This window comes from Ascaphus truei, chromosome 1 (assembly GCF_040206685.1).
Source record: "Ascaphus truei isolate aAscTru1 chromosome 1, aAscTru1.hap1, whole genome shotgun sequence".
In the NCBI taxonomy this organism is placed as follows: Eukaryota; Metazoa; Chordata; class Amphibia; order Anura; family Ascaphidae; genus Ascaphus; species Ascaphus truei.
Window position 1 is genome coordinate 315,443,654 of NC_134483.1, and position 72,089 is coordinate 315,515,742.

The following is a 72,089-nucleotide window of genomic DNA, read 5'->3' on the forward strand; positions in this document are numbered from 1 at the left end:
CATTTTAACATGGACCCTTATAAGCTTATGTCTGTCGTATTACACATGGAAATGTACCCACAAGTGGTATTCTTATTTTCTTTACACTGTACATTGGAGAGTTTTTATCACTTTTTTTACCCACCATAACTTTTTTAATGTCTGGTTATACCCACTTACCAACCGCACGCTGCGCAACCAGCAACCAACAGTTTTCCCCCTCCGAAGAGCTGCATTTGAGTGATGGAGGGAGGCGGTGACATCAGGCCTGGGCATGACCAATCGTGAGCCAGACCTGGTGCCCTCCTTCTGGCAGTACTTAAATGCAGGACCGCCCTAAATTTGGTTGTGTCCTTCCCCACTGAGGAAGGCAGGTCACATAACTGGGAGTCTGAAATTGGGGCCTTCCCTTGTGCTCTTCCCTCCGGGGGAGGGTGAGATTGGACCATACTTCTGCCTCTGCTAGGGAGGTGGGGAAGAGCTAGGATAGCTGCGGGTGCCCTTGGCCTATAGTGACGGTCCAGGGACCAGCCTTCAGTGAGAACTGAGAGTACTGCATTGAGCAGAAGCCTGCGGGCAACTGTGCTGTACAGAAGACAATAAACCGATCCTGTTGTTATATACTTCCCGCCTGGTGCGTGACCTTACTGGGGGAAGAGGTAATAAGTTCTACCATGGGAGATCACCTTCAGTTCCTGGAGCCTGTGGCAGATGGAGGCGCTGCACTGCTAAAGAGATATGCAGGGTATGAACCCCAGAAGCCTGGTCCTGTGCCCCCACAACCATGGGCGGATGACTCAGCCATCCTGTTGCCAGCAGGTATATGCACCATACACTGTAGTAATGGACAAATCTCCCACCAGGTGAGGGAAACACCATTACATTTACAAAGAAGTGGTACTCTATAAGTACTCCATACTCTGGATTTCAGGCTAATACTACACTCGTTCTGGTTCTAAGTACCCGCAATTGGAGGAACAAGAAGATACTTTCATCAGACGCCTGGATCGTTTTAAAATGAAGTGGATCCGCTTAGCCGGTAATATGAGATTTTAAATAATTTTTATTGTAAGGGCAATTTTGTGTTCTGGTTTTTGTACTTATTAGTAAAAATGTAATGCACTATTGTGTGTCTTTTGCACTTTTTCCATATCTTTCACATTCTATGCAGACCTAGAGATATCAAGATCAAGCAGCAGGACACAGTGCAGACTATTTAACTACCTTGTGCAGGATTGGACTGGAACATTTTACGTTAACCCTCCTGCACCACCACCTCTACACCATGTACAGCTTAACCCCGTTATAGCGCGGTCCTCGGGGTGGTGGTACTGTGTCCGCCAGAGGGGGAAAGCTGAGAACTCCCTCAGCATTCCCAGACCCGGTGGGGCAGCGGCAACAGCACACAGCACATACCCAGCATCTGGCAGCTCTTCTCCCTGTCTTTGCTTCCTGCTTCTACTTCCGTCTTGCGAGAGCAAGCTCCCTTAAAGAGACAGTGTGTGTGTGTGTGTGTGTGTGTGTGTGTGTGTGTGTGTGTGTGTGTGTGTGTGTGTGTGTGTGTGTGTGTGTGTGTGTGTGTGTGTATTTGACTGTGTGAGACTGTGTGTGTGTGCAGTGTGCTGTGAGTGTGTGCAATGTGCTGTGAATGTATGCAGTGTGCTGTGAGTGTGTGCAGTGTGCTGTGAGTGTATGCAGTGTGCTGTGAATGTATGCAGTGTACAGTGAGTGTGTGCAGTGTGTGTGAAAAAAAAATGTAATTTTTTTTTTTTTTTTAAATTCGGGGTTCACGCTCAAACCGCGGATCCGTGTTATAAGCAGATACACATTATAGCGGATCGCGCTATAATGGGGTTGAGCTGTATTAAGTAATATTATGCTTTTAGCAAAATATTTGTTTTTGGTGACCATTTGATTCACTTTTGGTCTGCATTTAGTCTTAATCACTGTATTTTTCACTTTATTGTTTTTTTTTATAACACGTTTATATTCACTTATTCATATCAGTTGTAGTCATACTTAATTTAGATCACTTAGATCACGTATAAGTATTTCATAACTAAAGTACTGACTGTCAACTGACTAGTAAATATGGGCCCACTTTTAGTATGATCGAAGGTCACCTGTTATTTTATTTTTATTATATAGGATTGAAGCAGGGGGTCTTCGGAGTTGATATTAATGTGGGTCAGCTCGAGAGACCCCCGGCTTCAATCCTATGTACTGTAGTAAAAATAAAATATACTCCGTCAGATGCAAATCGCGAATCTGATCTCGACACGCTTTAGGTGGCAGGGAAAAGAAGTGAGTATTTAACCCGCAATTTGAATCTATGAGCTTTGTGAATAGCAGTTACGGGCAAAAAATGTGAGTTTCTGCATTTTTTGACCTACAGTACCGCACAGCTTGTTAGAGCAAGAGTAATAAAATGTGTAAAAAAAGCCATTTACAGGTGATTTTGCCATTATCACAGTTGTGTGAATAGCTACACGTGCAATATTGTTTTGTACAGTGCACATTACAAGCGTTAAGTCCCTTATCGAAGTTTAGTGAATAGGCCCCTTATTCTCTGTATTTTTCACTTTATTGTGTTTTTTGTAACACGTTAAGTTTATTTTCACTTATTCATATCACTTATATTCTCACTTAATTTTGCGCACTTAAATCATGTACAAGTACAGTACTTCATAAGACACCTTCTAGTCAACTGACTATAATAGCACTTCAAAGTAAATAGGGGCCTTAGTCTCTTTCATCCAACTTTTAGTGTCATTAATAATACATATTTTCTTTTAAGAAAGATTATACTGAAGCACATATCGAAATGTATTCAAATCAGTTTTTGGTATATTTTTTTGGGTGGGGGAGAGGGGGTTCGGCTGAGCATAGCATGTCAATCTGGAGCCTAAAATATCTCTGCATGCAAAAAAATAGGGACTATTTTTATGTTTTTGTTGCAAAGTGATAATTCTACCACGTATACCAACCAGATCTTCTTAACACCACTTATTTATTTACCGAGTACTGACAGGCTAATTGTGTTCCTTGTCATTAGGCACACTGTAATTGGTGTTGATGATTTGGATGATAGTGAAGCGTTCTGTTATTGCCTCTGATTGCAGCAGATGTATAAGTAAATGTACATCTCCATTGTCCTTTATAGTGATATGTAGCCATTGCAGAAATACTGTAGGTTGTTACATCAAGTTACATTTTGATGTTAAAATTCCAACGACAGACATTTGCAACACGTGTCTGTTAGTGTCAATGGGGAGTTAAATATTAAACTGTAAAAGTGCCCCGATCGGGATTATCACAGTTTAATAAATGTCTCATGCTACATTATTTACCTGCTTGAATTATTGAGCCATTTAGGGAATTGTTATATGGAATAGTGAGAGAAAGTGGGAAGAAGTGAAAAGACGACGAGACTATAAAATCTATGAAATTCTGTACTCAATGTATTTCTCTTGCTGCTCCTGCATGAATAAAACATCATAGTCAGATTTAGCAGAAATATCTCACTGGCTATGAGATCTGCATCAAAGATGATTGATTAGTCCAGGCCTGCACAACTCCAGTCCTTGAGGGCCGCAAACAGGCCAGGTTTTCAGGATACCCCTACTTCAGCACAGCTGGCTCAATTAGTGGCTCAGTATGACTGATATCCTGAAAACCTGACCTATTTGTGGCCCTTGAGGACTGGAGTTGTGCAGGCCTGGATTAGTCTCTTCTGTTAGAGGAAGTCACAAGTAACAAAAATGTTATATACACGTTTGCGGACTTAATATATAGGACCCAGGTTCTTCAGTGAAATAGAGTATATATAATCATTGACAATTTACCTCTTATCATACAAAAATCCTACAGCAATTGTGTCTGGAAAAGAAATTGTGTTTTTTTTGTTTAAATCCTAATTTTACACTTGATTTACATCTGTTGGTTTAGCTGGGTATCTAATCTATTATGAGCATGGCCACATATGTCTATATTTGTACAATGATGAGCTTGTACTGGAGGTAATTAAGCCATGGTCCATTAACCTGATAAGATATCCAACAGCAGGATAATGTCTAATCATTATTTGCAGAAATGGTGTTATAGAAATAGGGATGAGTGGGTAATTCTAGGCAATTTAGACAATTCAGATAATCCACAATTGCTCAATGTTATGGCAATAATGGAGAGCAGCAAGTAATCTGAAATATTCTTGGATAGTAACGTGTAACAAATGGAAATGATCTTACTAAACAATGCAACAATCCCTAAAAATGCTAGCACTGTTAGATGACTCCAGCCATCAGTTTAACATTCCAAGAACATCGTCTTTCCAATTTATTTATTTATTTATAAAATATTTTACCAGGAAGTAATACATTGAGAGTTACCTCTCCCAATGACATCAAGATTCATTATTGTCTACGTTGCAAGGAAATTATCCCTGGAACTGCTCGATTTTCTAAAGTAATGACCAGTTGTATCATCAGAAACTCCCTCCAAGTTAATATATATTAATTATTATTATTATTATTTATAAAGTAGAGCTGTGCAAATGTTTCTAAGTTTGGTTCATTCATTTTTATTTTTCCAATTACACAAAAATTCTCCCTTATTTAAATGTCACTAGCTGAGAGACCCGGCGTTGCCCGGGATGTAAATGCGTAATAGGTAGTATTATTTATAAATCGTGGAACAATAGGTGACTGTTTGTTGTAAAGGTTGGATAATAATATTGAAAAGAAAGATGGAAGAAAATGTAATACGATGTTGTATAAAAATGGTTTATTGTAACCACACCACAGTACAATGTATATTTTGGTGCCATAAGTGATGTAAAAATGTGAGGCGTGTGTCCTGCTAGGGTGTGAGGCGGCGGGTGGCGCGTGGGTTGTGAGTGCTGTCTGCGAGTAGGGGTCCTGCTAGGGTGTGAGGCGGCGGGTGGTGCGTGGGTTGTGAGTGCTGGTGGGAAGGGGGGGAGGCGGTGGGAGGGGGGGGGAGGTGGTGGGAAGGGGGGGGAGGCGGTGGGAAGGGGGGAAGGCGGTGTGAAGGGGGGGAGGCGGTGTGAAGGGGGGGGAGGCGGTGTGAAGGGGGGGGAGGCGGTGTGAAGGGGGGGGAGTCGGTTGGAAGGGGGGGAGGCGGTGGGAAGGGGGGGAGGCGGTGGGAAGGGGGGGAAGGCGGTGGGAAGGGGGTGGGAAGGGGGGGAAGGGGGGGGAGGCGGTGGGAAGGGGGTGGGAAGGGGGGGGGAGGTGGTGGGAAGGGGGGCAGGTGGTGGAAAGGGGGGGGAGGCGGTGGGAAGGGGGGGAGGCGGTGGGAAGGGGGGAGGGGAGGCAGTGGGAAGGGGGGAGTGGAGGGGAGGCGGTGGGAAGGGGGGGAGGTGGTGGGAAGGGGGCAGGCGGTGGGAAGCGGGGAGGGGAGGCGGTGGGAAGGGGAGAGGAGGTGGTAGGAAGGGGGGGGGAGGTGGTGGGAAGGGGGGGGAGGCGGTGGGAAGGGGGGGGGAGGCGGTGGGAAGGGGGGGAAGGCGGTGGGAAGGGGGAGGGGAGGCGGTGGGAAGGGGGGAGTGGAGGGGAGGCGGTGGGAAGGGGGGGAGGTGGTGGGAAGGGGGCAGGCGGTGGGAAGCGGGGAGGGGAGGCGGTGGGAAGGGGAGAGGAGGTGGTAGGAAGGGGGGGGGGAGGTGGTGGGAAGGGGGGGGGAAGCGGTGGGAAGGGGGGGGGAGGCGGTGGGAAGGGGGGGGAGGCGGTGGGAAGGGGGGGGAAGGCGGTGGGAAGGGGGGGGAGGTGGTGGGAAGGGGGGGGGAGGTGGTGGAAAAGGGGGGGGAGGCGAAGGGGGGGTGGAGGGGAGTTGAAAGGGGGGGAGGTGAAGGGGGGGTGGAGGGGAGGCGGTGGGAAGGGGGGGAAGGCGGTGGGAAGGGGGGGGAGGTGGTGGGAAGGGGGGGGGAGGTGGTGGAAAAGGGGGGGGGAGGCGAAGGGGGGGTGGAGGGGAGTTGAAAGGGGGGGAGGTGAAGGGGGGGTGGAGGGGAAGTGAAGGGGGGGTGGAAGGGAGGTGAAGGGGGGGGTGGAAGGGAGGTGAAGAGGGGGGGGGTGGAGGGGAGGTGAATAGGGGGGGGTGAAGAGGGGGGTGGAGGGAAGGTGAAGGGGGGTGGAAGGGAGGAGAAGTTGAGTGAGGGGAGGTGAAAGGGGGTGAGGGGATGTGAACAGGGGTGAGGTGTGGGTGAGGGGAGGTGAAGGCCGCTCACTCACCCGTCCGGCAGGTCCCACGTGCATGTGAGGCGGGAGGCAGTGTGTTGTAGCCGCTCCCCCGCTGTGTCCCGGGCGCTCGCTCGCTCCCCCGCTGACTGTAGCGGCGCCGGGGGGGGAGTATCGGGGAGACACTGACACTGGAGGGGAGGGGGGGTGGAGGGGAGGTGAAGGGGGTATGGAGGGGAGGTGAAGGGGAGGTGAAGGGGGGGTGGAGGGGAGGTGAAGGGGGGTATGGGGGGGAGGTGAAGGGGGGGTGGAGGGGGGTGAAGGCCGCTCACTCACCCATCCGGCAGGTCCCACGTGGATCTTAGGCGAGAGGCAGCGTGTTGTGGCCGCTCCCCCGCTGTGTCCCGGGCGCCGCCATCTTGGGTACTCGGCGCCGCGAGGCAGGCTGCCTGGCCACTGGCTGTTCCCCCGCCGGGGAAGGGGTGAGTTGTAGCGCCGGGGAGGGGGGGGCATGTATATGTGTGGGGGGGAGAGGTGGGAGATATAGAGGGGGGGTCTCGCACGGCCGCTGACACTGGGTGGGGGGGGGCGCTGAAGGGGTAATAATAGTGTGTGTCCCGCTGACTGTAGCGGCGCCGGGGGGGGAGGGGGGGGCGGGGTGAAAGCGCGGGAGACACGGGGAGAGGAGGAGGTGCACGCGGGTGCTGCTAACACTGTGAGCCCCGCTAATGTAGGTAACACCCCCCCTACTCTCGTGTGTGTGTGTGTGTGTGTGTGTGTGTGTGTGTGTGTGTGTGTGTGTGTGTGTGTGTGTGTGTGTGTGTGTGTGTGTGTGTGTGTGTGTGTGTGTGTGTGTGTGTGTGTGTGTGTGGACCTTTGGCCCGTCACTCCGCCTCAGGCCAATGAGAGGTATGCGGGGGCGGGCGGGCCAAGGGACCAATGAGATTGCCGCTAGGGACGCAGACATACAGTGCTTTCAGAAATATATAGTAGATGTAACCCAGTGTTATTCTCTACAGCAGCGGTGCGCAAACTGGGGGGCGCGATGCCCAGGGGGAGCGCGAGACTAAGTGTGGTGGTGGCACGAGACTAAGTGCGGGGGGCGCTGGGTTTACAGAGGCCCCGCGCGCTTCCCGAAGGCACTTAAATTAAGTGCCGGGGGAGGTACAGGGCCTCTGTAAACCTTTTACCTTGGCTCCGGCACCTTCTCAAACGCGCCGCCATGGCAACGCAGCGTCAAATGGAGGAAAAAAAGTTTGCGTCCCCCTGCTCTACAGTAAGGGGAATGCCAGCGATTTTTCTGGTGAATTTCTATTGCATAATAAATTGTTGCAGCCTGGGTGAATATTTTCTAATGTTTCTTACTTCGTCATTGTTTTGCAAACTTGTGCAAAAGTTTTGCACATTTCTATAATATACAAAAACATGTTCGTTTGCAGGTTTAAATTCTGCTAGAGAAATATTTCTAATAGCTATCAAAAGCCTTCTAGATAGCTTCAGTGGTTAATGCAAAGTATTTATGAGTGAACAAGATTTTTTTTTATTTGTGCTATATGAAATCCCCCAGATCTCAAGTGAAGAAAACCTCTCTGCTCAACACTATGTGGCAGTAATAAGAAGATCAGCAATAAAGTGCCAAAAATTGAGCAATTGCTCCAAAACACACTTTTCTTCACATTGATATATCAATAGAGGTTGGGATTGTACAAAAATGATTTTTTTTAAAATATCTGTGTAGCCCCGGTCCCCTCTGGCTACCAGAGACCCCCTCCTTTGCCTCAGGACCCGCCGGCTGTTTCCAAAGGTGGAGGCCAGAGCAGGGAGCGTTTTGAGTCTCGGGAGGCTCGGCGGCGCACCCGGCTAGCGGGGGCCGCCATGATGGTTTGCACGCGTGGACACAGTAATCGTGCATGAGAAGTGAAGTGCGGGAGTTGCGGCGGCCATTCCAAAGTTGCGCATGCGCAGTGCAATTGCGCACGCGGCCCCAATGTTACAGCAGCATCCACGGGACTACAACTCCCATGAGGCCTAGGGAGGAAAGCCCCAGGTGATCCAGAACAGCCAATAGGGCTCAAGGATTCTCGGCAGTTGCTTTTAGATACAGTTGGCAGTGGGCAGTTAGCGGTTGGAGCAGGGAGCTAGTGAGTGAGTGTGCAGGGGAGCAGTAGCCCCTTGCACTAGGCCAGATAACCCCCAAATGCCCCAGATAACGATTACCCTTGCCCCAGTTTGTTGGTTGCTTCAGGGACAGGCCTTAGAGAAGGAGATCTGCCCCTTTAGCTATTTGGTTAAGTAAAGATACACACTGTGGCGCGCAGCCTGATTTCTGGGTCTGGGCTCAGACCTTCTATATATACAGACTATCTTACCAGAGACTAATATATATATAGACTATCTTCACGGAGGCCACGCTAAGCAGTGACTGCGGCCTGCCGGCTGCAGACGAATCCCCTTCAAGGTACAGATGTTGCTGAGCCGCGGTGATATTATCCACGCCGGAATTCACCCCACGCGTAGGAGGACATCACGTCGAATCCGGCGGATCCAAACCCAGTTGAATAGCGGCACCCGTGGCCTGGAGCCCCGGGCAGGTACCTTTAGTAGTACTAAAACTTAAAGGGATAGCGCTATCTCCAACACATTGAGTGGGTGTGGACATAAAGGGACATCAGGGGATTGGTGCCCAGCACCCAAGGTACTTTGGAGGAGGGAATATTTATGGTGATGTGTGCACCCAGTGCACTTCTATGTGTATGACTATATGCATTATTCTGTGAGGTACAGGTACCGAAGTTATTAGTATTAAAATTAGTAAACAGTTATTAGCATACACTGTGTGCGTGTTTTATTATTGTGGTTCCTGTAAGAGGACCATCCCACTCAGGTGGAAACCCTTACAGGTGGAGGCGCTGTGTTCAACGAATGATCATGTAACCCCAGGCTCCCAGTGGCGGAGGTTCAGGCCTTCTGTGAGCCTATCAGATAACGCACCACGCCCGGTAACACAAGTGTATTTCCCCACATGGTCCCCATCTGCGATAGGGGGGGGCAAAAGGTGTTACATCTGTTTAAATGTAACAAATGTTGTTCATTTATTTTACATTCTTAACAATATTTGTTAATATTTAATCAGCAATGCTTATTCCCAGATATTTTAAACATTTAAAAATAGACAAAATATTATATAGGTTTATACCTGACTGACAATTCTGTCACTTTTGTAAAAGAATTACTCAATTTCATATTAAAAAAATGTAGATTATTATCTATTTAAAAACTCACTGGATCACCTAATAATTACATCTTCTCTGGGATCCATGACACTTTTTTTAATATGCAACCACTCATTCTATATCAAATGATCTCATTTGGTAAAATAAATTATTCTATATTTAATTTCTCTTTTGTTTACATACCAAAAATGTAAACTATTAAATTCTGGTAGAAATGGGATGGGAGCACTCTCAAAATAATAGTAGAGATACCATGCGTGCTAACTGGGGCATAGATCATAAAAGCCCATGCTGCACATGTGAGAATAGACAAGAAAGGCCTCTCGTTTTGAGGAAGGACCAGGGTTTAGGGCTGAAACGTCAATCAGTGTTCATTAAATTACTGCTTTTTGCACGAGTCCATGAGAGTGCTTTCTTTTCTATTCTCACAACTATTACATTCTACCTGTTACATTAAATCTATATTTGTTTAGGATCTCAGATAGTTCTGTTTCATAGTAGCAGTGTAAATGTCATATTGATCAATACTGTAAAAAGGTTTTATCTTCTTTTTATCGTCATTTTAAAACTCAATATTTGCATTTAACACCTCTAGGATTAGTGTGGCTAACTTGTTCATGCTTTTGCAACCAAACACACAGAGAACCACACTGTGTGAACTGTGTGTTCTGTGTGTAAACTAACTTTCTCAATGTTTACCAATCGTAATGATTGCTTAGTTTACTAGTTCTAGATAAGACATTACATACACAGAAGGTGCTTTATTAGAAATGCAGACTACTGAAATCCAGCCTTTCTTTTGTTTCTTCCTAATTACAGATCCTGCCCACTGAGCAATCAGGGAACAGATTCTGAACAAAGAGTAATCTTTCCGTTGAAAAATGACCTGTCTGCCAAGGACGAGTGAAAGAGGCAAAGGTGCAGTGAGTGTAAAATGATGGACTGGGAAGGAGAACACAGAGTCTTTAAATAGTTGATTCAATCTGCCAGTGGCTGTGTTGGCTGATGCAGCTGTGCAGATATTCCCATGTAATCATATCGTTTTAATTTCCCAACCCCTTCTCATGTTTTTAGTTCTGCGTAATCAATGTATTTGTACCTACAGTATATTGGCACCTTCCTTATAATTTGGGAACACTTAAATTAAATAGTGAATGATTATGGCAGGACTGCATGGAGGACACGTAACCAAAATGGTAAACAGACACTAAGGGGCCATTTTTTGCAGTGTGGAAAAAATGTGTAAAACTCACAAATGTTGGCAATACACTGTTATTTTATTTTACCTTGCCATGACAAGGCTAGAAGATTGTGTGCTGTTTATTCTGCACCATTCTGTCACTATACCTGTCATGTCCCAACTGCTACTACACAAAAGATATCGCTTGATTCCCCAGGATTAGTATCATTTGGCCACACGGGTTTTCCGGGGTTTATCGCTTACTGTCCAGCTCAGTTACTTCCTGGTTTCAGTCCTATTTAATACAGAAAGTGCTTTACTTCCTTGCTGCTTCTGCTGCAGCAGATTACTTTCTCTGTGGACTCTGCTTGTAGCCTGGCCCCTTTTTCCTTCTGGTAGACCTTACTCCTTTGTTTTTCATCCCTTCACGCTTGCTGAATTCCTTGTTGCTGACTCATGCCCTCCTTACTACTATTTTTCCTGCCACCTGCCTAGAACTCTGCCTCCCTGATTATTCTCCTCAACACTTGGACCATACAGGTACATCAGGGGATCCAAGATTTGCTCACTTATGTGACTCAATTAAATCACAATACGACAGAGGTAAATTAGTCAGAAGAATCTCTGGGGGCTGTTTTCAAACATGGTTTAAGTGAGGAACATAAAGATGCGCTTTCCCAGGTGTTGCCCACTAGAATGGTGTACAAACCACTAGAATTACAAGTAATAAATCCTTTGACAACCATGTGGAAGCCCCATCACCAGAATCCCTGCAAATCGGGGTGAGTAAGGGCCCTCTATCCTCAGACAAAAAAAGCTGAAGTCAAAAGGGACATTACTTAAGAGAATGCCCACGATTAAAGATGGGAAATTAGTTCACTAAAAGGTAGGTACGAGTGTACCTCTCAGCGTTGGTCCCATAGAAATCATCACTCTTAATTTGGAACATGGTGGATTCATGAACACTCCTTTTGTTACTTGTATTTGTGGGATCACATCATCAGTTAGTTTTGGAAGTACTGGTCGATTCAGAAGCATCAGGAAACTGTATAGATCTACAGTACACCAGGGTCCACTTCTTACCCGTGTTTTTAATAGAACCCGGAACCCGTCAGATGATTCTACACCAGCAACCTGCCATGTCTGGGCTTCACCCCACGGGAACACGACCCTTCATGTTCCGACTTTTACTATGCAAAAGACCTCATCTGATTCCCTAGGATTAGTGTCTTTTGGCCAATACGGTTTTTGGGGTTTAGCACTGACTGGACTGGCCTGCCCTATTTAAACCAGAAAGAGTTTTACATCCTTGCTGCTACTACAAGTTACTTTGTCCTTGGAATCTGCTTGTTGCCTGGACCCTTTTCTTTCTGCTATACTTTCCCCCTTTGTTTTTCCTCCCTTCTCGCTTGCTCCTTGTTGCTGACCCGTGCCCTTCCCACTACTATTTTGCCTGCCACCTGCCTAGAACTCTGCCTCCCTGATTTATTCTCCTCAACACTTGGACCCAGGCCCCTCCCTAGGCATACCCCAGGTAAGGCTCCACCTAAGGGCAACATGGCTCATGGGGCGGCAAGAGGGAAAGTGTAGCAGTATTCATGCTAAAAAAAATGTAGGATTGAAGCAGGGGATTTCTGTGGCTAAACCTCATTCATTTCGGCTCCAGGACCCCTTGCTTCCTGAGATATTTACTTTCTTATGGGTGCCGGAATCTCCTGCTCAGGTTTAAAGTCCTCAGTCACATGGGCCATTTGGAAGCCACCTCTGACGTCACGGATTCCTATTGGCCCATGTGATGAGACATCTAAACTTGTGCAGGACATAACTGCATCCCATATGGTGGTAAGTATCTCAGGAAGCAAGGGGTTCCCTGGAGCCAAAATTAATGCTTCCTACCTAGTGAGGAGGGAGGAAAAATGGAAAACATTTTTTGGGGAAAAAATTTTTTTGGGGGGAGCATTTTTTTTCAGGGGGATGGGTTATAAATAGTGCTTGCCTAAGGGCAGCACATAACCTAAGGATGGGCCTGCTTGGACCCCTCCTCACATCTGAATCCTTCCAGGCATTTGGACCCCTCCTCACGTCTGGATCCCTTCTCCTACCTGGTAACGTCTCCCTATTTTTGTTTCGATCATGCCACCTGGGTGTAACCTATACCCCCCCTTGTATTTCATTGGAGGGGGTTGTGGTTGCTCCAGGTTAGCTGTGGTGGAATTCCATCGTCTCCCATGTGTCTCGTCGTCTCAGTTTTCACAATACCTGTGAAGTGCTTCTCCCCTCCTCCCATCCTGTCTTTCTGCCGATCAGACACAACTGTGTATGAAACCATCACCTTTTGCATTATCCATCGGTGAAGTTGCTTCTGGAGACCAAACAGAACCAGTGACTGACATCAGAAATCAGTTTTAACAATATTATAACTGAGTATAATGGATAACATAAAAATTACCACCTAAAAGATTTCTGTCGCTATGTCACCTCTCATTTTGCATTTACCTTTGTGTCAACTGTGAAAAATATCTACTGTACTTTCTATTCAAATGCAACCCAGAAAAAAAGCTAGACTAGCTATGCAAGTTTCTAATGTAGAGTTTCTAAATGTGTATCCTTTTCGTGTGTGTACGATTGCCTTAAATTCCTGTTTGGTATTTAAAGGTGCAATCCTACACACACACAAAAAATAAACTTTGGAAAATAATTTAACAATCTAATTGACTTCCTTAAATTAATTTAACGATGCTAATGTAAGCATTTATTGCCATTATAACTCTGTGCCCAGGACATACTCGAAAACGAAAGATAACTCTCAATGTATTACTTACTAGAAAAACATTTTATACGTCAAAATAAATGCTAAGAGGCGCATGCGCGAGGGCTAAGGGAATGGCTGCTTAAAGTAAGAGCTCCTTCCCCGTCGGCGATATTAAGCTAACTATATAACGATTAAACCGAAAAATCACACAAAACAAATATATCATCAGAGAGCGAAATAGGTCATTTTGCATTTACCTTTGTGTCAACTGTGAAAAATATCTACTGTACTTTCTATTCAAATGCAACCCAGAAAAAAAGCTAGACTAGCTATGCAAGTTTCTAATGTAGAGTTTCTAAATGTGTATCCTTTTCGTGTGTGTACGATTGCCTTAAATTCCTGTTTGGTATTTAAAGGTGCAATCCTACACACACACAAAAAATAAACTTTGGAAAATAATTTAACAATCTAATTGACTTCCTTAAATTAATTTAACGATGCTAATGTAAGCATTTATTGCCATTATAACTCTGTGCCCAGGACATACTCGAAAACGAAAGATAACTCTCAATGTATTACTTACTAGAAAAACATTTTATACGTCAAAATAAATGCTAAGAGGCGCATGCGCGAGGGCTAAGGGAATGGCTGCTTAAAGTAAGAGCTCCTTCCCCGTCGGCGATATTAAGCTAACTATATAACGATTAAACCGAAAAATCACACAAAACAAATATATCATCAGAGAGCGAAATAGGTCGGGATGCAAACATGACCGAAATCAGGACGGGCTACGGCCGTCCTCACCACCTATTTTAACAAAACAGATCCAGCACGGACGAACAGAGCAGGAACCCCATCACCACATGCAGTCTCTGACTCAGATGAGGAGCGTGAACAGGCAGACTCCATGGAGACTCAATCAAACGAGTCAATGACCAGAAAAGTAATGCGGGAGTTCTGCAATGAACTCAAAGCTTACATGCACAAAGAACTTTCTGACATAAGAAGAGATATCAATAACATCGGGGCTAGAACTGATGAGTTGGAGACGCGACTAGACACTACAGTAAAAGCTGTACGCAAAAATGAGAAAACCTCAGCAAGCCTGCAAGCTCAAATCAATGACCTCGCTAGCAAGCAAGAAGATACTGAAAACCGAGACCGCCGGAATAATATCCGGGTACGGGGGGTCCCAGAGGAATATACTGACCCTGACGACTTTGTCACAAGATGGCTGGCTAGCATCTTCCCGGACAAATCGGAATCAGACCTCCACCTCGACAGGTGCCATCGGGCTCTGAGGTCCAAACCTCAAACAAACGACCCCCCTAGAGACATTATTGTCCGGCTCCATTACTTTAAAATAAAAGAAGCAGTGTGTCAACTTGCCAGAGCCACAGGCAATTTAGAATTCGAGGGGGTCAAACTCCTGATTTTTCAGGACCTGTCCCCTACAACTCTGCTTAAAAGAAAAGACCTCACGCCCGTTATCAGATTGCTCAGGGATAAGGGGATAAAGTACCGTTGGGTTTTTCCCTTCGGTCTCCTCGTGCTGAAGAATGGCGCTGCTCATACCCTGCGCAAGATGGAGGACCGAGATCGCTTCCTGCAAGAATTGGGCCTTCAAAACAACAGCACTGACCTGATCGAAGCAGCAACGTCCTCTCCCGAGCCTGGCTGGAACAAAGTGACACGTCAACGGAGCAAATCGCGGGAAAAAGCCCTTAATTAATGCCCAGCTGCAAGCAATTAAGCCTTAAAAGGGCAATCCACTGGACTGTCCGTTTGTTCACAAAAAGACATTAATAAAGTTGACCGATTCAATTATTTGTCCGGGAACAGCAGCCATCTTGGATTTTTCACCAAAGAAAAGCTGAAAGGTTTGGAGCGGTTTCCACTTCCCTCCCTGCGGGGCCCCGCGACATCACACCAGGTCAAGAGTTGCTGCTGCACAGACCGGATGGCCCTCCCCTTCGCCCTCCTTACATCGTTGGCCCCCTCCCCCCCCCCATGCTCCCGGACCTGGGTGTTGGAGACGAGACGCATGCGGGCTGGTGGTGGGGGGTGGGGGTGGGTATTACATGGCGGGCTTTGGTGAGACGCGGCGGCCCGGCGGGGGGGGGGCCTGGATCCCCGATATAGGAGTGACATCTACCTACAGTTACGAGACACAGAAATCATTATGGGGCTATATTGATATAATACTGTATCTCCTATCAATGATGTGTCCGGGGGGAATGAGTTGGGATGGGGAGTAGGGGAAGGGGACTGACAGCCACTCGCTAGGGGACATGCAGGAGAAGACTTTAACAGAGTCAACAGATCCGCCAACCTGAAAATCCTCAGAGCACATACCCCTAGAAACCACCTTGATAGCAGCTCTCTGCATACATATGACACAGGGGGATGGAAGGTGATTGTTACAGTCTGGGTATTATTGCCATTACACCACAACAGTCAAAGGAGTGGGCTATACATCCCTACACTTGGCACTGTCACTAAATAACAATTAAAGATCAATTAGAGATTAGATTCACCAAAAAAAAAAAAAAATTAGACCCACTATAGATATATATATAGAACCCCAATTCCCCAAAAGGGGGAAAATGTAGGTTAAAAATAATTACAGAAGCAATTATAGCAATAATTATAGAATAATTATAGAAGCAGCTCTAAGCGGGATACTAGTGTATCTAGGTGGAAGCTCCACAAATCCTTAAGATACTCAAACAGGGCACCCATGGTAAATAAGATCCAGGACAGGTAAAGTCAGCCTGAACCTGGACACACCTCAGACTGTTCACCATATATTCTCGGGAATTGTGGAATTGTGGAATACAGGCTGCTGTTCTTTTTATTAACCTCACAGTTAAGGTTAAGGTTATTAAATAGTTATGTGTGTGTTTACATATCATATATCATATATCATCGTTTATGAAAAGCCGAGGGAGGGAGCCACTTACTCCTGGCCCTTGCCATGTTGCCGATTCAGAATGTCCTGTGTAACCACAGGACACTCACCCAAGTCCTTTGGAGAGGAGAAGACCGTTTTGACCTGGTCTATCGTACACCAGATTGTAGTGTACGAGACTCCAACCTTCCTCCAAAGGCAAGAGATCCATTGGAGTCTCAGACCCCACAAGGATCTCCGTTGTTAAATTTTTGTATGTCTCATCCCTTGTTTTTCCTTCCTACCCCCCCTTCCCCATCTGGCCGCTCGCCGCGCAACACGCTGAAGGACCCCTCAGAGGGACACCGATGTCATGGACATATACAGACAAGGTAAAGATCACCTACAAACACCAATCACCAAACACTAAGGTTAGAACATTTCGACTAGGTATGCCGTAATGGGGTTAATAATCATATCCCACAATGTGAAAGGCCTAAATAGCCCGAATAAACGACGTGTAGCTTTTGCTGACTACCAGCGGAAAAAAGCTGATATCATACTACTACCACAAACACATTTCAGCATAAAGAGCACCCCAAAATATCTAGATAAAAGATTCAGACAATTTTATTTCTCATCCTCCTCAAAGAAAACAAAGGGAGTAGCAATTATATTCCATAACAAGTGTCCTTTTAAAGCAGAAAAAGTCATTAAAGATAAGAACGGAAGATATATAATCCTCATAGGTTCTATAAATGATCAAACACTATCTATTGCATCTATCTACGCCCCTGGCGAGGTGGACCCCAATTTCTTCACAAGCGTTTTCAATAAATTAAACAAGGTTGCACAGGGCCCTTTAATAATAGCGGGGGACTTTAACACAGTCCTCGATCCAACCATGGACAGATCAAACCCTCAACCCCGGCAATCCAAGCATGCGTCATACACTCTACGCCAGGGTCTGAAAGAGAATAATCTCCTAGACATCTGGAGGGAGCAACACCCCACCGATAGAGATTATACCTTTTTCTCACACCTCCACTCTTCATATAGCAGAATCGATTACTTATTTATCTCTAGCAGACTGGTTCCGCAGATCTCCCATACAGGGATCCATGATATTTCATGGTCAGATCATGCGCCTATAGAGCTAAGGTGCACCCAGCTAATTCTGGACAGACCTAAAGCAAACTGGAAACTTAATGAAGCCCTCTTAAAAAACCCTGCCACCGCCCAATTAGTAGCCAACGAAATAGATCAATTTTTCCAATTAAACCACGGTTCAGTAGACTCCTATCTATACCTGTGGGGGGCTCATAAAGCCACGCTCAGGGGCATACTAATTAGTATTGCGTCTAGAAAGAAAAGAGAACGTGAATACAAAATAAATTTACTACAATCTAAATTGAAAACCCTAGAGGACAAACATAAACAATCCAATAACCCCAACCTACTCAAACCAATAAGAGATGACAAAATAGAATTAAATCTTCTATTAACATCCCAGGCTGATATATCCCTGAATTGGTCAAAGAGGAAATTTTTCGATAAAGCAAACAAGCCAGATACTATGCTCGCCAACAAGCTGAGACACAGACCCCCTAATTATAGTATTCAAGCCATTAAAAGATCCTCAGGCTCTATCTCTGGCAATCCATCTGCAATTGTAGAAGAATTCAAGTCATTCTACAAGAAATTATATAATGGGGATAAAATAGTTCACAACCAGAATACTGAACGATTCCGTGAGTCATTTCTCTCGAGTTCAAAGCTGCCAAAGCTGACGGAAGAGGAGAAAGGGCGACTGAGTTCTGACTTTACCATGGAAGAGCTAGACCTAGTTATAGACAACCTTAAGAACTCGAAGGCTCCGGGGCCAGATGGCTTCTCGGGCCTCTATTATAAGAAATTCAGTAAAATTTTGGCCCCAAACCTGCTCAAAATGTTTAACGCGGTATTAGCAGGACAACCCTTCCCCGAAAACATGCTCCAAGCGTCAATCTCTGTAATTCATAAATCTGGCAAAGACCCATTAGATTGTAAAAACTACAGACCTATCTCGCTTATCAATACGGATATCAAAATCTATGCTAAATTAATTGCCATAGATTAAGTCAGATCCTACCTAGACTAATACACCCAGATCAAGTCGGCTTCATTAAGGATAGACAAGCGGGAGATAATATCCGACGAATCATTGATCTGTTAGAAATAGCCAAATCACAAAAAGTAAAAATTATGGTGTTAAGTCTAGATGCAGAAAAGGCCTTTGATAGGATCGACTGGGCATACCTAAAAGCTACACTTGGAGCATTTGGTTTCGAGAATAAATTAATATCAGCTATCATGGCGCTATACACTGGTCCGACAGCTAAAGTTATGCATTAAGGTTATCACTCGGACATGTTTAAGATCAAGAGTGGCACGAGACAGGGTTGCCCCCTCTCGCCCTTACTCTTTGCCATGTGTATGGAGCCTTTAGCGGCACATGTGAGAGAAAATCCGGATATCTCCGGTCTCAAATTAGATAATCAAACCCACAAAATAGCCCTCTATGCTGATGATGTACTAATGGTCTTGTCAAAGCCACTCACCTCTCTCCCTAACCTCTTCAGCCTATTAGATAAGTTTAACAAAATTTCAGGATTTAAAATAAACCAGTCAAAATCAGAAGCCTTGAACGTCAACATTCCAAAACCAGAGGAAAAACTAATCTCTTTAAACTTCAACTTTCGCTGGCAGCTTAAGGCGATCAAATACCTAGGGGTATTTATCAGAAGTGAATATAAATCAATTTATAAAGCAAATTATCCCAAATTAATTAAAACACTGAAAGAGGATATAAGAAAGTGGGCGAAATTCAATATCTCCTGGATAGGAAAAATATATAGCATAAAAATGAATATTCTCCCACGAATCTTATACTTATTCCAAACACTCCCAGTGCCGTTAAATTTAAAGGAAATTAGAGATCTACAATCCACCATCTTTACATTTATATGGGGGCGCAAAAAATCCAGAATTACTAAACAGACCCTACTGAAACACCCAACAGAAGGGGGCTTAGCAGTACCTTGCTTGATTTCATACTATCGAGCGGCCCAATTATGCCAACTCTCCCAATGGCAAGTACACCCTGATTTGAAGCGATGGGTAGCATTGGAAAGCAAAGCTTGTTCCCCATTGGAACTAAGCAACCTATTATGGACCCCAAAAATAGCAAGAAAATCCGCTATACAACAGCCGCTATCCTCAATGACCAATTCATTAGCAATCTGGGATGTTACCAAATTTAGATGCGGACTTACATCCAGAAAAACCCTAATGACACCCCTATGGGGGAACCCACACTTTGCTCCGGGTATGCCTAGCGCTAACTTTCAAATCTGGAAACAGCATAATATTATGAGATTACAAGATCTGGTGGTAGACAACAAACTCATATCATTTGCACAAATTAGAGAAGAGAAAAATATCCCACATTCAGAATTTTTTAGATACCTCCAGATCAGAGCCTTCTACAATAATTTAACCCCATACCCACCTCTGACAACATTCGAAAAGCTCTGTCTGAATGAGACCAACACAAAGGGACTCACATCGCAGATGTATAGAGAAGTGATCGGTTCTGGAACTAAAGTCACCCACAAGCTAGGTTACATGCTAAAATGGGAAACGGACTTAGGAGAGACCTTAGATGTTGACGAGTGGACCCAAATAGCAACAGCAGCTGCTAAGAGCTCGATTTGCACAACATTAAAGGAGAACGCATATAAGGTCCTAATGAGGTGGTACCTCACCCCGCTTAGACTATCCAAATTTGTAAATGGTAGTTCTCCACTCTGTCCTAGACAGTGTGGAGAACCCGCTGATGCTGTGGTCTTGCCCCCGGCTAATTCCAATGTGGAAAAAAATCATTAATTGGCTTCAGAGGCTGTTAGGCCTCGACATCCCATTTGATCCCGGTCTCTTCCTTTTGGGAAGAGCAAGACAAGGCTTCTCAAAAGCCACTCTTAAACTAATAGCACATTTTGCTACAGCCGTGCGGTGCGAGATTGCAGCATTATGGAAACAAAGTGAAATTCCTGTTATCCCCAAAATCCGGAATAGAATTTGGTACGTATGCCAGATGGAAAAATTGACAAGTTTAGTCAATGACACTGGCGAAAATTTCCTAAAAGTCTGGACACCTTGGCTGGCCCAGACAGACATCCCTGGGGTGGAGAGAGCCACCGTTTTGCTTTAATAGTAGCTAGATGCGTTCTCCGGTAATGGAGTAGCCCACCCAGCAGCAACAAATCAAGCCAGACATCGGTCCCTGAGGCGTTGATCAGAGCTGCGGCCTCCCAACTTTCCTCTCCCCCTCCCCACCCTCTTCCTCTTCCCCCCCCACCTAATTTTACTTTATGATTATTTATTATTTAAGTTTATGTTGTTGCTTATAACTTTGTTTTGATGACAATGTTTGTGTTCAGCTATCATACATAAGAGATATGAATAATGCAGGTCACAGTACTGGAAATAAGATGTATATATGCTGTATTTTCACAAAAAAAAAAAAATACAAGTTATAAAAAAAAAAAATGCTAAAAGCAAATATTTGGATTGTTTTCTTTCTCTGGGAATTAATTACAAATTTGCATTTCTTAGATGCCTCTGAATAGTTAAATGTTTGATGGCTGATTGTTGATTCGCATTTGTGGCTACCAGATTGAAAAATGGTTTGGATGTGCCAATATTAAAATACTAATTTTTCAAAACTTTGAAAAGTAAAGGCTGACTTATTTTAATAAGCCCTATTCTGAAATAATAAAAACTATAGAGAATCCGGGCACTCAAGATAAAAGTTTAATCAAAAATAGAAGATAGCAAGATAGCCATAAAACCAACATTTTGGTCCATACAGTAGATTAGGCCTTCATCAGGGTGTCAAAATACAAGGTACAATAGCATCAATTTATACATTTACATTGAAACATCAGCGGGAATGGCTTCCTTTGAGAGCGTGTGACATCATCACGCGTCACAGCAAGAAATTATCTCAGCGACGCATAGAGTAAGGCCACGCCCCAGAATGAGATGCCAATGTGTTTCTAGGAGACAAAGGCTGGAAAAAAACACCCTGCACAGTGACTGTATATAAAACAGCCCAAACTTTACAGTACAGATCTCATGACAATCCCGAGAATCATAAATACACACTGAATAAATTTTAGTCAACAAAATAGATGTGACTCTAATATAATATGTAGCCAGGCTCCCCAGACTCACTTCTATCGCTGTATGCACAGGGAAGGTTGCAGCGAACTCAGGGAGCGCTCCGACGTATCAGAGGCTCCGCAGTTGTCCGAGCAATCAGGGCGCCACCATGTTGGGTGCGCGCGCAAGCGCAGCGGGTCGTGGAGGTGGCGATAGAGCAGAGGTCGCGCATGCGCGGCCAGAGGTTGCAAAGCCCGCGAAAGTGGAGCGGCTCCTATAGGGTGGAGCGCACGGGACTACGAGTCCCAGCAGGCATAGCGAGACAAGGTGACGCCAGAGAGCCTATAGGGTGGCCAGGATATCGGGAGGAAGGTTAGAGGTAGCGCAGGGGAGCACGCTTGTCAGAGCCATATGGGAGGAGGAAAGAGAAGGAGCTCTATGTGTAGGGAGGCCAACAGCCCCTACACTAGGCCATATACCTCGGCCCAGTTAGGCCCTGAGTCCCCGTAGAGTGGAGCGGATATAGGGACTGACCCCAGTTAGGTAACAGTTCCCCTTTATTGTGCATCGGAGAATCATAAGTACAGAGACAGTTGCATTATCTGGCCAGAGGTTTGGGCTCAGACCTCCGCTGCCGCAGCCGCAGCCGACCGTGTGGGATCGCCCCGGAAGGTAGTCCTGGTATTCAGCTGTCGTCTGATCCTTTGTGAAGTTCCTTGGCAGGCCCGGGCACCGGAGTGCCCGGAAGGTAACATCATCAAGTGCACCAACTATACCACATATCTATATCAGGACATAGTGGCTGCGAACACACACATATCTCACTTGAGGGTGGGGGAACACTGAGTGTGGGTATTGGACACGGGGTGGGATCACCCGGTGAAGGGGGTAGCGTCCTGCGAGATGCAGTAGTTAGTGTCTCCTCTAGGGAGGGACACCTGTTGATCATATGCATATTTATGGTTACGCTAGTAAAGTCATTGGTTGTTTTACATGCTGTGTGTGGAGTGATATATATTTGTCCTGCGAGGACCCACTCCCCCTCTGGCGGGAGTCGTCGCAGGTGGAGGCGCTGCACCAAGTAAGAGGATATCCATATTCCTACGCGTGCCCCAGGCTCTTCGTGGCGGAGGCTCAGGACCTGCGAGCCAACAGGTTACATTGCATTTGTAGCGTACTGTATTTACTAGGAAACAGGGCTACATTTGGAGGCGCTGCTGAGATCTTAGACCTGGGGTGCCCCACGGCTATACACACACAGCCACCTGTCCACGATGACTCTCCCATCGTGTCAGAGCATGCGCGATTGGGCGCTGCAGATGCAAACGCCCGCCGCGTGGTGGCCATGAGTCAAGTTCCTATGGCCTTACCCTAGAGACATTACAAACGGCCCTACAACAACTACCGGGATTCTCCAAAGCCCGCCTGGTGGACGTCCTTATAGACCAAGACGTCAAGTGGAACACCCTGCTAGTTGATTGTCGCCGAGACTTGGTGGTACTCGAGCCCTCTGTTCCCCAATACCTACAGCTCCCCAACTCTCCTCCTGGTGGAAGTCCCTTTGTCTACCCACTCCGGGACATACCCACTGAGGGGCTGGGCGACGACTGTCATACTCCCACCTCCGCTAATTATCCGGCCAGTGACGCGGGTAGCTGTCGGTCGGACTTCAGTTACCAGGGGTCCAGTGAATCCGAGGAAGCTGGACTGTGTAGGGATATGCTGCAGAAACCTAATGACAAGGTAGGCCAGCTGACCGCCCCACCCAGTTTACCACCCTTAGTGGAAGCCCTCACTCTGGCCACACACTCCCAAAATTACCGGAAATTGAAAGCTTTCTCAGGGACCCTGCCCGTCCCAACGGGGGAAGATATGATAGACCCATGGAAGGAACACACCCGGGGTGTAATGGAGGAACAGTCCTGTATGGACGCAGTGAAACGCCAACGCATCATGGAATGCTTGAGACCCCCAGCGTCCACTCTGGTTAGCATTCATCGAAAGCAACATCCTGACTTGACTTCTCGAATGATGGTCGAATTCTTGATGGAAGCTTATGGCGTGGCCGAAGATGATGGAGCCCTGTGGGCCAAATACTATGCCATCAATCAGAAGGAAGGGGAAGACTTATCTGCCTACATCCATCGGGTGCAGATAGCGTTAGGGCCCCTACTTCACCATAAGTATGTTATAGCCTCTAAAATGGATGAGTATCTCCGTAAGCAATATCTGCGAGGGTCAATCCCCAGCCACCCCATTGCCAACATGATCTGCGACAACCTCACCCGGGGGAGCCCCCCTACGTTCACGAAGTTGTTACAGCAAGTCAAGGAACACGAGGCTCATCTAATGCTTCATTCTCCGCAGAAAGCAAAAGGGGCCATCAATCCCAAGAGTAAGGGGGCTAGTGAAAAGAAGGAAGACCCTTAGGACAAGCCCGGGCCCGAGCGGTCGAAGTACTCGTGGCGAACCTCGCCCACTTACAACTGCCGCACCCCGCCCCGGGATCTGTCCTGTTATAAGTGCGGAAAGAAAAGGCATATATCTTATGACTGCCGGATGGGGGAATCTCGCTACTGGAGTCCCTCCCCCAAGAAGTTCACGCCTAATGCCATGGTCTGCGGAGTATACGCCGCCAGTGGGGGAGCCATAGTGGCGCCAGCTCTGACCTAACCCCGGGAGGCCACGGACCCAAATCTGACCTCCACCCGAGATAGTGAATGTCCCCGTGACTGGAATAATCGGGTGGGACCGGTGGCTCTCATACGTGTGCTAGTGGACGGCATCTACTCCTCCGCCTTGCTGGACACAGGATGACAAGTGACCAGCATATATCGGGGGTTCTATGATCAACATCTCCAGAATAAACCCCTGAAGTCAGCCGAACATATCAAAGTAAGGGGCCTGAGCAATGAAGACTACCCTATCGATGGTATCGTGACGGTGTCTCTAGAGATTCAGCAGCTCAACCCCGGGAAGTCACACCCCCTGAACGTGGACGCCCTCGTGTGTCTGGAACCCAAGGATCTACCCAAGTACCCGATCATCCTGGGGACCAATGCAGACATTGTACAAGCAGTTATCCGAGCCTATTTGCAAGAGACAAATGAATGGCCCATGTCCAGTCTTCAACTGCAGCTCGTTCAGGTGGACCCGGACCCCCCAGCCTCGGGCCTCGAGGACTATGGGCTGTTGTTCTGAGGCAGAGCCGGCCTAACGTAAATTCAGCCTGGGGCAATACAGAGAATGCCAGAATGGTGGTTGTATGCCGCGCGAGAAGACACGGAGCATCTCTTTTCGCTGGAAAGCACTCCGGAAGAAGACGCTCGAAGAGGATATCGAATAGTGCCGGAATTTCGGGATTGGCCTACTGCCATTCCTCGTCGCATCTATGTGTTGATACAGAATCTCTCCCCATTCACCATGGCTATAGATGCGGGACACAAATTGGGTCGGATCTACCCGGTCAGTCTAGTGGATGAGACCACCCAGGTCAAAACCGCCCGAGCTGTATGCCCCTCGGCCGGGCAAGACTTCGACTTCGGCTCATTCGGGCTGCCCGAAGAGTGGAAGGAGAGATTGAGGGGCCTATTGGAAGGCAGGCGTGCCGTCTTCTCTACTGGAGAAATGGATGTGGGTGCAGTCGCAGTGCCCAGCAAACTATCCGGATGAATGACACGACTCCCTTCCGGGAGTGCTCCCGGCGTATCGCCCCTAGGGATGTCGAGGATGTTCGGGCCGTGATTCACGAGATGGAGGAGGCTGGGATCGTCATGGAGTCCAGGAGCCCCTACGCCTCACCCATCGTGGTGGTGAGGAAAAAGAATGGGACTGTGCGACTATGTGTGGATTACCGGACTTTGAATAATCGCACGATTCCTGACCAATATAACCTCCCACACATAGAAGAGATCCTGAATGCCCTCAATGGGAGAAAATGGTTCAGTGTGTTGGATCTCAGGTCCGGGTATTACCAGGTTCCCATGAGCCCCGAGGATCAAGAGAAGACTGCTTTCATCTGTCCGTTGGGGTTCTATCAATTCACTCGCATGCCCCAAGGCATTTGTGGGGCACCGGCCACCTTCCAACGACTAATGGAGAAAACCTTGGGAGACTTGAACCCCTGAGAATGTTTGGTGTATTTGGACGACATCATCGTCTTCGGCCGAACACTAGAGGAACATGAGACCCGGCTACTGAAGGTACTCGACCGTCTAGCTAGGGAGGGGCTCAAGTTGTCCTTGGATAAATGCCGATTTTGTAGGACATCTGTGACCTACGTAGGACACATTGTATCCTCTGAAGGAATAGCCAATGACCCGGCCAAAATAGAAGCCGTAGTAAGCTGGCTCCGACCCGATAACGTGGTAGAATTGCGCTCTTTCTTGGGATTCTGTGGATACTATCGTAGATATGTGGAAGGATATTCTCATCGGGCCAAGGCCCTCAACAGTCTTCTCAAAACATATCCCGAAGACACGGGGCAAAAGGCCACTCCCGCACGACAACCCTTCGGGGACAAGTGGACTCCAGAGTGTGAACAGGCATTCCTGGACCTGAAGCAGAGTCTGACAGCGGCTCCGGTGTTAGCCTATGCGACCCCGAACAACCTTATATCCTACATGTGGACGCTAGTCTCAATGGACTAGGTGCGGTACTACATCAGAAACATCCAGAAGGATTACGACCTGTAGCCTACATCCGCCGCAGCCTGACGCCCAGCGAGCAAAACTACCCAGTGCATAAGCTAGAGTTTCTCGTCCTAAAGTGGGCTATCGTGGATAAGCTCCATGACTACACTACCGACACACTTTATTAAAGTGTGGCCGGTACCGCAAGCCGGGAGATTTCCCGGCTTGCTAGTGGCCGCCCCTCGGCGTGCCGCGCGTCATAGACGCGCGGTCACGCGTCTTCGGGAGCCTGCGCCCCCTGAACGCGCGTCCAGGGCTCCCCGAGGGAGCCCTGGTGTCCCGCGATCGCGGGACGGCGGCAGGGGGTTCCGGGGGACCCGGCGGACCCGGCAGCGGTAGGGAGAGCGCCCCGATCGGAGGGCGCTCTTCCGCTGCTTCGGCGCGCGCCCGTCACCCTCGGGCGCGCGCCAGGCTACTGCTGCGGCCAAGAACGGGCAAATGCTCGAATAAACTTGGCCGCAGCAGTACCTCTATGGTATCACGTTCCAGGTGCGCACGGACAATAATCCCCTCACGTATATCAAGACTTCAGCTAAACTGGATGCGGCTGGACATCGCTGGTTAGCAGCACTCTTCAACTGCAATTTCACCCTGAAATACAAACCGGGCCCCCTGAATGTGGGGTCCGATGCCCTATCTAGACGACCGGGGCTGGTCGCAACCCCTGATGACGATCAATGGGAAGAAATCCCTGGCCCTGGGGTGCGGGCTCTGTGCAGCACCGCAGCCATAGTGAATGATCAAGTAGCCTTCTCCGAATTAAGGGTGGCGGATTCTTTAGGGTGTGCGTCCAAGGCCATCCCCGATGTGTACAGGGATCCCAGTGGAATGAACATCACCCCTGACAAGATCATAGCCGGGAAAGACATGGTGCGTTATCAAGTTCGTGACCCGGTAGCCGGCGCCATCCGCCATGCTATCCAGAGAAACCGTCCAGATCTACTCAAACACGCCCCTGGCAATGTGGGGGATATTCTGATGCGAGAAGCAGATAAATTTGAAATACGGGACAATTTATTATACCGGGTTGTGGAATATCATAACCATCCAAGTAGGCGGCAGCTGGTTCTACCTAAAATGTTACAATACTTGGTGTTGCGGTCATTACATGACGAACATGGTTATTTGGGCGTCGACCAAACCTTTGGATTGGTGAGAGATCGATTCTTCTGGCCAAAAATGAGGGAGGCCGTGGAGCATCATTGTCGACGGTGTAGCCGCTGCATTCAACGCAATACACTGCCATCCAGGGCCGCCCCAATGGGTCATTTGAAAAGTACGGGTCCCCTTGGACTTAGTATGCATGGACTTTCTATGTATTGAGCCGGATAGCTGGGGGAATCTGCAATGTGCTGGTTATCACAGATCATTACACGAGATATGCGCAAGCCTTTCCGACCAAAGACCAAAAAGCCATCACAGTAGCCAAGGTGCTGTGGGAAAAATACTTCATACATTATGGGCTTCCTCACCGACTACATTCTGACCAGGGCAGAGACTTTGAAAGCAAACTTATACGGGAATTACTAAAGATCTTGCACATCACCAAATCCCGAACCACCCCGTACCACCCTGAAGGGGACGCTTTGCCTGAACGGTTCAATCGCACTTTACTGGACATGCTGGGCACCTTCACGGGGGTGCAAAAGACTGAGTGGAGTAGACACGTGGAGACGCTAGTACACGCCTACAACTGTACCAGACATGAATCTACCGGATTTTCGCCCTACTTCCTGATGTTCGGAAGAGAGGCCCGACTGCCAGTAGACATATGGCTGAGGGTCTCCACTACGGAGTTCATAATGCCACTCACTTCAAATATGTGCAGAGACTACAAGAGAACCTGCAAAAGGCCTATCAGCAAGCGGAAAGATCTATGGAAAAGCTGAATGCTGGTAACAAGAGACGCTATGACCACAAGGTCAAACATCGGGACATTCAGCCAGGGGATGCTGTACTTCTCCGCAACTTGGGAGTACCGGGAAAACACAAATTGGCTGACCAGTGGAGAGAAGGAGTCTATGAAGTGGAGTCCCAGATGCCTGGCCTCCCGGTCTATCATATCAAGGACTCGGAGGGTCGGGTAAAGGTATGGCATAGAAACCATTTGCTTCCTATCCCGCAAGTGGGGGAGGATGAAGCTGAACTACCAGCTACTTCATTGGATGGAGAGATGACCCAGTGTGGGGGTGGTACAGAGACTGACAATAATATGACTTATGAGGATCCACAGGAGGGAACCTCTGAAAGGGGCCCTCAGAAGCAGCGAGCATCTCCCGGTGGAGCTACGGGTAAAGAGCTCGGCAAGAAAACGCCCAATACGGTGGTTCTTGAAAATTCTACTTTGGACCCGCAGAGTCCATGTTTTGTGCCTTTCAATGATCATGCAGAGACTGTAACTCCCACAAGGGAAGAGGCCGAGCCTCAGGACTGTGATAGTCATTCTCATGAGGGAGTGACTGAAGAACAATTAAGACGAATTCAGAGAGTTGGGCCGCCTCCAATGAGGATGACCTATGACCCGTTCGGGGCACTCAGCAGTGGGCTCGCAACCGAGTAAAGTCAGTTATAGTTACTGCTCCGACACACTTTATTCGAGCAAATACCCAGTATGTACCTGGCAGATACCTGGAATGCGCCGCTCCTCACCTCTGACAAGCCCCGTTGCGTTTGCCTTCCCAGCCTGGGTTCATGCCTGGCTGACGGGCGGCTGATCTGTTAAATGATAATGATTAGGATTTAATAGGCTGCAATGCTTCGCGTGTCTACCAGATGGCATAAATTCATGAATTGTAATGCAGTATATATATATATACTGTGCAGTATTGCAGCCAGCGGGAATAAAATGCTTCAATCCCTGCCTGGAAAATAACCCAATGCACTCGGGCAGAAAACAGTCACAAACCTCAATACACCCGGGTATACCCGAATTCGTGGGACTAGCCGAGCTCGAATAAAGTGTGTCGCCAGTGTATGTTCAGTGAGATGTATAACCTTATATAGAGTGTGAAATGTATCGTTTACGTATTCATGCATTTTTATTATATAATCGTTGTGCCAGTTGATGTTCTAGTATTCCAAGCGGGGACGTTGGAGTCCACATGGGGAAGATGTAGCCAGGCTCCCCAGACTCAATCCTATCGCTGTATGCGCAGGGAAGGTTGCAGCGAGTGCAGGGAGCGCTCCGACGTATCAGAGGCTCCACACCTCTCTGCCTCCCCCTTCTCCCCTTTTTCACTTCCCCCCAACCCTCCCTTTGTCTCTCTTTTCTGTTCCCCCCCAACTACTTTTCAACATGGTATAAATACTGATCAGTACTAGTTGGTTCTCCTTTACCAACTGAATGAATGCCTATATACTGTAATTGCAGATGTTATACACAGGCTAACAGTAACTATTCAAGAATAACGCAATATGCTTCTTATCTTATAATAATGATACAATTTCTAATGTATACATCTGTATGTTCCCATCATTATACTGTTGGATATCTGTACTCTGGGAAAAAAATCTAATAAAATATTTAAAACCACAGCTTAAAACCGCGATCTTTGGTCTGTAGGGAACGATGGGAGGTGTGGAGGGCGTGGCCAAAATTATTTTGGGAAGATGCATAAGGGACAGAGAAGCACAGTAACGTGCTCTGCAAGGAGGAGGGTGGGAAATAAGGACCAGTTCCCTTGTTAGAACATTTACTGGCTGTATGGGAAGGGCGGGGCGAGTGAGAGGAGGGCCTGCTGATGTCATGATATTGGGGAGGGAGCAGCATAGTGGTTCTTCTCGAGCACTGCAAGTCTTGTATAGTATGTGATGCTGCTTGCTCTCTGTGATCGCGCAGTAAGGTTGCACAGAGAAATTATTGTATGCGATCTGGGGGAAAGAGGGGTCAAAAGGCAATTAGTCTGAAGACTCTCCTCAAGCCCTGCTATTGGCTCCCAGCACAGAACGTGAAGACACATTTCTTGTCTCCCCTGTTGGCTGATGCGCCACCGCGCTTCGTGAGTCAACATGAGAGAACACACTGGGGCCTGCCTGATTGAGGTTAGTGTCTGGTGTGTGGCGCACACGCCGCCGTCACCACCAGGGACTTAGCCTAGGAGCTGGGCAAGGAGATGCAGCTCTCTCTGTGCAGCTTTTCCAGGCTACAGTTTAAGCAAACACTAGTGCAATAAGTATTGGGGAAAAACACAAAGTAGTACGATGTTGCATTTTTTTACCAAACTACTGTATAAAAAAACTTGTGATTTTTTTTTAGTGAATAACGTTTTGACACCCATTTCTTATAGAGCGGTAAGAAAATGCAAACCCGCTCAGCAATGCACTGAACTTATCGAAATTTAGTGAATAGGCCCCTATATTTTTTAATTATTATAGGGAATGGAGAGTATGTTTGTTTTGGCATACTATTGCATGTAATATTGAGTGTATTAAGTATGAGAATACTCACAGCTTCGGAACCCCATCTTACACTGGTCCACTTTACTCAGATTATGTAGTCTCCTGGATCATACCCGCTACCTCTGGTACGTGCTGTTCTGCCAGGCTAGGAAGGCTCTGGTACCGCACTGTATCCAAATGCTCCTCTCTCCCTATATCACTCCTAACCCCTCCTTCCTTTTGTGGTGCAATTAGATTTAGAATTACCTCTCATTTTCAAGTATGTCCTGGCCACAAAGTTACATTAAGTACTTTAAACGTGACTATTTCTAATATGTTTGCAATGGCAAACATCAGAAGTCAGGAATGTATTTAGACAGGAAGGTGATTGGAGGGACACTGCCAACAGGTAAAGAAGTGGGGTGATCCTTAGCAGAAGGAAGAGCAACACGATTCATCAGTGAACCTTAATACTAGAAGCAGGTTAATGATGGTGAATCATAGGAGATAAGTACTGGGTACAGTGGGTGGCTAGATACCTTTCATAAGATGATTAATCAGTTTTTTCAGGGACTCTTTGAGATACTGAAACTTTAAATGTTGTTCTTGTGAGTAGTGAGCAGGTATAAGGACCTCAAATAGGCAAATGATTACTTTATACAGATTGATTCCTTACTGCAATGTACAAGGCATGGCCTATAGTGTTTTCTGATCTTATGAGAGAGCACATGTAAGCATGTGACATACGTTATTTAGCTAAGTACTCCTCACTTGAATGTGTGAGTGCACTGAAAATATGACAGAAATGTTTGTTCTGATGTTCAAGGTTGTGTCTAAAGTGCATGTATACATGAGATCGATATCTAAGGTATTATACATGTACTGTATTGTCACTTACCAAGTATCTCCACATACCCTGAATCCACAAGTCTCAATACCTGGGAGGTAGCTATGATAGAGCTCACCAATGATAGAGCTCACCCACTCCTACATAGGGGTCAGGTGTAATGGGACAGGTGGTCCCCCTCCAGTCTTCCGTGCCTCGGCAGCATGGTCAGTATTCTGGAAGCCAGAGGGTCACGTGTAGGATGACTTAGCTCAGATAGTGTCAACTCGACACTCTTTTCCAAGCACGACAAGGTCTGTTTCTTTTCTTACTTTATTTGGAGAAAGCAGGGAAAAACAGTCTCTTGTGTAGAGGTGTAGGTCTAAATATCTCTGTGTGTGCTTAGTAGTAAAGGGAGGTGAAAAGATAATCCTGCAGCACCATTACAGGGGTTACAGCAAGGTACTCACTCGTCCAGTGGTGTGGTGGAAAGGAAATGGCAATGTATGCTGGGTAGTAAGATAGTCTGGGGACAGACCATCTGTGGGCAGAGCAGAGGGGGAGAAAGCAGACTAGCCCATTTGAGAGAAAGGCTGGGGCTGCTATGGCAACTCACAGGAGAGTCTGGGGGAGCTACAACATGTAGCAATAATGTTGCATCTTTAATACAGCAAGCTGCTGGGAGAGAGGAAATGGCACTGTATTATCACACAAGCACTGTGTTGGTATACAGAGCCAAACACATACAGCTGGCACTAAGAAGCTGACAAGCAGGGCTGCGAGGAAAAGGGGGGGGGGTGAAACAGGAGTGCAGACAGGGGTATTCCTGTTCCATGACAGTCAGCGAGCTTTTTTTTTTCACTTTTTGCTTGCTGTTTGCCTATAGCTGTGATTATCATGGTGGAGCATCTGCACGCTACGCCAAAACAAAGTAATGTGGGCAATTGAGCACATAGTGCGTGCGACCGAAGCGTCCGAGCGCACAAATTTCAAACACATCTGAGAAATTGATTCTTCTGGGTGATGGTCGCATCACAGCCGCGTCACATGAAACATTCAGCCAATGATGGCGAATCGCTCGCGTGACGTCATTGCAATGCCTCCCACCACACCTACCTGTCACGATGTAATATGCATTTATTTGAATTTGAAACATACTTATCGGATTCCTGATAGGTCACACGAATGCGTAATGCATCACAAAATGGGGTGCACTAAGATTTTTAACCAATGCTCATGTGCACTGTATTAGAGACTGCATCTGATAATATGTATTTTATAGGGGGTACTCCATATTAATTTATAAAGTTGCCTTGTAATAATCTAGCCATTCTGTTGTTTACCACCTTTGCCCCATATGTGTTGGCTGAATGCCAGGAATATGGTCAGATGGCAGTTCCTGAAGTAAAGGCAGGAAGTCTGGACACATACGTAATTTCAATGTGTGTGCTATCTCAGCATTTCAATTTCTCAAGTCTCAAGTCAGAATATATGACTTCACTATTGTAACTTGGGAAGTACAGTAAGCTGTTGCACGTATACACTTTCACTCAGCTATATAAACCTGAGTGTGACTGTAAGTAAACTAGGAGAAATATTTGACAAAGCTGTGTCTGACTCGTTAACTTCATCCTCCGAGCGTTCGTTCTTTTCCTGTTCAGCACCTTAGAGGGTCTTGGCCTCTTGAGAGGGTCTTCCGAGTTGAAGGGGACGGTCCATACTAACGTTGGAGTATAGGACAAATTTACAGCATCTCTGAGACGTGAAAATTTCTGTTACTAGTGCTGCTAGGATATTCTAGGAAAGAGGTGCACAAACTGGGGGCACGCCTGCCTAAGACTTTTGGGGGGGGGCGTGGCTCACTTCACCATCTTCAGTCCACGCGTCTCCATGGCAATATGGCATCATTGGTCATGTGACGTGACATCATATGACCCCACAGCGTCATTTGATGCCGCATTAGAGGTAAGGGGGGCCGCGGCACAGGGAGAGAGCAGGCATGGGGCGCAGCACAGGAAGTGTGTGCACCACTGTGCTAGGATATCCATTAATAAGACGAAAAATAACGTCCAATCACAATTTCGGCAATGCAAATTATAAGTGCAAAAACAACAGACTTCTGTGGATCTATCTCCAAGTCTAATATGTGAAATCGGTTCCTCTCCCTTTCTGATTTTAGATTTATGCTCAGAGAAACGTTTTTTAAGGGGTCTCGTGGTTTTACCAACATACAATAAACTACATGGGCACTTCAAAACATAAACCACATAGCTAAAGGTACAATGGCATGGGCACGGATATGGAAACTCTTTTCCGTGTAGGGATGGACAAAGGTATCTCCCAGTATAATAACCCTGTTATGCATGGAACAACTACAACATGGACATCTTTTTAGAAAGGAAAGGTATACAGGGATATACCAAATAAGTAAACGTGGGAAGGATGTTGATCCAGGGAGTAACCTGATCGCCAATATTTGGAGTCAGGGTGGAATTATTTTTCTTCCCCTTATGAGATATCATTAGATAATATTTCACTGGGTGTTTTTGTTTGCCTTCCTCTGGATCAATATACTTTAAATACAAATATAGGATAAAGTATCTGTCATATAAATTTAGCATACTTTGAACTTGATGGACATATATCTTTTTTCTATTTCATCTACTATGTAGCTATGTAGCTATATGTAACTATAAAACATCAAAAACAGCAAAATTTTGGATTAGAAAAAAAAGTGTTGGTGTACAGTGGTGTGAAAAAGTAAGTACACCCTCTTTGAATTCTAAGGTTTTACATATCAGGACATAATAACAATCATCTGTTCCTTAGCAGGTCTAAAAATTAGGTAAATACAACCTCAGATGAACAACAACACATGACATATTACATGTGTCATGATTTATTTAATAAAAATAAAGCCAAAATGGAGAAGCCATGTGTGAAAAACTAAGTATACCTTATGATTCAATAGCTTGTAGAACCACCTTTAGCAGCAATAACTTGAAGTAATCGTTTTCTGTATGATTTTATCAGTCTCTCACATCGATGTGGAGGAATTTGGGCCCACTCTTCTTTACAACGTTGCTTCAGTTGATTGAGATTTGTGGGCATTTGTTTATGCACACCTCTCTTAAGGTCCAGCCACAGCATTTCAATCAGGTTGAGGTTTGGACTTTGACTGGGCCATTGCAACACCTTGATTATTTTTCAGCCATTCTGTTTTAGATTTGCTGGTGTGCTTGGGATCATTTTCCTGTTGTATGACCTAATTTAGGCAAAGCTTTAGCTGTCGGACAGATGGGCTCACATTTGACTTTAGAATACTTTGGTATACAGAGGATTTCATGGTCGACTCAATGACTGCAAGGTTCCCAGGTCCTGTGGCTGCAAAACAAGCATAAATCGTCACCCCTCCACCACCGTGCTTGACAGTTGGTATGAGGTATTTGTGCTGATATGCTGTGTTTGGTTTTTGCCAAACATGGCGCTGTGCATTATGGCCAAACATCTCCACTTTGGTCTTGTCTGTCCAAAGGACATTGTTCCAGAAGTCTTGTGGTTTGTTCAGATGCAACTTTGCAAACCTAAGCCATGCTGCCATGTTCTTTTTAGAGAGAAGAGGCTTTCTCATGGCAACCATTCCAAACAAACCATACTTGTTCAGTCTTTTTCTAATTGAACTGTCATGAACTTTAACATTTAACATGCTAACTGAGGCCTGTAGAGTCTGAGATGTAACTCTTGTTTTTTTTTGTTGCAATTTCTCTGAGCATTGCACGGTCTGACTTTGGGGTTAATTTGCTGGGACGTCCACTCCTGGGAAGATTGGCAACTGTCTTGAATGTTTTCCACTTTTGAATAATATTTCTCACTGTAGAATGATGGACTTTAAATTGTTTGGAAATGGCATTATAAGCCTTCCCAGATTGATGTAGAAGGAACGGGAGCCTCACACCCCCTAGTTCCGCTTCTCAATGTTGACCAAATGTATAGCAATAATAAAATCTGCTTGTTGAACAGCCATCAGCGTTGCATACACTTAATTCACATATCCAAAAGCAACAGTATTGCGGTCCCCCCAATAGCCTCTAGAGTGAGGTAAATCTTGTATGGGTTACAGGACCTTAGTAGTTAAAGTACTCACTGTTGGAATACTGCAACACCTGGCTGAACCGGTGTGCTCCTGCTGAATGAGTAACGAAGAATCCAAGAAAAACGAAGCGGTGCAACTCCCACGCAGGTATGGACACAGACCAGGGTAATGACACTCAAGTGTTGGCTTTATTGACACCCGACAGCCCCAAAAACCACTCTGACGCGTTTCGCACGGTACCCCATGCTTTGTCAAATAATTATTTTTTTTACAAAGCACGGGGTACCGTGCGAAACGCGTCAGAGTGGTTTTTGGGGCTGTCGGGTGGCAATAAAGCCAACACTTGAGTGTCATTACCCTGGTCTGTGTCCTTACCTGCGTGGGAGTTGCACCGCTTCGTTTTTCTTGGATTCCCAGATTGATGGGCAGCAACAATTGCTTCTCTAAGATCATCGCTGATGTCTTTCCTCCTTGGCATTGTTTTAACACACACCTGAATGCTCCAGACCAGCAAACTGCTAAAACTTCGGCTTTTATAGAGGTGGTCACACTTGCTGATGATCAATTAATCAAGCGCATTTGATTAGCAGCACCAGTCTGCTACTTAGCATCTTAATTCCAATGGAAGCAGTAAGGGTGTACTTAGTTTTTCACACATAGCTTCTCCATTTTGGCTTTATTTTTGTTAAATAAATCATGACACAGTGTAATATGTCATATGTTGTTGTTCATCTGAAGTTGTATTTACCTAATTTTAAGACCTGCTAAGGAACAGATGATTGTTATTATGTCCTGATATGTAAAACCATAGAATTCAAAGAGGGTGTACTTTCTTTTTCACACCACTGTATACTTGTTGGAATCATCTACTTTAGTCAATCTTTCTGCTAAATGTGTCCCTTTAGTATAGGCAAAAAATGGTGGTACTTTACATATCTGTCTTAATATACTACCATTCTGCAAAATAGTCCAGTGTTTGTAAATTAAACATTTTATGCAAGTACCGGCAGTAGAAAAAGCAGTGGAGAAAACCAGTCATTTTTCCTTATTTATCTGATTAGTTTTAGGTTTATAAAGAAGTGTCTAGCACTTATCCAAGCCCTGTACAGAATAGCCTCTCTGCATAAACCGTTTCCTCATCTCACTGACTTTTATTATTTTATTTTATTAGATTGATAAAGGTGCCTTATGGAATGATTGTGTATTTGATCTATAAATTGTAATTTACATCTGAACCTCGGGGAGTTCATCTCCGCTGTGCCCGTGTCACCTGCAAAGAAAGACTTTAAATTAAGCAAACGCTCAAACCGTAACAAGTCAATTTCAAAACTCAAAATGATTCAAACGAGTGGTTGGCACAAATGTCAAACCTTTTGTTAACACAGATAACTCATCAGTCAACAGAAGAACAGAAATGAGATTAAGAACGACAGTGTTTGGGCACTCTGGATCTTGTTCGTGGAGGGCACTTTTGGTTTTCTCCTCCCTCTCCTCGTCTTTTGCTTGGGCGTTGTCCTACAAAATTAGGATTATGGGGATTTAATTGAACAGAGTCTGAGTCCAATGATGTAAAACCTTCAGCCTCAGAATTGTTCGTTTCAGTGTTAACTGATGAGGCTCTAAATCCACGTGGACGATGTTGTGAACAAGGTCAAAATGGGCTTCGTTCTCCTTTTAAACATGGATAAATGCTGTCCTTTTAATAATCAACAATTACCTTCTTGCATTTTTTCTTTTTAAGGACCCAGAGCTACTCTTTAAATGTATGTAACTTGGTGTCCAACTGTACAAGTTGTGGATTGATATTCTGTAGCTTTAAACTGATCAATATGTATCTCTATTTTTGAGATGTCATGTCTGACTTGAGACGTGTTCTGTACCTTCCTCTTTTATAAGAACAATGAGGTCCAAGGAGACTTTATTAAGAATTTGACACCAGTGGGTGCAAAAATCCTGCCCTTGTCGTCCAATTGTAAGTTAGTTGCGTATACGAAAACATCTCGGTATATGTTTTTCCTTGTAGTATTCTGTTAGCGTGTCCATGATATTGTAGCTCTATCTATTACATTTATAGTTAAATATATCCCACGATGAAGGTCTAATCTATGGACCGAAATGTCAGTTTATGGCTATCTTCTCTGTAACTCCTCCTTGCCTGGCTCAAAAGGAGTTGTTGCACAAGATTAGTATAGAAGGTGCAGGTGTTATGCACAGACTCTTGTTACCTTGATCTCAAGGTACTGGTGTCCAGCGGGATGGTTATGTAAGCTGTTGGTAGTTGATAGTTGCTGCTGGTAATAAAGGGTGCCAGGGACTTTTTTAATTGGTTAAACAGGACATATTTTATTGAAACAGCACAGGCTTTCTTATAGCTTCCCTGGCTTCCAAACAGTTGGACCAGGGAGGTACTCATGGCTTGTGTAATGCTCTTCTTATACTTTCAAAAAGACATACCCTTCATATATGTGATGCCAGGAATTATATGCAGACCCCTACAGGGGCTAAGTTAAGGGGTTGCCTTCAATCTAGGCTCCCATTGCCTGTCATCCTACGCAGGATACCTCTAGACCCTACAACTGGTGATCTGCAGTGCCTAGGCATGGAAATGTGGTTGGGGCAAACCAATGTGGTACTGTATCCCGGAAGACACGGTTCGAGGGCTCCCAAATGACGAGTAACCACGCATTATTCTCCAAATGGCTAAGGATACAAGTTGGCCTGTCCACTTTACAGTGGTCCTTATAAACTAAGGGGCACTGCTCCCTATGCTATGGAAAATAATAAAGGTGACCATACCTACATACATACAGTTACACATATTACATAGTGAACCTCTTCTTCTATCCTGGGATCCCAGGTGGCATTGGGATTCTTCTGGGATCTAAGGCCCAAATTCCCCACCCCCAGTATTTATATTAAATGGTGACATAAGGGTTACCATAGTTACAGGGGAGTGGTTTGACTCATCTAAACTACTTCCACCAAGATTAGGTTTTTTTCTAGAGTGACAGAGTAGGTTTTTTTTTAAAATGGGGGCATGGCGTAAATTTTAGTTAGCCTGAATCGCAACATATATTAAAAGGTCACTACTTTGCAACATTCTACAATAGTTAAGCCTTCATATGCAAACTAGTAAGCCCAACAGGGGTGTTACATCTATATTTGCTGAAACTTTTTTCTTGAGTTCCTGGCTTCTCTCTAGTGTTTATCCTTTCATGGTTTTGTCAGATGTTGAGAGGTCTCGATATTTGGAGCTGGAGGCACTGCATTGTTATTTTTGTATCAATGTAACTTTTTGGAGTGACAGGTCTTACTACACTGTCTCACTATTTGTGAATAACCATTAGCTTTACTGTACCACAAGTGCAGTACAATGCGTTACTGGAATGATGAATTTCATTCATGCATTCAGTAGAAAGCATTGAATGATTTCCTGTCTCAAACAATTCTCACTAGCACAAATTCCCCAAAGTTCTACAAACTCGATTCTATTCCAAATGTTTTCTTCGGGTCCCAAGCCGATGGAGTATTTTCTGCTGCTTTGATCTGGAATTGCAGTTCCGTACAAGCCTCACTCAGCATGCACCTAATGTGTCCAGATTGAAAATATTAACTAGCAGTAACACACTGATGCATCATCATGCTGCTGTTTTATAAACTATCCCTTCAGGCCACAAGCTGTCATGTCCCTGTTTAAACTGTCATGTCACAATCCCCTTAAACCTTCTGTTTAATCAGCTCGTAGCCATGTAATTATTTGTAAGAAACATAAGTCCATACAAATGAGTTAATTAAACATGTGTTATTTGTGTAAGAAAAAATAGACAATTTTCTAAATGCTTTGCAAATTCTTGAAACAAAAAAAAGGATATTTTTTGTTTTGTGAGTGAAATGTAAAAATCCATCCAAAATGTTTAGAAATCATTTACATTTTAAGGTTTTAATGGTAGCACTGTGAGTGTAGTGAGTGAATGTGCAGTATTGTTGCTTACTGTATATATAATAAATGTAAATAACACCCAGAAATAATATGTGATACTAATACTTTGGCACCTCGTTTCTCTGTTAACTTCAATATGGTTCTAAGTTTTATGTATGTGTTTAGGTACCCCAGAAGAAATCAATTCAAAGTAGAAGAAGATAAGAGAAAACACTGGCAACGAAAAAGTGAAAAAACGTAAAAAGAATGATGAAGGGTGAATTTTAAAAAAGAAAACAGGAAAAAAATACAAGTACAGTAAAGTAAAAGCCAACGAAAAAAAAAGATTAAGGGAAAAAGGAGATCGTGTCAAATACGATCTCTCTCTTTTTAATGGCACTTTGACAGAAGATTAATTCAAGTCAGCTGCTGAAAATAATTATTGTATTATGGGAGCAGTAATCATTATTTAGAACATGATTAAATATGTCTGCATCTATTGACTCTGCCTATGATTTATGTATTTGTTTAGTCAATAGTCTAATGTAAATGATGTAATTAATTATAGATGGTGGTGTCAGGTCATTGGTGAAAACAATCTGATGAGAACAAGGACTCTGTTTTTTAATGACAGATGCAGTTGGGGGGTGGGTAGAGTTGAGGGAATTCCAGGGGAACTTTTTCATGTATGAATGGCGGCTGGGATCTCAATTTGCATGTTGTCTTTCTCTTGTTCGGCACTCGTTTAGAAATTGAAATAACTTGTTAAGCAAAGGGGAAGGGAGCATATGATTGCAAAAGGGACGCCTGGGACAGCAAGCAGCTAAAGAGCCAGCTGCTCCCTAACACAAGGGAGAACGCCGCTATCATTTACAGCTTCATAAAATTACATTTTTTCTAAATTAAATCAGTAGGCAGCATGCAAGAGGCCCACTATCTCTAATAACAATTTTTCAATCAATATTTGGGCTTGATAATATTGTATCTCAGCTAGGGGGTAGAAGGATAGAGCAAGCAATAGAATGGACAAATGGCAGTGAAGGCTTCAGTGTTGCTGTTGTTAGTGACATTTGATTCTCTCTCTCTCTCTCTCTCTCTCTCTCTCTCTCTCTCTCTCTCTCTCTCTCTCTCTCTCTCTCTCTCTCTGTATGTGTATATATATATATATATATATATATATATATATATATATATATATATATATATACATACACACACAGACACCACATTTATTTATGCATGGTGGATTCTCCATTACTGCAAGTCTATTCCCTGTAGATTTTTCTCTTAACTGATAATTCGGTCAGCCACATTCCTCAGAGGGAGGTCGGAGGTCACCACAGCCCCTGTCAGGCCCCAGAGAAACCATTTCCATTTTAATGCTGCAGCTATAATCTATCAAAGATGTGATGTACAAGATACAATGAATTTAAGTGGTCTTCATATATCACTGAGCTTTCATGCCTTCACCTGGGTAATAGTCTGAATTACTCTCCCTACCTCACAGTCTGTCACCTCCAGTAAAATAACTGCCACTCTGGTGTTAAAGACAGGTTTGTCCAAATTGGGGCCATGATAGCAGAAGATATTAAACATCATAAACTTAAGCATTTAGTGCTTAGCCTCCAGGAGGCAATGGTTTAAAGTAATACGGTAAATAATTTTACTGACTTATTCTGCTCATGTTTTTTATTTATGAGAGTTCAAATAAATTAAGCTAGGTTAGGCAAACAGATATACTATACAGTACACAAGCTCTGGCATGGGCTCTAACAGGCAGGTATTTCTCTAACTTTATCTGTTGACACTAGAACTCAGTAGTTCTTGGGCATAACCTTTGCAACTTACATTAACTCAAGCTCCCCCATTAAAAAAAAAAAATAACAAAACCTGCACACAATTGGAACTAACAAAAAACTTCCATGGTTTCCTCCAACTGATTTGAAATGGCAATCACCAAAACATATTTTACTATTATTGCTACTTTTTAAAATAATCCTTCTATAGCCTCAATAATTTCTGCGCCGTTCGTGGGGACGATTTTGAGTGTGTAGTTTGCTAACTAAGGATTCGTTAAAGAAGTTTTTTTATTTTTACATTTTTTGCTATATTTTACATTTTAAGGTGACTCTCAAGATTGTTGAAAAAAGTGAAGAACTGAGATATTTTGTTTTATATATAAGGCACATTAAGGTAGGGTAGATTTATGGCTGTATATGTTAAGCTCCTAGTAATGACTATGAATAATTTGGAAGATACTGTAGATGGAAATTTCACAGTTTCATTTCTGCCTAGAGGGCTGCTTCCACTAACTTAGAATTTGCCCTTAGGAACATCTTCTATTACAGATTGTTCCCTATTCCAGTGTAATATAGCAGTGAAATGAACAGCCCTATCCCCGATGCTAAGAGGTTCACAAACTCAAGAATCCTTCTATTTCTGGATGCCTTTGCTCTCATTCACCATACATTTACATATTCAATTTAAAATGCTATGACTACTTCACTTTAGTCCAAGTTCCTTTGTTAGCTCTCACACATACTGTATCTATACACTTCCTTTTTGGGGAAATACATCCCAAAGAGAGCGTTTATTCCCCCCAGGTATTTGTATAATCCAAACATTTCTACACCTTCATTTTGAAGAAGACAAGAAACAATTAATTTGTACAAGTACCTAATGGATCAGACTCTTCCTAATATTTCATATTTCTTAATGTCTATAGAGGGAAATCGACTCATCAAATTATTTACGTCATAGTACTCTCCATTAGGGCAATGTACTTAATTTACTTAATGTACCCACCACTACAATCTAAATCAATCAATTAATTTCAATAAATCCACCCTGAGTCCTCCTAAAAAAATCCTCTCTATCTTGCTTTATTGGCTACTTCTATTGAAACTTGAACACCATTTACACAGTGAGAACTCCTGCTGTGATCCTTGTTGATCTTTTTTGACACATATGGCACAGTGAATTGCAGTCATTGATAACTCTGGGATTTTCACAGCCTCAGGCATTCTTGTGGAAAAAATTAACTTGCTGGTGGGAATCACAAACAGTTGCCAATGTGCCTCGCCTCTTATCTGTCATGTCTCACCTCTTATCTCACCCGCCCCCTCACACTTTTTCACTTGCATCTTCAAAAGGATCCTTCAGTGACTAGGATTTGAATACAATGCTACATTTCTCACTCCAGGACATTTCCAGTTTTTTAACCCATGCTAGCCGCACATAGGCTACACATTAATTATGAATTAAACTGCCATTTACATTTATTTGCTATGATAATTTTTTAATTTGTTTGGAGTTTAAAGATCCCACTGATGCTTATACAGATGTAGTAAAACGTAATGCCGTCGGTGCCACTGCCACTGCCACGTGCATGGATTAATGCTGCGGATGGTCCCATATAGAATCACGGGCCCCTCGCAGCTCCATCGCGGCAGACCCTGTTCCCAGTGCCATGGACTTTTGCTTGTTCGTACACAGTGCCAAGGACAGTAAGTCTTGCTACATCTGTAATTATGTGATACGGGAAATGTAAGCGCAAACCCAAATTATATTAAAATAATAAATAGTTGAAAAATAATTCAAAAATAATTAATATCACCAAGAGGAGATGCTGCTGGTGTGAGGAATTTCTCAATCCCTCAAGGTTGCATCTGGAGGAGTACACGAAGCGCAAAAACTCCTCTCACAGGTAAAGATGTTTGTTCACTGGAATCAGGTCTCAGTAAAAGCAGCACACGTTAAAAAGAAAAGAGAAGAAAAAATAGTGCAACACAGTTTTAATTCATAAACAAAACTAGAGGAAGGAGCTCCAGTTCACTCACATGCTCTAGGATATAAAAAGCAGTTTAATCACGCAGGGTTCAGGAATGACGCAGCTTTGCTTGGCTCTGCTTAAATCTGCTGAATAGAGTCCTTCTCGTGTCTACTACTCCCGCACTATGGCGGCTTCTGACGTCACGGACCTTCTCCTTCCGTCCTTCACTGATATGGGAGGGGTTGCCCGGCTGGGTAGTCAGCGTCAGAGCGAGATTTGGATCTCTCAGCGGGGAGACAGCTATCGGCAAGGCAGAGGCTTCAAACTGCTACACAGGTCACAGCGCAAGTAATATCCCTACGCGTTTCATCCGAAAGACCCCTGAAGAAGTCCGGTCATTTGGCTGAAACGCGACATGTATGTGGTGTCTAAGGGATCCAAATGTAGGAGCATCATATGATTTACAGTGAAGTTAAAACTGGTTAAAAATTGAAAAGCCCTATTGACTATAGGGAGAAAAAAAAATCTAAAATAATGTAATTAAGTGCAACAAAATATATACTTCTCAGATTATTGCTGCAGCAAAGGTCATCACCTGGTGGATGAAAGGTCATCACCTGGTGGAAATACTGTTTCTCAATAGATTACTAGATTCACGTGTGTGTGTGTGTGTGTGTGTGTGTGTGTGTGTGTGTGTGTGTGTGTGTGTGTGTGTGTGTGTGTGTGTGTGTGTGTGTGTGTGTGTGTGTGTGTGTGTGTGTGTGTGTGTGTGTGTGTGTGTGTGTGTGTGTATTTGGACTTGTTGAAGAAATAGAGGTGGGATGGGTCTGAGTTTTGAGCTTGTTAAGATTGTGTGTCTAATTGTAAATTGTTAGGAGGTTTGTGGCCCTTCCTCTTTAGCTTAAATTCACCCATTCCACCCCTATTTAATCAACAGGTCTCAGTACACACACGTGAATGCAGAAATCTATTGAGACATTTCTTCCCCCTGGAGAAAGGAGGTGATGACTTTTGCTGCAGCAATAACCTGGGAAATATATATTTTGATGTACTTTATTTATTTTTTAGATTTTTAAAATACAATCCGCGGATTGCTGAATCCGGGGCATTGGATTCTACAAATCCATCAATCCAATTGTGGGTTTTGATTAATCTGCACGGATCGAAGCTGAAACAATCCATCGATGGATTTTACACTGCGGAACGGATTTTGCAGCAAGGGATTCTGGGAAATGACATGCAAATGAGCACTCAGTGCCACCTTTTGTCTCAAGCTCGTATTACACAAGCCAATCCTCAAGCCAATGCATGCTGTTTTAAACACAGCTTTTAAACAGAGGCTGGGATGAGATGCAAAGCCATTAGACCTACTCACATACATGTTTCAACCTTGATGGGTATCATCAGTGTGAGGCTGGTCTTAATGGCTAGCAGGTTTGAGACTAGACTATTACCTAGTCTAGTCTCAAACCTGCTAGCCATTAAGACCAGCCTCACACTGATGATACCCATCAAGGTTGAAACATGTATGTGAGTAGGTCTAATGGCTTTGCATCTCATCCCAGCCTCTGTTTAAAAGCTGTGTTTAAAACAGCATGCATTGGCTTGAGGATTGGCTTGTGTAATACGAGCTTGAGACAAAAGGTGGCACTGAGTGCTCATTTGCATGTCATTTCCCAGAATCCCTTGCTGCAGTGGAAGTGCTGTATGCTGGGTGACAATGGGGAAAGACAGGGTTGCAGACCTGTCAAAGACATGCAAATGAACATACAGTAATATTTACAGTTGCTTTATGCTTTACTGTGGAGGGTTTTTGTCACTTTTTTTACCCACCATATATATATATATATATATATATATTTATATATGGATAAATAAAGTATCAAGGAAAAATTCATTGTAGTAGACTAACAGACTGTTTGATAATCTTGATCATACAAAATGTATCGATGTCAAGCATTGTAAATATCGATTTAGTTTCCTTACACAACAATTATGTAATATATGGAAAAAAATATGATGCGTAACTCAAAAGGTGTAAGTCAGCAGACTGGAAGCAAAAACATTAAGGGGTTTAATCCATATCAGCCTAAGTGACCAATAGGGCTGTTTTCAGCCAAAATTCCCTATTGACTTTAATGGGGAATTTCAGCCGAAAACATCCCAACTGGCCACTTTTGCAGATATGGTATAACCCTCTATGCCACTAAAATAGTATTAAAACATGCCTCTAATTAATATGGGGTGCGAGCTTAGAGGGGCAATATAACAAAGCCCCTTACTACTTTGTATCAACATAAGATATTATATTCAGATACTCCAGTATATAATCACTCATGTCTATAATGGTTATAATTTATATATATATATATATATATATATATATATATATATATATATATATATATATATATATATATATATATATATATATATATATATATATATATATATATATTAGTGATAATATTACACTGGCATAGCAGGTAACTAAATATTAAGGTAATTGAGGACCGCACAGGAGACGGAGGTAGGTAATTTCTTTACTTTGGGTCCAATGACTGTGACCCATATAGTTAATCTGTCATGGTGTTTGTAAGGAAAAGTCTTATTTATGTTTGAATGTTCTTATCCAGAAAGCCTGAAATAATCCAATGGTCATTCAATGGTAATGGACAACAGAGCCAAATAAAGTGATAAGGCTTCTTAAGGGAACTTCATCAGATTTTTTATTTTTTGCATCACCATCCACCCACAATTAAGGCTACTGTAGGATTATCACTGGGAAGAGGAATGACCTCAAAATGCTTGAATAAATGTCTCTATAAAGTAGTATAAAAAAACAAATATTAAAGCGCATAAGGAGGGTTGAAGTTCCTTTCTTTTCTAAAGAAACAAATGATAGAAATACACACCAAAAAAATGAAAGAAAATGATGGATTGATCTGAGGTGACAGATAAATAAATTTATTTATTTTTCATAGGCATAAAGATTTTTTCTTTTTTAAATGTGCATTTTTGAATGCTTGAGAAAATGGAGCGACCACAGAACCATGGCTTTAAACAAACTTTATTTGGGCGCTTGACTGACTGGCAATTGTGTGCAATCATTTTACCTGTCACAGGGCCCAGAGAAATGTGTGCGAGCTCTTCCATGAAATGTTTATATTTCATAAACAAAATGATGTGCTTAACAGTCAGAGCAAGGGGAGGGTTCCGGCTAATGCATTTTCCAATGTATGTGGCAGATTATTAATGCGCTCCAGTAGCTGTTAATTTCAGTTTGCTGGAATGATTTATGGGGAGGTAAAGGAGAGAGACATAATCTAATTGAGATCAGAATCACTGTTCTAGCAGAAGAGCACAACATGATGTCCAGCCGCAGAAGAAAGATTAATATCTAATAGGCAAATCATCTCCTAAATTATTATAAACATTGCAGTTGACTACTCTTTTGTTGTGCAAAGCCCCCCAACCCCCCCCGAAAAAGAAACAAAGAAAGAACAAATGCAACAAAATTCAGAGATTTTATCATTTGAAAGAAACTATTGCTATCTTACCGAGTGGTTAAGATGAAGAGACGAGATGGCAAGGCAGTGAATCTGATCAATTTGGGAGTAAGCACTTTGAAGCGTTTATGCACTAATATGAACAACAATTGAACGATCAAGACAAAATCAATCACGGTAGGGAAAAAAAGACAAGTGATGTCTGGCAGATATGCATCAGGCCTCAAAGTGTGTCTCACTCACTATCGCTCTCTGCCCCTCATCCCACCGCTCTCTTTGGTAATTACCATTCCAAAATGAGTGACATTCCTGTTTCTCTCTTACACTCTCTTATTTCCTCCTCTTTATATTGGAAGCGTTTAACTTCTGCTTAATGTAGACATCTTGAAGTGGTTGAAAGCTGTTATTTCCAATCTTACAGCTGACATGCGTGATGCTCTGTTTTTATGTGTATGCCTTGTTATCTAGCAGCTTGCAAGCCTTGGCATGGGAAGATACTGAAACCTCAGCATTTGCTGGAATATTCTTTTGTACAATTTAGTATCTACTTTAGAGATGGAAAAACAATTTAGTAATAGATCAGCTAATCTAAGCACTTCCAGGTATAAAAAAAAACATAGCTAACATGCTAACATGTTGAATTTTCATACAAAGAGGTATGGGTTTCATTCTAACCACATTACCAAAATGTTCATTTTTACATTTTACATGTTGTGGGTATTTTGGGGGTTCAATTTGAGCTTGTAGGTGTTCTGTATGTTTTGTACATTTTTACATTTGGCAAGTTTAATTGTGTGGCATTATATTCCTTCTATATTTAAAAATCTGTGAAAATAGACAAATTATCAGAAATGTCCTGCAATACTATTTGCACCATGTTTGTCCATACTGTATAAGGACATTTTATCAACATTATTTAGTGTATGGTACTACACAACACAGTTACTGTATGTTAACTTGCAATCTACTGTACTATGAATGTTCATCACTTCGAATAAAATCACTTACATCAATGTTTTCACTGCATTCTAACAATGGAACCATTGGCCTGGGCCTGATTTTGTTTAGTGTCACATATCTTGTCTGATAGTTAAAGAACAGGGCAGTTGAGAAAGCTGAAGAGATAAAGAGAGTTTAGGTCCACAAAATAAGTTAACTGAGTCACAATGAATAATTATAAAACCTCACTAGAGAGATGAAAAAGGGAGGAGTAAGGAATGACTGGCTACATGTTCATGCCCATCAGTGAGCGCCATCCTTGCAAATAAATACCGTGTCTGATTAGGGCATCTCCCAAAGAATGACCGTCAAGTTTTTACTACTAAAAGCCTCGGGGTAAAGCTAATATTTTACCTATTTAGGCCAAAAAAGTGCTGGTGGAAACACAATTTTAAGAGAGTCATCTTTAAGGGAATATTGAAACAATGAGTGGAGTTCTCCTCATTCATTGACTTGCCAGCCCTGATGTTTCCACCAAGCATTAATTTCTTCCAAAAATACAATTGCTAAATCAAAGAGTTTCTTGGGGTATTTTAGCACATGCAAAATTGTGCTTTGGGGTAAGTAAATGGGACAAAAAGATTGCTGCCTTAATCATTGCTTCTCAAGAATTTCCATACTCCAATCTACAAGTATAGGTTGTTATTTCTGAAGCAATAAAAAAAAAATCAGTGGGGGAATTGTGAATTAAAGTTCATACAAGACAACTATGGCTCAACTATTCCTTCTGCCATGTCACTCACTACCCAACGTAACTCTGTTTATTATATTTGATATTATAAACTTTTCCAATTAAAATGAAAGGACAGTGTTGTAATAGTGAGTGATATACAAGGTGTGAACAAATAACCCATTGCACACTAGTCACATTTCTGTGAACCATATTTTATTTTAAAATTGTCTCCATAAACTAACCTTTTATTATCTGTTCAAAAATACAATATATGCATATCTATAGTATTTCCATCCTACTAAGCAACATAACAATACAGTATTAGTTTAAATTGATGGCAGCTGGATCTGACCCCTTAAGTCACTGCAAACTACAGTAACCAATATAATTCTTGTTCCAACCTAAAACAAACCATACGCCTTGTAAATTATGGTGATAACAGCTGGCTGCCAATGAAGTCAACTATTAATTGTATGTTCCCTAACAGTGCCTGATGTAAATCAATATGAGCAATGAACAGTCTAGTTATACCACCACAAATACAGACAAATAAAGACACCCTATAGTTTATAATAATTTACTGCTGCTGGACAAGAAATCACCATCAGCGATTTCTGCTGACATAACGAAAAATAAATGTTGTTTATTCTTCCAATGTAACCCCTTAGTAAATGCAGACTTAATATGTATTGTTCAGTAAGGATGTACCAAACAGTGCTGGTTTGATTTGCTATTGCAATGTGTTTTTTTCTCAAATCGATGGAGTAAAATAATGTTCTAGCCGTATTAGTCCAATTAAATATATATAAAGGAATGTGTACACACGGCTGTTGTTTGTGACACCTTTTTTAATAAAACAAAACAAACACACACAAGCGCACCACAGATTAGTAAAAAGTGTATCACAAAATGTAATAAAGGTAAGGTAACCAAAAGACAATAATCAATAAATGAAATGTACAAAACAAAAACACATATAAATACACATATGAAGCAAATACTATGTATGGTGAATCACACCCTATAAATGCTAAACCAAAACATAACTTCAGTAAAGTAAACAACTAGATGAATTAAAAATACATCCACTGAGGATGTCTAATTACTCCTAAAAGAAACAAACCCAATTGAGGGGAGGGGCTCAGTGTGGACGCAATACTGTCCGGACACACGAACACACGACAGAATACTTAATTATGACTTTCCTTTTTTAATAAACTAAAACAATTTTACATTGATAAGGTTTCAGGAGCTAACCTGCCCCTGTTATCTGGTCAAAGATAATGAGCAAAAAGCGAATATATTCTTTATATAACACATACAAGAACAGAGAAAAGGAATCCTTTAACAGTTTGAGTGGTATTTTTATTTGCTGTACACTGTATGGGGGATGGTTTATGTCACCTTTTCACTCCCCACAACTTTCTTTGTGTCTGGTTGTAGCCACTACTGTACCAGCGTACCATTGCAAGGCCAGTAACCAACCTCACATTGATGACGTTGAAAAAGCTGTCTGTGAGTACATTTTCTGAATCCAGGATTTGCTTTAAAAGCTGTATAAAATAGCAGGCATAAGCTTATAGGGGATCCACGTTATAATGCATAAGAAGCAAAAAGTGGCACACCGAGAGGGTTCATTTGCATGTCATTACCCAGAATCCTTGGCTGCAGTGGAAGAATTGTATGCTAAGAGATAATGGGGAAAGACAAGTTTGTGGACCTGTCTGAGACATGTGACTGTGCTCACAAGTGGTATTTTTATTTGATGTTCTAGACACAGGTACAGTTAAGCAGTTGTAGTACTTAAGTTACCATGAATGGGTATTTATTCTTTATGTTTCAGACATTTCTTTAATTTATTCACTGAATTGGGTGAGGAGATTTCTGAGAGTTATTTTCTCGGCACAGTCGCATCTTAAACTGTTTCACTGCTGAGTGCATCAGAGCTTCACTGGACTTCTCTGATCGCGACTATGTAATAATTTGGGGGTAGAGATCACATGATCGTAGTCAGACCCCCATTGATACCAACAGAGATCAAGCATCCTTCCCTTTTGTTCAAAATTTGTTCACCAATGAAATGGTGAATGTGATCTCCTACTAGAAAACACACACAATCACAGTTCCCTGAATGTCAGAGGCCTCTACAGAGCAACCCCCTACCAAAGGGCAGTCTAAGAGTTGACTTTAATGGTGGAAGATTACCTGATTCAAACTTCATATGGAATTTAACTTGTCATGTGAACATTGGCCTTTTAATGATTTCTCCAAATTCTAGAGACCCCAGATCACTAGATATTTTTCGTTTTTTGTATCGTTGTTTGACACAACAAAAACTACACATATGCTCACGCAGACGCCAATAAAAAGTACCCAAGAAATTTCTTGGGGACATCACAGCTTCCACTGGCTACACTGATCCCGATGGACTCGTTGTGTCTACCAGGCAAGAAAAACAAAGGTATAGCTCAGGAACCAGGGTTTTCACGGAGGTCGGGGACCACGGATTGTGTCTGAGGGACCAGTGCGGATTGCTGCTTTAAGATTTTCTTCAATTAAAGATTTATATCAATGCCTTGACTTTCTTCATTGTGTGGATGTTTCCACCGCAGCAAACTACAGTGAAAACTGGCAAAAAGGGGACAAAAATGGCAAAATCAGAGACTATTAAATAATAGTCCACATTTAAATTAAGCTTGCTACAGCACAATATCCCATCACTTTAGAAGGACTCAGTTTCTGCTTTTGGCCGTCTCCTCTGGGCTCATAACTAGGAGGTCAGTGTTCTCTGGTATATTTAATGCGTACTGTGAGTTTGCATCTTCTAACTATACTATTAGGTACAATAGATCCATTATGGCAGTGTTAATACCCAATGATGGAACGTAAATTATAATATAGAAACTCTTATGCTTTCATTAAATTCTCTCAGGCCATCCAGAGTCGTTAATCCCTAATTTGCGTTTTTATCGAAAAGTTCAAAAAAGGGAAGGAGGAAGTCACAATTCACAAACCAATTGGTTTTGTATTTTTGTTTGTTTTCTTTGCAATATTGCAAAAGTGTGACTTATGAATAATGCTAATGGAACTGAAATTAGGGGTTGGCACTATTTGTCTTACAAAAGTGCTGTGGTGTTGGAAACAAAAATGATCTGCAACATTTATAAATTAACAAATAATAAAAGCTAAACTATGACATAAGTGCTTCAACTTTTTGGGGGGCAAGCAGGAGACAGAAGGAACATTAAGATTAGAAAGGTTTGCACAATATCTTCTTGCATATCCGTTCCACAACAGATGACAAGTGTTGAACACGTTTGAACACATTGTAACCCATTAATAAAATTAATTAATTAATTCAGCTTGATTTGTATAATGGCATGATCTAATGTAATATTAATATTATTATTATTATTATTATTAAAGCCTCATTTATAAAAATGAAATCACTGTTTTCAGGTCATACATTTTAATAAGGTAAATTATCTTCCTTATATGAAAGATCCTGAAGATATTTTATGGGAAAGGGAATAAGAACATCCTGCTTTATAAGTGAGGTTTTCTGATTTTAAAAATAGCAGAAATTTACACCTGCCATTATTGAATCAAATAGTGTTTGCCTAATGTACAGCCACATACATGTGTAACGTGCTTCATTGTTCTGTTAGGTGGGATATGTTGTGCTATTCTGCTCCATCAATCCCATTGACGTGTATGATACAGTATGTTGTTTAATCAGGGGGAGCAATGTCCCATGCTGTCACATCGTGGATATATTATGTTCAGACTTCCAACTCACTTTCACACTTTCTCAAAAATCCCCTTAGAGTTGTGGTTTTCAACCTTTTTTTGTTTAAGGAACCATATCATTATATTATGAAGTTATTCAGAATCCCAAACCTCTCTAATAGCTATTATGAGATCAGATGCATTGTAATGAACCCTAACCCTCTCTAATAGTGTCTGAGATCAGATGCATTATAAGGATCCCAACCCTCTCTAATAGTGTGTCTGAGATCAGATGCATTATAAGTAACCCCAACCCTCTCTAATAGCGCGTCTGAGACCAGATGCATTATAAAGAACTCCAACCCTCTCTAATAGCGCATCAGAGATCAGATGCATTGTAAGGAACCCCAACCCTCTCTAATAATGTGTCTGAGATCAGATGCATTGTAAGGAACCCCAACTCTCTCTAATAACGTGTCTGAGATCAGATACATTGTAGGAACCCCAACCCTCTGTAATAGCATGTCATTGTAAATTCTTCTGTATTTGGTACAATTTTATAAATGACCTGAACATTTAAGGGAACCCTTTAGTGATGCCATAGGAACCTAAGTTGAAAAACACTGCCTTAGACCATTAGTGCACAAACTGGGGGCACCCCAATTCTCTGGGAGAGGGGCACGATGCTTACAGAGGCCCCGCGCTCTTCCCCAAAGCATTTAAATTAAATGCTGGGGAGCGCGCGAGGCCTCGGTAACTCACTTACCTGATCTGCAGGCGGCTTCTGGCAACAGTGGAGTGGTCACATGATGTCTTTATGACAGAAAACGCCAATGATCAGGTAAGGGGTGGGGGGAGCAGACAGGGGGGCGCAAACAAAAATGTTTGTGCACCCCTGCCTTAGACCAATGATGGTAATCGAATTTACAGTAATTCATTCTACTACTTATACTAGGAACATAAAGTGGGGAAATGTATTTTTTTTTATATAATTCTAACAGAGTCTAGCTGTTACGTTTTGATCATATTGAAGGTTAACGTACTGTTAAAAAAGGATTGAGAAGCAGCTACATCTGTGACATGAGCTGCTGTCAGTTTAAATCATCAGTGTTAGTTTATTACAGGCCATTAATATATTTCCTTTCACGACTCCCAGAGATAATTAAATATTTCATGGAAGCTCATTGAATATAACAGAATGCCAAAGATTTCCTTCCCCCCCCCCCCCCGAAAGTGTTGCAGAGAAGGAGAAATTAATTTATTTATAAGTTGTTCAGAGAATATAAATATACTCAACTCTATGTTTAACAACATGTGAGTCATTACATACAGTATGCACAATGTCGAGATTCTGTTTTTTAAATCATGGTTTCGTCCTGATCTGTGTGACTGTATTACTGCTTGATTTCAAGTGCTGTTCGTATCAAGTGTAGAGTTAGAACCAGATCTATCTTGTAGGCTGAAAAACTGATTGGCTGGCAAAGCCAGTCAATCAACATCACACATCAGATTTGCCACAGTTGTGTGACCAACCAGAAACAAAAAACGGTATACAAACAAAATATTAAAAGAAACCGGTAGTTAATTGCACCTGTAAATAAAAACAAAGCATGTTGGCACCAATGACAAAGTTAGAGAAAAAAATATTTCCTGGATCTAGGCCACAAGCTTAAGGCAAGGACCTCCAAGGTAGTTTTTTCTGAAATACTACCAGTGCTATGCGCTACATTACCTCAGGGAGATAGTCGGAGATTGGTGAAGTTAATGCATGGCTAAAAATTGGTTTGGAAGGAGGGTTTGGGGTTTTTAGAGCACTGGGACTCCTTTTCTGAGAGGTGCTATATTTATGCTAGGGATGGATTGCACCTCAATGAAGATGGATCTTCTGTGCTAGGGGGAGAACGTTAAAAAGGTTGGAGGAGATATTAAACTAGGATGGGGGGGACAAGAAACAGATAACAAACTAAATTGAATAGATGGGGTTGGGGAAATAGCAAGGGCTCATGGAGGTAGAATGAGGGCAAGTGGGAGTTTGGCAAGCAGGGAGACACCCATATTAAAGGTATAAATGTCTTTATTTATATAGCGCCATTAATATGCATAGTGCTTCACAGTAGTAATACACGTGACAATCATATAAATAACAAATAATACAAATAACAGAACATGGGAATAAGTGCTTCAGACATAAACATTAACATTTAGGAACAGGAGTCCCTGCTCCGAAGAGCTTACAATCTAATTGGTATGTACAGTAGGAAGAACGTACAGAGACAGTAGGAGGGCATTCTGGTAAGTGCGTCTGCAGGGGGCGAAGCTTTGTGTATCAGGTCTATAGAATTAGCCACGGAGCTACTCATATGCTTCGTTAAGCAGGTGTGTTTTAAGGTGGTTCTTAAAGGTGGATAGAGAGGGAGCTAGTTGGGTATTGAGGGGAAGGGCATTCCAGAGGTGTGGGGCAGTCAGTGAGAAAGGTTTAACGCGGGAGAGGGCTTTAGATACAAAGGCGGTAGAGAGAAGATATTCTTGAGTGGAACGTAAGAGTCGGGATGGTGCATAGCGAAAAATTAGGGCTGAGATGAAGGAGGGGCAGAAGAGTGTAAAGGAGGAGAACTGAGTGTGAGATGCGGAATTTGATAGGAAGCCAGGAGAGTGATTTCAGCAGGGGAGACGCTGAGACAAATTTAGGAAAGAGTAGAGTGATTCTGACAGCATTGTTTAGGATAGATTGTAGGGGAGACAGGTGAGAGGCAAGAAGGCTGGACAGCAGGAGGTTACAGTAATCGAGACGGGAGAGCATGAGGGCCTGTGTCTGAGTTTTAGTAGTCGAGCAACAGAGGAAAGGGCGTATCTTCGTAATATTGCGGAGGAAAAAGTGACAGGTTTAGATACATTTTGAATGAGAGAGGAGAATGTGAGAGAGGAGTTGAGTGTAACTCCTAGGCAGTGTGCTTGCGCTACTGGGTGTATGACAGAACTTCCAACAGTAATGTGGAAGGAGGTAGTGGGGCCAGGTTTGGGGTGAAATATGAGGAGCTCTGTTTTTGAGTCGGCGGAGGGCCATCCAGGATGATATCGCAGAGAGACATTCAGAAACTTTGGTCTGTACAGCCGGTGTAAGGTCAGGGGTTGAGAAGTAAATTTGTATGTCATCAGCATAGAGGTGATATTTGAACCCAAGAGATGTGATTAGGTCACTCATAGAGAGTATGTACAGAGAAAAGAGGAGAGGTCCCAGGACAGAGCCCTGAGGTACCCCACAGAGAGATCGATAGAGGAGGAGGTGTTAGCAGATGAGACACTGAAAGTATGATGGGAGATGTAAGAGTATAGCCAGGATAGAGTTTTGTAATGAATACCAAGAGTATGGAGAATGTGAAGCAGAAGAGGGTTATCCACGGTATCAAATGCTGCAGAGAGATCAAGTAATATGAGCAAAGTGTAATGACCTCTGTCTTTGGCAGCATGGAGGTCATTAGTTATTTTAGTAAGGGCTGTTTCGGTGGAGTGAGCATTGCGGAAGCCAGACTGTAGAGGGTCTAGAGAGAATAGGTGGGGAGAAAAGGGAACAGGCAAGAGAATACAAGACGTTCAAGGAGTTTAGAGGCAAAAGGCAGGAGGGAGACAGGTCAATAGTTAGAAAGACATGTAGGGTCAAGTTTGCTGTTTTTAGTAATGATATGACTGTTGCATGTTTGAAGGAGGAGGGAAAGGTACCCGAGTAGAGGGAGGAGTTAAAAATCTGTGTGAGCGTAGGGGTTATAGTAGGAGCAAGAGGTTTTAGGAGATGGGAGGGAATAGTATACCATGTGACAGAGGCTTGGGGGAGAACGGATGTGACGTTTTTGAAAGCCTGTCACATGGTACTAGAGCCAATCAGAGTAGGGATAGACTTCCCATGCTCTGATTGGCTACCGTACCATGTGAGGACGGCCATGTTTCTTTTAATGATGTCATCTTAAAGGCAATTGAAGCAAAGCCATTCTGATTGGCTGTGCTTTCATTGCCTTTAAGTGACATCATCATTTTTTTTTCTCGGCCAAAACACATGATTTTCACGGCCCAATCAGGGCCGGGGGAACCATGCCGAAAATGTGACGTCATAGGCCTTTAAAAGCCTATGTCGTCTCATTTTGAAGCAAGACGCCGAGGAGGAAGGACCTCCTACAGAAGAAGAAGGCCAGGGCGTGGCCGTGGAAGACAAGAAGACCCCGGAAGAGAGCCGCAGATAGAAGAAAGAAGAATACAGATGAAGATGGATTACAAATAGAAGACTCGTGGATTGTTTTGGATTTTTAGTTTAATGTTTATTATTTTATGGTTTGTTATTTTATGGGTTCCTGTGCCTGGTGGATTGGTTCGAGGGTAAGCTGTTCAACAGGAGTCGGTGAGTGGGTCAAGTAATGGTAAGTGAACTAAAGAAATGTGTTTTATTTAACTTGTTAATTTTTTTTTAAAAGCTTTTTTAACATGTGTATTTCTTTATTTTTGGTATATCAATTCTTGCCACTGTATGTATGTATGTATGTATGTATGTATGTATGTATGTATGTATGTCTAGATCGATATATACATACAGGGTAAGAAATGATGTTGTTTTAAAAGCTTGCTTTGCTGTGTTTTAAATTAATTTGGCTATGCTGCTATGCTTAAATGTGTGTATAATGTATTTTAAAATTAGATAGATGTAATTGTTGCTATTGTATGGTGTACTTTAGGTCAGGGTCAGGCTTGCTTTTCTATATTGTATTCTTGTTGGTACTTATATTTTTTCACAGGATAACTTGTGTTGAACACTTGAATTAGTTAATTGTTTAATTGTTAGGGATGGAATGTAAATTGTTTAGGGATGTCATTAATGAATGCTAATTGATTTACTGCTGCGGCAGAGTTTATTCGAGCATTTGCCCGTTCTCTGCCGCAGCAGTAGCCTGGCGCGCGCCCGAGAGTGACGGGCGCGCGCCGAAGCAGCGGAAGAGCGCCCTCCGATCGGGGCACTCTCCCTACCGCTGCCGGGTCCGCCGGGTCCCCCGGAACCCCCTGCCGCTGTCCCGCGATCGCGGGACACCAGGGCTCCCTCGGGGAGCCCCTGGACGCGCGTGCAGGGGGAGCACGCTCCCGATGACGCGTGACCGCGCGTCAATGACGCGTGACCGCGCGTCTATGACGCGCGGCACGCCGAGGGGCGGCCACTAGCAAGCCGGGAGATTTCCCGGCTTGCGGTACCGACCACACTCGGATAAAGTGTGTCGGTACTGTATGTTTACTGGATTGGTTTAAATAGTATACTTGTTAGGAAGTATTGGTATTTTGTTTTGAATGTTATTGTTAACATTCATTTGCAGAATGTATATGGTGCATAGATTGTATGCATCATATATACAATGTAAATGCAATGTTTTGATTGTCATTTGAGGATTTTGATTGTAAGATCAGATAGGATTATTAAAGGAAATTGATTTTATTGTAGTGTGTCTGTATGGAGAAGTGTTATTTGTAGCAGAGCATGTTTTTGATAACCCTTCTACATTTATTTGTATATTGGTTCATCATGTGTGTGTATATATATATATATATATATATATATATATATATATATATATATATATATATATATATATATATATATCTGTATATATATATATATAGTTGCATGATGAAGCCACTGTACAAATGAATGGGTGAAAGGTGGGTATCGGGCCAGTGTGGCTTAACCCCTTAATTACCTTTGCGGTTATTATCCGATAAGGTGTTTAAGGGGTTAATTGATATCTGAATGTAATTGCAATGTATTGGCTTTGTATTGGCTATGTTTTTTGTGGGCAACGAAAGACCAGGATGTTGCTGGCGACGGGGGCTTCTTATTGATGCGGTCAGTAGTACTGTGGATGCACCGCAGACCCGTAGTGAGCACTCGTGAGTTCCCCAGACCCCTGTGGGAACCACCCGAGGCCCTGCAGACAACTGTGGGTCTGACCCGGGGCTCCCTGACATCCGCGGGCCTACCATGGGGACCCAATTGTGGCCCATGGTGACCCAAGGAGGCCACCTGGGGGATATGGCGCTTGGCGGTACCCACCAACAGGCCTCCAGAACCTGTTTGAAATGAGCTGCTGGTATCCTGTAGGTCTGTCAGGTGCCCCGCCAGCCCGCCGGGGACTCGCATGGGGCAGTGTTATGAACCCTGTTTGTAAAAGGATAAATCATGTATTTATGGGGGGGCACAGGGGGTGGGTAATGTATTTAATAAATAGAATGATGCTTATTGTGGGGCTGTGTATTGTTTTTATTGTGGGTACTGGGGGTGGGGGGGGGGGTATTTTCCCTAACGGTATGTGGGTAGGCCTCCCTTGTGGGTAGTGGGTGAAGGTGGTTAGGCCTGTCGGGGTGGGGGGTTAGTGTGGGAGGGTATGTAGGCGTCCCGAGTGGTGGGTGAGGGTGGGTTAACCCCTTAATGACTGTAGCGGTTAATAATCGCTATGGTGATTAAGGGGTTAGGGGACATTACATTGAATGTTTTAATTCTTGTGTCTGTTTGGAGCAGCGGAGGGGGCATGGGCAGGATGAAGAGGAGGATGGCCTTCATCATGGCAGACGGACATGGGTGAGTACAATATGTATTTAATGTATTGATTGGTGTTTATGTATTTAAAATGGGCACATTCACTATTATCCATTTGTGGATAATAGTAATTGTGGCCATTACTATACTGTATGTGTTAAGGGGGAGGGGGTGTATTTCTTTATAAGTATGTATGTGTTTTGACATTAATTTGGGGGGGCACATAATTGGTACTGCAGGCCTGCGGGTAACACCCGAGGGCCCGCGCTGGCCTATAGTATCATTGATGTGCATATATGTGTATGCTAGGGCTTATAGGGGTTGTTGGGGTTATATATATATATATATATATATATATATATATATATATATATATATATATATATATATATATATATACCATAATACTGAGTTAAGTTATGGTGAGTAAAAAAAGTGACAAAAACCCTCCACAGGAAAGTATTTGCATATATATATATATATATATATATATATATATATATATTTAATATTTATTTATATTCATTTATTTATTTAGATATATTTATTTATTTATTTAGTGTGGGGCTGCTGTGTGTGATTATTTTTTATTGTGGGTAGCGGGTGTGGGTGAAGGTGGTATTAGCCCCAACGGTGGTTGTTTAGGGCTTGTGGGTGGGTAGCGGGAGGCCTTAACCCCTTCATGACCGTAGCGGTATTAACTGCTATGGTCGTGAAGGGGTTAAGTGCACCCGCAACCCCCCCCCGCAAGCCCTAAACAAACAAAAAGGGCCAATTACCCCCTTCACCCACCCCCGCTACCCACAATAAACCGGCGGGTTAATCCCTTCATTGCCTTAGCGGTTAGCCGCTAAGGTAATGAAGTGGCTGTACATGCATTTTTCCTGCCTCGGTTGCATGCCGGGGGGCTACGGTGCTGGTATCAGCTCCGGAGACCCCCGGCATCAATCCCACGGAGGAAAAAGGCCTGATTTTTTCTAAGTGTCGACCTTGCCGATGCTTCTCCTCCACCAACTTGCCAACTTTAGTTGGCGGGCTGGATTGCCGAAAATCTCTCCATTCTGGAGTGCCGATCAGCACCGAAGAGCTGATCGGGGCTACTTGAATTCAGCCAAGTTCAAAAAGTGCCGATAAGTGGCTTATCGGCACCCGGATGCCGATAAGTTTTTATCGGCAACAAAACTTGCCGATAATTCCCACTTATCGGCGCTTACTGAATCGGGAGGGCAAATTTGCCGAAAAAATGGCGATAAACAGCTTATCGGCGCTTACTGCATGAGGCCCATAATGAGGCTGGTAGAAGTGCATAATTTGAGAAGAAGTGAGGTCTTAGTAAATATAAATAGTAAAGGCAGCATCACAGCAATAGTTAAGTGCTGAGATTTGAAGCCTGTGAGATAATATTCTCCTTTCCAGCATAGGTCAAATGCAGGAATCAGGGCCAGTAGGTGTTGTTTACTCCTTTTGTCTCCCTTTTAAACTTCACTTTGCAAGATACTTAAAATGGGCTACTTGAACATGGGCTGCTTTAATATCAGGCTGCAAGACAGCAAAGGCTGTTGTGCTTTTAGTTATATAGCTCTAAAAAGTCACCTGACTGAATTAAGTTCATCCCAGCAGCTTAATTAGCACGTGAAGCACCTTAAAACAGGGGGGGCGCAAACTTTTTTTCCCTGCGCCCCCTGCTGGATGTCCTCCTTTCCTTACGCCCCCCTCCCTCCTCCTCCTTACCTTGATTCCCGGCGTCTGGACGTCATGACTTCACCTCGCCATAGCAACGTGACATCACATGACCCCGCGGCATCATTCGACGCCGCCTTGCCATGGCGACGCGTCTCCAGATGCTGGCTGAACAAGGTAAGTAGGTTTACAGAGCCCTGCAGCTCCCCCCGCACTTAATTTAAGTGCCGTCAGGAAGCGTGCCGGGCCTCAGAAAACCCCGCGCATTCCGCCGGTAATCCCGCGCCCCCCCTGGGGGTCACGCCCCCACTTTGCGCACCGCTGCCTTAAAACAAATGGAATTTCTAAACAGGCTGTTGTCCGACTACAGTAAGTGTTACAAGCTGAATTTAATTAAGAGACACATCAAGGGGTGATTGGAGACAAGATTCAAATATGGGTTTTTACCAAGATTGTTAGAAGTTGCATTTCCTAAAATACACACATCAAGGGGTGATTGGAGAAATACAAAAGATAATATTAGAAAACTTCTAGAGACTAAATCCAATTGGAGTAGAAAGGCAGGAGCAGATAAGATAATAGTACAGACTGAAAGAAAACTTACATGCATGCTTGCTAATGCAAGAAGCCTGACATACTGTAAAATGGGTGAGCTTGAATTAATCAGGTAGAAGAACATTGTTCAGATATAGTGCTCAAATGACAGGATTTGTAATAAACAATAATTTCTTGATTGAAGGTAATAGGCTGGGTTTAAGGTATATAAATGAGTGAGGTATATATGGGTGAGTGTATAGTCTGAGACCTGAATAAATGTCCTGGTGAGTGTGGGTAATGGAGATATATGAGCCCCACCCCCTCACTGCCAATATGGACTGGTACTGACACTTTGCATAAACACACCAATAAAATACCTCTATGTACTGTTTAAAGGTACAACTCACGTGACCTTGCCCATTGTGCCTTCTGGAATGCGTGCTTCTGCCAGTAGAAATGATTCAGATAGCCTCAGGTGTAGAAGTGCAGCGCACAGCAAAGAACTGGATCCACAGGACAGCAGCAGTATAATGAAAATAAAAGTTCTTTATTAGAAAATCATGGTGCAGACAGGTATGGGTGCAGAAAAAACCTCTGTCTCTAACGCGTTTCACGCCTTGCTGGCGCTTCGTCGGAGAGTCAGCAAGGCGTGAAACGCGTTAGAGACAGAGGTTTTTTCTGCACCCATACCTGTCTGCACCATGATTTTTTAATAAAGAACTTTTATTTTCATTCTACTGCTGCTGTCCTGTGGATCCAGTTCTTTGCTGTGCGCTGCACTTCTACACCTGAGCTTGAATTAATAGCAGTATGATATCATAACCTAGGGGTGCGCAAACTTTTCTGTTTGCGTCCCACCTGTCAGCTCTCCCCCCTGCTTGAGGCCCCTTTCCCTTATCAGCTCAGAGCTTTGCGGCGTCATATGACGTCACATGACATCGCGTCGGCATGGCAACGCATTGCCATTTGGCCCCGCAGCGTTATTTGATGCCACGTTGTCATGGTGACGCATCGCCAAGAGGCAGCCAGACCAGGTAAGAGAGATTTACAGAGGCCTCGCGCCTCCCCCGGCATTTAATTTAAATGCCTTGGGGAAGAGCGCGGGGCCTCTGTAACCACCGCGCCCCCCCATAAAATCTCCCCCCACTTTGCGTACCCTTGTCATAGGCATTACTGAAACATCCTGGGAGGACATTTAAGACTGGGCAGTCAATATAGCGGGTTATTCTCTTTTTCGGAAGGATCGAGTAAATAGAAGAGGAGGTGGAGTATGCTAATAGTTAAACCGGATCTAAAACGTATTATAAGGGAAGATGTTTATGAAGGGAATTATGAAAATGTAGAGACCTTGTGGATAGAAATTAGCAGTGGAGGTAAAAGTATCATGAAAATGTTTGTAGGGACGTGCTATAAACCACCAAATATCTGTGAGATTGAGGAAGCTAAAATACTTTTGCAAATGGAGAAGGCATCAAAACTGGGTCATGTTTGCATAATGGGGGATTTTAATTATCCAGACATAGACTGGGGCAAAGAGATTAGCATTACAACAAAAGGAAACAGGTTTTTGGGGTGGTTAAAGACAATTACATGACCCAAATAATTCAGGAACCAACCAGGAAAGAGGCAATACTGGATTTGGTAACATCAAACAATGTAGAAGTAATAACAAATATACAAGTCCGGGAACATTTGGGAAAAAGGGATCATAACATGGTCTCATTTGATAAATTATGAAAAACCCTATTACTTGGGTTCAACAAAGACTTTAAACTTTAGCAAGGCAGCTTTTTATAAACTGAGAACTAATCTACATGAATAAATTGGGATTATGTTTTTGACGGGAAAATGTGGAAGATAAATGGGCAGTCTTTAAAACATTGTCAGAAAAGCACACTTATCAGTGTATACTCTTGAGTGATAAATATAAAACAAACAAGTGTAAACCAATGTGGCTAAATAAACAGGTAGGGGAGGAAATGGACAAGAAGAGGAAGGCGTTTAGATTCTTAAAGTCAGAAGGGACAGAGACATCGTATCAGAATTATAAGCAATGTAACAAAAGTTGCAAAATGGCAATCGAATAAGCAACAATTGAAAATGAAAAAAGGATTGCAGTAGAAAGTAAGATCAACCCTAAAAAGTTCTTTAAGGACCTTAATAACAAAAAAAAACAGTAAAGAAAATATAGGACCCATTCAGTGTGCGATGGGCTAGCAAATTATCGGAGATAAGGAAAAAGTATAGATATTAAACAAATTCTTTGCCTCTGTATTTACCAGGGAAGAATCAATTGCAATAGTAGTTCTGCAGGAGGAAGACACAACAAGGGATAACCCCTTGTACTGCTCTTGGGATAAATAGTTATTTTGAAAGCTCCTTGTATTGTCCCTGAATATATTTGAATATAATTATCATATCCCCTTTTAGATGCCACTTTTCTAATATAAACAAATTTAATTGAGTTAGCCTCTCATACTGTAAATCAGATTATCCATTTCCTTTATTAATTTGGTTGTTCTTCTCTTCACTTTTTCTAGTTCCATAATGTATTTTCTATGGAGTGGTGCCCAAAATTGTACTCCATATTCAAGGTGTGGTCTTGCTAATGCTTTATAAAGGAGCATACTTATGTTTACTTCTCTTCCATCCATTCTCTGTTTAATGCAAGATAAGATCTTGTTTGCCTTTACAGCTACTGCATGACTATTGCTAAACCTGCTATCTACAAGCACTCCTAACTCCTTCTCCATCAAGGATTCTCCTAATTTATCCCCATTTAATTTGTAATTCGCCTTTTTATTCTTGTTTCCCTAATGCATAACCTAACATTTAACTGTATTAAACCTCATCGGCCATTTACCTGCCCAAGTTTCCAGTCTATGAAAGTCCTTCTGGAGAGAAATTACATCCTGTTCTGATTCTACTACCTTACACAATTTAGTATTATCAGCAAAGAGATACTTTGCTCTCTAGGCCAAAGTCAAGGTCAATAATAAACAAGTTAGAAAGCAGGGGTCACAATACCAATCCTTGAAGTAATCCTTTCACAACTTTAGTCCACCAGAAATAGTTAAATGTATGACAACTCTTTGTTGTCTATCCTTCAACCAGTTTTCAATCCAGGTGCAAATATTTTTACCAAGTCCAATTTGCTTTATTTTGTAAACTAACCTCTTTTGTGGAACCGTATCAAAAGCAATTGCAAAATCTAAGTAGACCACATCAACCGTATTACCCTGGCCTAAATTCCTACTTTCCTCCTCAAAGGAACTAATAAGGTTAGTTTTTCCATGAGGTGTTCCTGAATATTATCCTGTACTAAACCTTCATGTAGTTTCCCCACTATTTATATCAGGCTTACAGGTCTGTAATCTAGCTCCATTTTTAAACATAGGCACCACACCTGCTTGACTTGTGGTATTGAGCCTGTGGAAAGGGAGTCCTTGAATATTAAATATAATGGTTTGGCTATTACAGAACTTAACTCCTTTAGAACTCTTGGATGTATGCCATCGGAGCAAGGTGCCATATTTACTTTAATTTTATCAAGCTGCCTATGAACTTCTTCTTCAGTTAACCAATTGTTCGTTAATATAAAGGTTGGTTTGAAGGAAGAAGATTTCACCAGCAACAAAGGAAAGGGTTCTTTACTGTAAGGGCAGTTAAAATGTGGAATTCGTTACCCATGGAGACTGTGATGGCAGATACAATAGATATGTTCAAAAGAAGATTGAACATCTTTTTAGAAAGGAAAGGAATACAGGAATATATAAAATAAGTAAACATGGGAAGGATGTTGATCCAGGGAGTAATCCTTATTGCCAATATTTGGAGTAAGGAAGGAATTTATTTTCCCCCTTATGAGATATCATTGGATGATATTTCACTGTTTTTTTTTTGTTTGCCGTCCTCTGGATCAATATATTGTAAGTACAAATATAGGATAAGTATCTGTCATCTAAATTTAGCATAGGTTGAACTTGATGGACGTATGTCTTTTTTCAACCTCATCAATCACATTCCTGATGAAGCCTAATTACGATCGGTGAAATGCGTAGAGTCTGTATGACAGAGCAATCACGGACACACTCACGAGCTGCAAAGCCAAAACCGTAAGTGACACTACACCCCTCGGAAGTGACGTAGTGGAGCCTGCGATTAACAACAGCAAAGAGGCTACCGGCTGTGGAGGGTTCCTAAGACCAACAATGGAGTGTCACAACGGAGGCAGAGGCAGTGAGCGGCAGTATCCGCGAAGTCATTTAACCTGTGATATGTGCCTTTTTATTATCGCAACATTGTAAGTGCGATTCTTATTCTTTAAAAATAAAACAATTTTTGATCCATTTGATCTGTGCTATGGATGTTTTTTCTCTTCCTTGCTGAGGTACATCTCTCCTGATACTCTGTATTGAGACACATCTCTCCTGGTATACCACACATGAACAGATATTGCGACAGTTTTGGAGTTGCCTTTATTACATCTTGCACACTGTGAGCAGGCTGCCCATAGGAGCCAAGATTTGAACATAATACAACTCAACACAGCACTGTCATCTGCACTTAGATTATTTTTTTTGTTGATTTTCTCCTTATGCTCCCCCTGGATTGTTGAGAAATATTGCAGTGTTTGGGACAGTGAAGACAGGCCCTACCAGAGGGTTTGAGCAGGGAGTCACAACCTTATTCATTCACAATTGCACATACAGTATCTATGCACAGTTATTTAAGTTGCACTTTTGTGTATTATATTATATTTCACTTTATTAAAAGTGATCACTCTCTGTGTTAAGCACCTAATTGATCACTTTTTTATGCCACCAAAAAACTTTTTTAAATCCTATCTGACTTATCAATATAGATTTTTTTACTTACAGTACGGACTAGTGATATTAAAAATCCACTCTAAGTGCCATATTAACTAAACGTACTGAGCTGACCCCTTCACTTCATGGGCCATATGGTGCATTAAAAAAGTACATATTGCAAATCTGGCTACTCTGGAAGCAAAGGGGTTAAGTGAAACACACATGTAATTTACAAATAGATATTAAGCAAAACTGATGAGTCTCTGAGTCGAAATTTGATTTAAGTTTTTTTTTCCTGGAAAATGTCATGAAAAATTGCAAATATTTCTAAGGAACTTTCCACTGTATGAGGACTATTAGTAATCTCAGATTTCACGATTTTCTCTCAGTTTCCACTGTATAATGGCTCAGATATATTAGTGATAAGGGAGCTTTAGCATGACAAAAATACTTTGAATGTGCCTTGTCCCTCTTTTTGGTATATGAGCACGAGCAGAAAATAGTACAAAAACTATGTATTCATACAAAAAGTGACGTCTGTATCATCACAATGTCAAGAAAAAAGGACTTTTTGCAAAATGTAACACCATAACCTGGCACGTTTCTGTGAAAATTCAGTTCAGCTGCTTTTTTTAGCGGAGACTGAAAATTAGTCAGTTTTATAAGAAACTTTTTTATATATTTTTTTTTTTTTTACATATGAAAGCTACTGAAATTAGCAAAAACAAATGTGACCCAAAACACAAAAAGAAACTCCCCAGGACGAAAATGTTGTCAGTTCAATTCCATTTGTATACTACACTGAGGAATACTACACTACACTGAATCCTGCCATTACGGGAACCCGAGACATCTCTACAAATGTATAAACATCTGGAGATACCACAAAACAATTCATCAAATAACGGCACATAAAAACATCTAGTAATAAATTACAAGGGCATAACAGCTAATACACTGACCATCAATTCAACAAATTATACTACCTATCATATGGGGAGATGTAAGTGTGTAATCTAAGTGCAAATGCAGCAATAAAGTGACAACTACCTGGTACATAAAATTACATCCTCATCCTAAGCTAAAGGTCCAGGTGCAGGAGCTGGAAACAGTAGCATATATTTCTTTTCTTTTTTTTTTGTAATCAGAGATCAAATTGTATTTAACATTTACATGTAGTGGTTTTGATGACTCCCAGGTATGTATGTACATTTTTGCCTTGCATGATAATGGTTTCATCTCATAATATGCATCTATACTTTGGTGTGTTTTGTTTGATTGCATGGTCAAGAAAAATATAGGTACATCTCTGTGGTACGTACAGTAACTGCACCCTGAAGGAATATCTCTGCTATGTTATTAATGTGCTATAAAAACTTTTGGAGTAAAAAATATATAAAGTAAAAGACAGACTAGCAAGCAAAATTAACTAGAAATTACACATTTCAATCTGCTTTTTGTTTTGTAGCTTGCAGGTGGGTCGCTGTGAAAAACATACAAAATGTGAATCATTACAAAATAACTGCACCAAGGCTACCCCTGAAACACCAGGTTCTAGTGCAGGGGAGGCCAACTCCAGTCCCCAAGGGCCACCAACAGGCCAGGCTCCAAGGACATCCCTGCCTCAGCACAGATGGCTCAATCAGTGGCTCAGCCAAAGACCGAGCCACCTGCGCTGAAGCAAGGACATCCCCAAAACCCGACCCGCCGGCGGCCCCCGAGGACCGGAGCCGGCCACCCCCGCTCCAGTGGTTGGAATTGTCAACAAAAATGTAATTGTTATCTGCAAAAAGTGTGACATTGTTTCATTCACACTTTAAATATAAAACGGCAGCAAATAAATCGGGAATATTCACATGCAAACAAAATACATCAAACGTTTTATTAATGCAACAAAAATCTTGCACTGTAATCACTTCAGCGCCAAACGTTCTTGCAACGCAGCACTGTTCTGCTACACATTGATGGCCGTAACGTTAAGGGGTAAAGCAGCAATTCATGTATAGCACCTAAAAGGAACATGTGTCAGTATATAATGATACACTATATTGCTATCAATTCTATTCTTTTGCTACGCTCCTCTTTAGGAAGAAGATACTTTAACAATATTGGAAATGTACAGGCATTCGGTACCAATTTATACTATATACAGTAGCATGGTATCTTGCAACAGAGATGGAGAGAAACATGAACTGGTGCTTTAGGAGAATAACCTAAGTAAGATCCATCCTTGATATTCATGGCTTTGATACTTCTTATGGTCAGGTTCATTTCTAAGCTGTGCTGTGTTATTTCTTTTGGTATATTAATTACATACAAATATAGTAAGTCTAATTTGCTTTCCCCTTTAACAACACTGCTTTGGCCAAGTGTTTACACTAAGGTCCAATTGTTTCGTTACAATTTGCAAGTCGGGTGTTTGAGGCAAGACGTGTCCTCAGTTAAGTTCATTAGTGCCCAAAGGATGTCCAATTGTCCGTGATTGGTCAGTGCAGACTATCATTTGTTGGCTGTAGGGGGGTATCCAGCATCCTCATTGTGAAGGTGTAGAAGGCCTTTCTGAGGTAGCCATGAATAATACACCGTCATAAAAAAACTAAAAACAAAAAGTAAAGCTTAGCACCATTTTTGCTAAAAAATATTTTGAGTTTCCAAACGTTAGCCGGCCTGTCCTTCATGGAACGATGTCTCTTCTCTGGCTGATTTGACGAGGTAACAGCAGATATGTTTGCTACTTTTTAAGAAGGTGTCTTGTCATCTCCAAACTACTAAGCAAATACATATGGATCAGCTTGGCCGACTTGCATGCTATTTGTATACAATTCCAGAGCTTGGAAATCAGGTGGAGGAGTTTCTGGTAAGACTGCGGCACTACAAGTTCTTCATGCACACCTGGCAGCGGCTAACACGTGTTCAAAGCTGCCCGGATTTCAGTGTTTCAGAAGCAGGAGGGCGACTAAACTGCTGCGTCTCTTCCACGGTGGTCAGCCAGAAGCTGTACTTGTTGGCGAAGTAATGGCAGGTTCCTCTGGCTCCGTTACATTGAATGAAGGGCGTGGCCTGGAAATCTTCAAGGCAAGAACCAGGGGAGACCAAGGACTGGCCACCGCCCTCTGCACCTGCAGCTGTGTGCATAAGGAAAGAGTACTCTTTCCTTAAGCATATATTTCTAATGCGAACATCAATGGGATCAGGTGCCGCCACCAGTCTAAATTCTTTCAAAACTAAGGCTGTCTCACATTTTAATCTGGTCTGTAACTGTTATATATGCCTATAATATATACTGTGTTACCTTTAACTGTGCATGCAATGTCTTGTATATAATCTATAAACCTATTCGCTTAATGTAACTATTTATTTGTAACCATGTATTATTTGTCTTAACTCTATGCCCAGGGCATACTTGAAAACGAGAGGTAACTCTCAATGTATTACTTCCTGGTAAAACATTTTATAAATAAATAAATCTCCAATAAGGATTCACCTATCACCCAAAAACAGTACAAGTATTTATTTGTGGCAGAACATTTTAATTTTCATATACAATCAAATATAATTGTCAAAAATGTTATGTATCTAAACAATCACAGACTGCCTGCCAATTACTATTAATAATATTATTATGTTTATTATTATTTGTACCAAAAGCCAATTAATAACTTAACTGTGAAACTTATGACTCACTAAATCTGAAGTTCTGTGACTCATAAAAGAGCTCATTCTAGATGTCGCAGAGGTCATTTCCAGAACAATTCACAATTACAGAATTAAACCGTTCTCGGCTGAAAAGTAATTTCAAAATGATGTGAAGACCACTTGGAAAGCAAACAAAGCACATTTTCAGACCCATTTTGCAGTGAAGAAATATTTAGTACTGCGACTATGACCAGCCAGTGTCATTTAATGAACCCAATGTGTTGTTTCATGGCTTGAAAATAACAATCATGATGTATTTTCTCTTCATCTTTTCAATTCAATTTAAATAGCATAGCAGATTGTTGGGGGGGGGGAGGGAGAAGAATTGTTCCACAAAGAGGTAGCCTTTAATTGACTTTTGTCTCATTTATATAAAGCTTTCTTACCAGCAAAGAAATACTGAGCTATTAATTGATTTGTCTTCCCTTATGGGAAATAAATATAAAGCAATATAGGATATATGTCTTTTTAATAGTAGAGAGACGCAACTAAAATGTGCCCTTTCGAATTGTAGAACACCTGCTCTGTATGACACCCAGTAAATATTTTAGTGCATGTCCGTCTGTGGCTGTTAGAAGGAAGTTGAGTAAAGTCTATTGTTGTTTTTATGCAGTGATCTAATTAACCTTTTGCCAGGATTAAAATGACCTTGAATCGGCATTGTGACCTCAAACGCTTAACGTTGTTGACTTTTAACAAGCTTTCTGGGATGACTGGGGGCAGCATCTGCTGAAATGGGCAAAAGGTCGAATCCATTAATTTAGATGAGACCCAACATTGTCTTGGCCTCCTTTTCAGAGCAGGAACGTGCAGAGTTGTATCCCACAGAAAACACAGACTTTGACAGATTTCATATGCAAGCTATTGTTTTGTGAATGGGTGGGACTGCGGCAACAGCCAAATGTTTGTGACTACTGAGCCTGGCAAGATTGGGCTTTTAGCTCTTTGTTTATCTGCGTTTTTCTTCTCTCCATTAGGTCCTCTAAGAACCAAAAGTGTATTTATGTATGGAATGAAATGCAACATGGGGGTAATTTATTAATGTCCCAACTCCCAAGTGTGCAACAGACCCTAATAAGACTCATCATTGTTGCTTAGCGTCTAATTGTGAATAACATTTGTGTCACACTTAAACCCCATTGCTTCCACAGTAGCCAGATGTGCAATGTGTATTTTTTACCAACGCAACTGCTTTAAATCTGGTGCAAATGAGCATCATAACTAACACAGTGAAAAATGTATGCAGCTTGTATTATAAAAACATATGTGCACATCTTATTGTTATCCAGTGCCTGTCTTACATAATTTAATACTTAACCTGGAAATACTAAATTGTCAACAGAGATCTTTTTGACTCAGTAAAATCTACCAACATGTACCAGTATATTCTTATATCATTTCTATTTCCTATTTTGAGGGAGCATACATTTGTCAAAGGTAACCCACAATCAGGTAGTGACAGTGAAATACTGCCCGAAAAACGACACATTATTTTTCAGAACATGAGAGACAAAGAGATATAATGCAGGTAATATTGTAAATGGTAATATTTGCAATTGACTCCTTTCATTTTCCTTTCAACACAATTGAATGTTTGAAATTCATCTCTGGTTTCAGTTCGACAATCCCTGTATCATTTTATTTTTTTTATTGTTCGTTTTCTAAACCAAATGTAATATGTTTTTAGTGCCGGTCTGAGGCAAACATTAGCTACTCCTGGATATATCAAATTGCCAAAAGCACCTAGATTTCGGGCAAGAAAATTAACTTCTGTCTATTTGCACGAGTATGAAAAGTGAAGCAGTGGCGGCACTCCGGTGGTCTTCAAAAGTCGAAAATATATTGTAAAAAGACCAACGTTTCGTTCTGATGGTGTAACGCTTGTGCTGCCCACAAACAAGACAAGACCCCAGCACTGAGGTGGGAAGGTATAACACCACACACCCGCAGCAGCGGAGGCGTGCCTGGAAAGCGGATAGTTTAGCGTTACCGGGTCTGGGTTGGAGAGTGTAGGAGATGCGGTATACTTGCCGAGTTCCACGATCGGAGAAGACAGGATAGTAAGGGTCCGTAAGCCATGGTCTAGGATTAGAGAGAGCAGCGTAGTCTGAGTTTGTATGCCGTGTTCAAGGGTAGGAGAGATCGCCGTAGTTGAGGGTATGCCAAGGTCCAAAATCCCGAAGGGTCCACAAACAAGCCGAATCGGTACACAAGAGGTTAACTGCAAAGGAGATAGAGCACTGCACAACAGAAGTGAGCTTCACGAGGCTACATAGGATTTTGCTGAGCAAAGCATGGGAGGAATCAGGAAGTATTTACAGACAGGGCAGACCAATTGGAAAAGGAGGCGGAGCGGAGGCGCAGCCCCAGCAGAGCTGGGATAGGCTGCAGGCAACAAGGCAGGGAGGAGAAACTTGCCACGCAGCTGGGGATCGTCGCACGTCATCGCGTGTGCACGCTGCGCGGGAGAGATGCGCAGCACGTCTGTGTGGCGGGACCAGGTTCCATGTAGCAGCTAGAAGAGCTGCGGGTGCGCACGCGTTCTGTAATGAGAGCGGGGGAGTGCGCATTAGCAGGAACAGTGGCCGCGGCTGCAGCAGCAACAGGTATGGAGGGAACATGCCGCAAAGGACGTGTTCCCTGATTCCTTACAGCTGGCATACCTTTGACAGAGTTTCGCCAGAGGACCGAAACGTTGATCTTGTTACAATAAATGTTCTACTTTTGAAGACCATCAAAGTGTGCTGCCACGTCTTCCCTTTTCGTACATTTGGTGGTTCTGTTATTACGGAGG

At 42.9% G+C, this 72,089-nt stretch overlaps 1 long non-coding RNA gene across 1 annotated transcript; it reads left to right on the forward strand.

Moving 5' to 3' along the window:
• Positions 1–8,374: 8,374 nt before the first annotated feature.
• LOC142470781 (uncharacterized) lies at positions 8,375–39,749 on the forward strand. The gene is made up of 3 exons (XR_012789331.1): positions 8,375–8,752; positions 10,214–10,312; positions 39,514–39,749. It is a non-coding gene; the product is annotated as an uncharacterized LOC142470781 (long non-coding RNA).
• Positions 39,750–72,089: the final 32,340 nt, after the last annotated feature.